Source organism: Triticum urartu, chromosome 3 (assembly GCF_003073215.2).
Source record: "Triticum urartu cultivar G1812 chromosome 3, Tu2.1, whole genome shotgun sequence".
Classification (NCBI taxonomy): domain Eukaryota; kingdom Viridiplantae; phylum Streptophyta; class Magnoliopsida; order Poales; family Poaceae; genus Triticum; species Triticum urartu.
Window position 1 is genome coordinate 80,809,476 of NC_053024.1, and position 72,089 is coordinate 80,881,564.

Sequence of the window (72,089 nt, forward strand, 5' to 3'; positions counted from 1 at the left end):
TGGTCGTCTCGCCAACTATTGCTCTTGCAACTATTGCTATCGCATAGCAATAAAGTAAAGCAATTATTTGGCACTTGCATCTTATGCAATAAAGAGACAACCATAAGGCTTATGCCAATTGCCGATAACTTCAACAAAACATGATCATCTCATACAACAACTTATATCTCATCATGTCTTGACCATATCACATCACAACATGCCCTGCAAAAACAAGTTAGACATCCTCTATTTTGTTGTTGCAAGTTTTACGTGGCTGCTATGGGCTTTAGCAAGAACCGTTCTTACCTACGCATCAAAACCACAACGATAGTTTGTCAAGTTGGTGCTGTTTTAACCTTCGCAAGGACCGGGTGTAGCGACACTCGGTTCAACTAAAGTTGGAGAAACTGACACCCGCCAGCCACCTGTGTGCAAAGCACGTCGGCAGAACCAGTCTCGCGTAAGCGTACGCGTAATGTCGGTCCGGGCCGCTTCATCCAACAATACCGCCGAACCAAAGTATGACATGCTGGTAAGCAGTATGACTTATATCGCCCACAACTCACTTGTGTTCTACTCGTGCACAACATCAACGCATAAAACCTAGCTCGGATGCCACCGTTGGGGAACGTAGCAATTTCAAAAATTTCCTACGCACACGCAAGATCATGGTGATGCATAGCAACGAGAGGGGAGAGTGTTGTCTACGTACCCACGTAGACCGACAGCGGAAGCGTTATGACAACGCGGTTGATGTAGTCGTACGTCTTCACGGCCCGACCGATCAAGCACCGAAACTACGGCACCTCCGAGTTCTAGCACACGTTCAGCTTGATGACGATCCCCGGACTCCGATCCAGCAAAGTGTCGGGGAAGAGTTCCGTCAGCACAACAGCGTGGTGACGATCTTGATGTTCTACCGTCGCAGGGCTTCGCCTAAGCACAGCTACAATATTATCGAGGATTATGGTGGAGGGGGGCACCGCACACGGCTAAGAGAACGATCACCAAGATCAACTTCTGTGTCTAGAGGTGCCCCCCTGCCCCCGTATATAAAGGAGAAAGGGGGAGGGGCGGCCGACCAGGAGGAGGCGTGCCAGGGAGGAGTCCTACTCCTACCGGGAGTAGGACTCCCTCCTTTTCCTTGTCCAACTAGGAGAGGGGGAAGGAAGGGAGAGAGGAGAGGAAGGAAGGGGGGGGCGCCGCCCCTCCTCCTTGTCCAATTCGGACTAGAGGGGGAGGGGGCGCGCGGCCTGCCCTGGCCGCCCCTCTTCTTCTCCACTTTGGGCCCATGAGGCCCATTAACCCCCGGGGGGTTTCCGGTAACCCCCAGTACTCCGGTTTTATCCGAAACTTCTTCGGAACACTTCCGGTGTCCGAATATAGCCGTCCAATATATCAATCTTTATGTCTCGACCATTTTGAGACTCCTCGTCATGTCCATGATCACATCCGGGACTCCGAACAATCTTCGGTACATCAAAATATATAAACTCATAATGAAACTGTCATCGTAACGTTAAGCGTGCGGACCCTACGGGTTCGAGAACAATGCAGACATGACCGAGACACGGCTCTGGTCAATAACCAATAGCTCCTACATATTCTACGAAGATCTTTATTGGTCAAACCGCATAACAACATACGTTGTTCCCTTTGTCATCAGTATGTTACTTGCCCGAGATTTGATCGTCGGTATTTCAATACCTAGTTCAATCTCGTTACCGGCAAGTCTCTTTACTCGTTCCGTAATACATCATCCTGCAACTAACTTATTAGTTGCAATGCTTGCAAGGATTATGTGATGTGCATTACCGAGAGGGCCCAGAGATACCTCTCCGACAATCGGAGTGACAAATCCTAATCTCGAAATACGCCAACACAACAAGTACCTTCGGAGACACCTGTAGAGCACCTTTATAATCACCCAGTTACATTGTGACGTTTGGTGGCACACAAAGTGTTCCTCCGGTAAACAGGAGTTGCATAATCTCATAGTCATAGGAACATGTATAAGTCATGAAGAAAGCAATAGCAACAAACTAAACGATCAAGTGCTATGCTAACGGAATGGGTCAAGTCAATCACATCATTCTCCTAATGATGTGATCCCGTTAATCAAATGACAACTCATGTCTATGGTTAGGAAACATAACCATCTTTGACCAACGAGCTAGTCAAGTAGAGGCATACTAGTGACACTCTGTTTGTCTATGTATTCACACATGTATTATGTTTCCGGTTAATACAATTCTAGCATGAATAATAAACATTTATCATGATATAAGGAAATAAATAATAGCTTTATTATTGCCTCTAGGGCATATTTCCTTCAGAGTGCACTAGACCCGATGAATCTATTCTGTGACAACACTGGAGCCATTGCTGTAGCCAAGGAACCAAGGTTTCAAAAGAGGATGATACATCTCCAACGTATCTATAATTTCACAAGAGGATAGGCCAGAAAGAAATTTGCTTCGAATTCCAAAGCGATTATTAATTCTCGCGTGTTGTCGTTTCACTATACCCCATAAATGACGGAGATCATATCCGGGTGTATATGGAAGGTTTTGATTGGAAATCCATGTAAATGGAAGGTTTTAGTTGGCAGGGAAACAAATCTTTAGGTAGATTTTCACAGGTTGTAAATTCTTTCGATTGATGAAGATTTTAGCTGGTGCACTTATGGGCAGGAAGGAGATTTATGTTTGACAACGAGCCTTTTTGATTGATTTCCATTTGAGAAACCGAAATTTGAACATTGGGCTAAAAGAAACTAGGAAACAACTACCATCTCAGGCTAAACATGAAACTAGTTAAAACAACGTGATCAAGCACAACCTAACAAAGCTATGGATGGACACACTCCCCTACACCAGGTCCAGCTTTTCAACATTTCACATTATCTACAACTTCTGTGAAATATATTATTACTTTCCTATGGAAGGACCAAGGACGGAGATCCAAGCCATCTGCACCGTCCATGAAGCCTAACCAACGACCAATGTTCCTCCTATGTTTAGCACTAATCATATTTTATAATGTTAGTATAAGGGATGTATCCCACAATTAATTTTATACTAAATATCAACACATTTAACATTTTATCAAAATATCAATGGGCAATTAATATTCTACCAAATATGGGCAATTAATATCCTACCTAATATATATCTCGCAAAAAATCTAACCTAATATAGGCATGCATTGCGCGCACAACACAAGGGAAAATCATCGCAATTGGGCGACCGATCGCAGCTTCCACCGGTCGATGTTGTCGCATCGTTAGATCCATTTGGAAATTTTCCTTCCCTTTTTCCGCTGACTGTTTAGTTTCTCAGCATTCTCCACTTCCCTAAATCTTGTATGTGGTGATATGATCTTGATTCACTTGTGGAGGTGATTTAAATTTGGCACCCCCAGCACCACCGTGTCATAATTGGGCATGGCAATAGTGCCTTGGTCAGACAAGATCACAATAGGGAAATTCAAAATATTTAGTTCCATCAATCCCTTCATCTTTATTTTCTTCGGTAGTTTTTTTGCTTCTTCCACACTCTCTCACAACTTTGGATTCAAATCTTCATTTTGATCATTACTTGTAAACCATGACACCTTTTCAATTGATTCCTATTGCACTTGAACACTTATGTTCTATACTTGTTGTTCATATCGTGTTAAGCCAAAATTCATATAATTATGACATGTTGAATTCAAATTCAATTCAAACTTCATTTCACCATAACTTGAGTTGTAGTGCTCCTATTCAAATGGTTCTTTATGAAAATGAACGCTCATGTCATATGCAATATGTAAAACAACATGAATGTTGTTATCCAAATACTTTTGATCATGTTCCACACTATCTCAAATATAAGCTTGTATAGCAATACTTCTTCATCTATTAACTCTCTCGAGTTCATTCCTCCATCTACCACTTGATAACACATAGAGACCTATCACTACAGGAATCAGCTAATTTTTCCGTCAGCCACTTCTTTGCTGTCTGCTAGCTGATGGCACAAAAGGTGTTTGCCGTCCACTTCCAAAAAGCAGACGACAAAGAAGGTGTTTGCCATCCACTTCCAAAAAGCAGACGGCAAAGAACATACTCATGGCAAAGATATTGTTTGCAATCAGTGCATTCTGCAAATTTCCAAAAGGCAGACGACAAAGAGGCCGGCTGGGCCCCACTGGACCATGGAGCTGGCTAGGTTAGATGAACGGGGTGGATGCCGTTCGCGTGCTCTTTGTCGTCTGCTTTTTTGCTCAGCAAAGAGGATTCCTATCTAACGGCCATACCCCCTCTCCCTCTCTCTCCCCCACCTCACCCCCCCCACCCGCCGCCCCAGCCCCGCCATTCCCGACACCACCCAGCATCGCTGCCGGCTGTTAGAAATATGCCCTAGAGGCAATAATAAATTGGTTATTATTATATTTCCTTATTCATGATAATCGTTTATTATCCATGTTATAATTTTATTGGTCGGAAACTCAAATACATGTAGGGATACATAGACAACAACATGTCCCTAGTAAGCCTCTACCGGACTAGCTCGTTGATCAAAGTGAAGGAAATATGCCCTAGAGGCACATGATAAATGTTTATTATTCATGATAGAATTGTATTAACCGAAAACTTGATACATGTGTGGATACATAGACAGAACACCATGTCCCTAGTAAGCCTCTACTAGACTAGCTCGTTAACCAAAGATGGTTAAGTTTTCTAACCATGCACATGTGTTGTCATTTGATGAACGAGATCACATCATTAGGAGAATGATGTGATGGATAGGACCCATCTGTTAGCTTAGCATGTGTTGATCGTTCAGTTTTATTGCTATAGCTTTCTTCATGTCATATACATATATATTCCTTCGACTATGAGATTATGCAACTCCCAGATACCGGAGGAATTCCTTGTGTGCTATCAAACGTCACAACGTATCTGGGTGATTATAAATATGCTCTACAGGTATCTCCGAAGGTGTTTGTTGGGTTGGCATAGATCGAGATTGGGATTTGTCACTCTGAGTATTGGAGAGGTATCTCTGGGCCCTCTAGGTAATGCACATCATAATAAGCCTTGCAAGAAATGTGACTAATGAGTTAGTTACGGGATGATGTATTAAGGAACGAGTAAAGAGACTTTCCGGTAACGAGATTGAACTAGGTATGTAGATACAGATGATCGAATCTCAGGCAAGTAACATACCGATGACAAAGGGAATAACGTATGTTGTCATTATGGTACGACCGATAAAGATCTTCATAGAATATGTAGGAACCAATATGAGCATCCAGGTTCCGCTGTTGGTTATTGACCGAAGAGGTGTCTCGGTCATGTCTACATAGTTCTTGAACCCGTAGGGTCCGCACGCTTAATGCTCGATGAAGATTTTGTATTATATGAGTTTTGTGATTTGGTGACCGAATGTTGTTCGGTGTCCCGTATGAGATCACAGACATGACGAGGAGTCTCGAAATGGTTGAGAGGTAAATATTGATATATAGGACGATGGTATTTGGACACCGGAAGTGTTCCGAGGGTACTGGGTACATATCGGGTCACCGGAAGGGGTTCTGGGCATCCCCCCGGCAACAACATGGGCCTAATGGGACAAGAGGGGGACAAACCGGCCCCTAAGGGGTTGGTGCGCCCCATGCAGGCCGAAATAGGAGGGGAAGGAAAGAGGAGAAAAGAAGAGAGAAAAGGAAGGGGAGGGATTCGGCCTCCCCCTTCCTTCCCTCCTCCCCCCTCCTTCCTTCCCCTTCCGGAAGATATGGTAAGGGGGAGGGCCGAATTTCACAAGGGCCCCAAGTAGGATTCCTCCTACTTGGGCGCCCCCTTGGCTGCTCCCTCTCCCTCCCACCTATATATATGAAGAGGGGAGGCGCCTAGAACACACAACAACATCTGTTAGCCGTGTGCGGCGCCCCCCTCCACAGTTTACGCCTCCGGTCATATTCATGTAGTGCTTAGGAGAAGCCCTGCGCGGATCACTTCACCATCACCGTCACCATGCCGTCATGCTGACGAAACTCATCTACTACCTCGACACCTTGCTGGATCAAGAAGGCGAGGGACGTCACCGAGCTGAACGTGTGCAGAACTCATAGGTGTCGTACGTTCGATGCTTGATCAGCCGGAGCTAGAAGATGATGTGGCCACGGGTGCAACAGAAAATAATATTTCACATGAAATAATAGTTCAACCTACACATGTTCAGAAGGAGTTGCTGACGGCACCAACTAAGAAGACCAAGGCAGAAGAGTTTTTCTTTATTGGAAAAATACGGATGCCAATTCCGTTGTTAGATCATAAGCCGGAGGATATTAAGCCGACCTTCAGAACACCTCCACGTTACGTAGCATAACATAATACTCGTATGCGCTGTTTACAAATTAAGGTCAAGTGTCCAGCGTGTTATTTCCTAGTATTACAAGTTACGTAGCATGAAGGGTCAGAAGTACTAGTATGTTTTGGACTTTTGTGATCAACTTGCCGGATACTTAATTAGTTAAATCTTGATTAGTTTGAATAAGAAAAAGATAGAGTCCGATGGTAGTTGGGTTTGTTTCCATAGTTTTGCTTATGCGTGTCACCTATATAACAGGCAGGCCCATGCCTTTGTACGGGAGCGTTTAGTTGAAGAAAATACCAGAAAACACGTCACGTTGGGATGCACCAAAAATCCTTGTGTTTGCTGATCAGTGAGGGATTTCAGAGCGGCTACGCGTAGGATTTGATTCGGTTGAATTCTTGCGCAAGTTATTTTGTTCTTTGGTCTTCTTGCTGCGTCTTTGCTTGATCCAAAGAGCTGTACTACTACTTCTACATATGTTGCTGCTGGTGTGACGACCGTTCGTTGATGTTCTTGCTAATTCATTGGGTACCGTGAAAGATTGGACCTAAGAACGACTGCCGTCTAGTCTCGGGTCACATCAGAAGTTCGACTACACACTACAAAAAAATACACTTCTGTGGTGATACGTGTTTGTCACAGTAGGTCGCGTTTTCTGTCATACATGTACATCCATGACGATTTTATGACAGAATCAAGATAGTCATACATGTGCTGTCGTAGAAGTGTTCCATGACATTACCAAAATTATCATCACGGAAGTGTCCACTTCCATGACGATAAATCGTGCGTCACAGAAGTGCTTTCGTCAAGGGTGACCGACACGCGGCATCCACCGTAACGGAACACCGTTAAGCTACCGGGTCGGGTTTTGGATCCGATAACCCGTTAACAGCCCCGACCAATGGGGATTTTCCACGTGTAAAATCATCATTGGCTGGAGGAGACACGTGTTGTTGGAAATATGCCCTAGAGGCAATAATAAAATGATTATTATTATATTTCCTTGTTCATGATAATTGTCTATTGTTCATGCTATAATTGTGTTATCCAGAAATCATAATACATGTGTGAATACATGGACCATAACATGTCCCTAGTAAGCCTCTAGTTAACTAGGTCGTTGATTAATAGATAGTCATGGTTTCCTGACTATGGACATTGGATGTCATTGATAACGGGATCACATCATTAGGAGAATGATGTGATGGCCAAGACCCAATCCTAAGCATAGCACAAGATCGTGTAGTTCGTTTGCTAGAGCTTTTCCAGTGTCAGGTATCATTTCCTTAGACCATGAGATCGTATAACTCCCGGATGCCGTAGGAGTGCTTTGGGTGTACCAAACGTCACAACGTAACTGGGTGACTATAAAGGTATACTACAGGTATTCCCGAAAGTATCTGTTGGGTTGACACGGATCGAGACTGGAATTTGTCACTCTGTATGACGGAGAGGTATCTCTGGGCCCACTCGGTAATGCATCATCATAATGAGCTCAATGTGACCAAGTGTTTGGTCATGGGATCATGCATTATGGTACGAGTAAAGTGACTTGCCGGTAACGAGATTGAACGAGGTATTGGGATACCGACGATCGAATCTCGGGCAAGTAACGTACCAATTGACAAAGGGAATTGTATACGGGATTGATTGAATCCTCGACATCATGGTTCATCCGATGAGATCATCGTGGAACATGTGGGAGCCAACATGGGTATCCAGATCCTGCTGTTGGTTATTGACCGGAGATTCATCTCGGTCATGTCTACGTGTCTCCCGAACCCGTAGGGTCTACACACTTAAGGTTCGGTGACGCTAGGGTTGTAGAGATATTAGTATGCGGTAACCCGAAAGTTGTTCGGAGTCCCGAATGAGATCCCGGATGTCACGAGGAGTTCCGGAATGGTCCGGAGGTGAAGATTTATATATAGGAAGTCCAGTTTCAGCCATCGGGAAAGTTTCAGGGGTAATTGGTATTGTACCGGGACCACCGGAAGGGTCCCGGGGGTCCACCGGGTGGGGCCACCTATCCCGGAGGGCCCCATGGGCTGAATATTGGAAATATGCCCTAGAGGCAATAATAAATAGTTATTATTATATTTCCTTGTTCATGATAAATCGTTTATTATCCATGCTAGAATTGTATTGATAGGAAACTCAGATACATGTGTGGATACATAGACAACACCATGTCCCTAGTAAGCCTCTAGTTGACTAGCTCGTTGATCAATAGATGGTTACGGTTTCCTGACCATGGACATTGGATGTCATTGATAATGAGATCACATCGTTAGGAGAATGATGTGATGGACAAGACCCAATCCTAAGCATAGCACTAGATCGTGTAGTTCGTATGCTAAAGCTTTTCTAATGTCAAGTATCATTTCCTTAGACCATGAGATTGTGAAACTCCCGGATACCGTAGGAGTGCTTTGGGTGTGCCAAACGTCACAAAGTAACTGGGTGACTATAAAGGTGCACTACGGGTATCTCCGAAAGTGTCTGTTGGGTTGGCACGAATCGAGACTAGGATTTGTCACTCTGTGTAAACGGAGAGGTATCTCTGGGCCCACTCGGTAGGACATCATCATAATGTGCACAATGTGATCAAGGAGTTGATCATGGGATGATGTGTTACGGAACGAGTAAAGAGACTTGCCGGTAACGAGATTGAACAAGGTATCGGGATACCGACGATCGAATCTCGGGCAAGTATCGTACCGCTAGACAAAGGGAATTGTATACGGGATTGATTAAGTCCTTGACATCGTGGTTCATCCGATGAGATAATCGTGGAACATGTGGGAGCCAACATGGGTATCTAGATCCCGCTGTTGGTTATTGACCGGAGAGTCATCTCGGTCATGTCTGCATGTCTCCCGAACCCGTAGGGTCTACACACTTAAGGTTCGGTGACGCTAGGGTTATAGAGATATTAGTATGCGGTAACCCGAAAGTTGTTCGGAGTCCCGGATGAGATCCCGGACGTCACGAGGAGTTCCGGAATGGTCCGGAGGTAAACAATTATATATAAGAAGTGCTATTTCGGCCATCGGGACAAGTTTCGGGGTCACCGGTATTGTACCGGGACCACCGGAAGGGTCCCGGGGGTCCACCGGGTGGGGCCACCTGCCCCGGGGGGCCACATGGGCTGTAGGGGGTGCGTCTTGGCCTATATGGGCCAAGGGCACCAGCCCCAAGAGGCCCATGCGCCAAGAGAAGAGGAAAAGGAAGAGTCCTAAAAGGGGAAGGCACCTCCGAGGTGCCTTGGGGAGGAGGGACTCCTCCCTGGCCGCACCCTTCCTTGGAGGAAGGGCCAAGGCTGCGCCCCCCCTCTCCCTTGGCCCTATATATAGTGGGGGGAAGGGAGGGCAACCGAACCTAAGCCCTGGCGCCTCCCTCTCCCTCCCACGACACATCTTCCTCCTCCCGCAGCGCTTGGCGAAGCCCTGTTGGAATCCCGCTACTTCCACCATCACGCCGTCGTGCTGCTGGATCTCCATCAACCTCTCCTTCCCCCTTGGTGGATCAAGAAGGAGGAGACGGCGCTGCTCCGTACGTGTGTTGAATGCGGAGGTGCCGTCTGTTCGGCGCTAGGATCATCGGTGATTTGGATCACGACGAGTACGACTCCATCAACCCCGATCTCTTGAACGCTTCCGCGCGCGATCTACAAGGGTATGTAGATCCACTCCTCCCTCGTTGCTAGATGACTGCATAGATAGATCTTGGTGACACGTAGGAAAATTTTGAATTTATGCTACGTTCCCCAACAGTGGCATCATGAGCTAGGTCTATGCGTAGTTTCTATGCACGAGTAGAACACAAAGTAGTTGTGGGCGTTGATTTTGTTCAATATGCTTGCCGTTACTAGTCTTATCTTGATTCGGCAGCATCGTGGGATGAAGCGGCCCGGACCAACCTTACACGTATGCTTACGTGAGACCGGTTCCACCGACTGACATGCACTAGTTGCATTAGGTGGCTGGCGGGTGTCTGTCTCTCCCACTTTAGTCGGATCGGATTCGATGAAAAGGGTCCTTATGAAGGGTAAATAGCAATTGGCATATCACATTGTGGTTTTTGCGTAGGTAAGAAACGTTCTTGCTAGAAACCCATAGCAGCCACGTAAAACATGCAAACAACAATTAGAGGACGTCTAACTTGTTTTTGCAGGGTATGCTATGTGATGTGATATGGCCAAAAGGATGTGATGAATGATATATGTGATGTATGAGATTGATCATGTTCTTGTAATAGGAATCACGACTTGCATGTCGATGAGTATGACAACCGGCAGGAGCCATAGGAGTTGTCTTAATTTATTTATGACCTGCGTGTCAACATAAACGTCATGTAATTACTTTACTTTATTGCTAACCGTTAGCTGTAGTAGTAGAAGTAATAGATGACGTGACAACTTCATGGAGACACGATGATGGAGATCATGATGATGGAGATCATGGTGTCATGCCGGTGACAAGATGATCATGGAGCCCCAAGATGGAGATCAAAGGAGCTATATGATATTGGCCATATCATGTCACTATTATTTGATTGCTTGTGATGTTTATCATGTTTATACATCTTGTTTACTTAGAACGACGGTAGTAAATAAGATGATCCCTCATTAAAAATTTCAAGAAAGTGTTCCCCTAACTGTGCACCGTTGCGACAGTTTGTTGTTTCGAAGCACCACGTGATGATCGGGTGTGATAGATTCTAACGTTCACATACAACGGGTGTAAGACAGATTTACACACGCGAAACACTTAGGTTGACTTGACGAGCCTAGCATGTGTACAAACATGGCGTCGGAACACAGAAGACCGAAAGGTCGAGCATGAGTCGTATGGTAGATACGATCAACATGAAGATGTTCACCGATGATGACTAGTCCGTCTCACGTGATGATCGGACACGGCCTAGTTGACTCGGATCATGTAATCACTTAGATGACTAGAGGGATGTCTATCTGAGTGGGAGTTCATAAGATGAACTTAATTATCCTGAACATAGTCAAAAGGTCTTCACAAATTATGTCGTAGCTCGCGCTTCAGTTCTACTGTTTAGATATGTTCCTAGAGAAAATTTAGTTGAAAGTTGATAGTAGCAATTATGCGGACTAGGTCCGTAAACTGAGGATTGTCCTCATTGCTTCATAGAAGGCTTATGTCCTTAATGCACCGCTCAGTGTGCTGAACCTCGAACGTTGTCTGTGGATGTTGCGAACATCTGACATACACATTTTGATAACTACGTGATAGTTCAGTTAAACGGTTTAGAGTTGAGGCACCGAAGACGTTTTGAAACATCGCGAAACATATGAGATGTTTCGAGGGCTGAAATTGGGATTTCAGGCTCGTGCCCACGTCAAGAGGTATAAGACCTCCGACGATTTTCTTAGCCTGCAAACTAAGGAGAAAAGCTCAATTGTTGTGCTTGTGCTCAGATTGTCTGAGTACAACAATCGCTTGAATCGAGTGGGAGTTGATCTTCCAGATGAAATAGTGATGGTTCTCCGAAGTCATTACCACCAAGCTGCTAGAGCTTCGTGATGAACTATGATATATCAGGGACATATATGATGATCCTTGAGATATTCGCGATGTTTGACACCAAAGTAGAAATCAAGAAGGAGCATCAATTGTTGATGGTTGGTGAAACCACTAGTTTCAAGAAGGGCAAGGGCAAGAAGGGATACTTCATGAAACGGCAATTCAGCTGCTGCTCTAGTGAAGAAACCCAAGGTTGAACCCAAACCCGAGACTAAGTGCTTCTGTAATAAGGGGAACAGCCACTAGAGCAGAATTACCCTAGATACTTGGTAGATCAGAAGGCTGGCAAGGTCAATAGAAGTATATTGGATATACATTGTGTTGATGTGTACTTTACTAGTACTCCTAGTAGCACCAGGGTATTAGATACCGGTTCAGTTGCTAAGTGTTAGTAACTCGAAATAAAAGCTACGGAATAAACGGAGACTAGCTAAAGGTGAGATGACGATATGTGTTGGAAGTATTTCCAAGGTTGATCAAATATCGTACGCTCCCTCTACCATCGAGATTGGTATTAAAACCTAAATAATTGTTATTTGGTGTTTGCGTTGAGCATAGACATGACTGGATTATGTCTATCGCAATACGGTTATTCATTTAAGGAGAATAATGGTTACTCTGTTTATTTGAATAATACCTTCAATGGTCTTGCACCTAAAATGAATGGTTCATTGAATCTCGATCATAGTGATACACATGTTCATGCCAAAAGATATAAGATAGTAATGATAGTACCACCTATTTGTGGCACTGCCACATAAGTCATATCGGTATAAAACGCATGAAGAAGCTCCATGTTGATGGATCTTTGGGCTCACTCGTTTTTGAAAAGTTTGAGGCATGCGAACCATGTCTATTGGTGTATATGCATGAAGAAACTCCATGCAAATGGAGCATTTGGACTCACTTGATTTTGAATCACTTGAGACATGCAAATCATACCACATGGGCAAGATGACTGAAAGCCTCGTTTTCAGTAAAATGGAACTAGAAAGCAACTTGTTGGAAGTAATACATTTTGATGTGTGCAGTCCAATGAGTGCTGAGGCATGTAGTGGATATCGTTATGTTCTTACTTCACAGATGATTTGAGTAGATGTTGAGTATATTTACTTGATGAATCACGAGTCTGAATTATTGAAAGGTTCAAGTAATTTCAGGGTGAAGTTGAAAGATCGTCGTGACAAGAGGATAAAATATCTATGATATGATCATAGAGATGAATATCTGAATTACGAGTTTGGCACAGAATTAAGACATTGTGGAAATTGTTTCACAACTAATACAGCCTGGAACACCATAGTGTGATGGTGTGTCCGAACATCATAACTGCACCCTATTGGATATGATGCATACCATGATGTCTCTTATCGAATTACCACGATAGTTTATGGGTTAGGCATTAGAGACAACCACATTCACTTTAAATAGGGCACCACGTAATTCCGATGAGATGACACCGTATGAACTATGGTTTAGAGAAACCTAAGCTGTCATTTCTTAAAAGTTTGGGGCTGCGACGCTTATGTGAAAAAGTTTCAGGCTGATAAGCTCGAACCCAAAGCGGATAAATGCATCTTCATAGGACACCCAAAACAGTTGGGTATACCTCCTATCTCAGATCCGAAAGCAATAAGGGATTGTTTCTAGAATCGGGTCCTTTCTCGAGGAAAAGTTTCTCTCGAAAGAATTGAGTGGGAGGATGGTGGAGACTTGATGAGGTTATTAAACCATCACTTCAACTAGTGTGTGGCAGGGCACAGGAAGTTGTTCCTGTGGCACCTACACCAATTGAAGTGGAAGCTTATGATAGTGATCATGAAACTTCGGATCAAGTCACTACCAAACCTCGTGGGATGACAAGGATGCGTACTACTTCAGAGTGGTACGTAATCCTGTCTTGGAAGTCATGTTGCTAGACAACAATGAACCTACGAGCCATGGAGAAGCGATGGTGGGCCCGGATTCCGATAAATGGCTAGAGGCCATAAAATCCGAGAGAGGATCCATGTATGAAAACAAAGTGTAGACTTCGGAAGAACTACTTGATGGTCGTGAGGCTGTTGAGTACAGATGGATTTAAAAGGAAGATGGACAATGATGGTAAATGTCACCATTAAGAAAGCTCAACTTGTCGTTAAGAAGTTTCCCGACAAGTTCAAGGAGTTGACTACGGTGAGACTTTCTCACTCGTAGCGATGCTAAGAGTCTGTTGGAATCATATTAGCAATTACTGCATCATTTATGAAATCTTGCAGATAGGATATCAAAACATTGTTTCCTCGACGATTTTTGAGGAAAGGTTGTATGTGATACAACCGGAAGGTTTTGTCAATCCTGAAATATGCTAATAAGTATGCAAAGCTCCAGCAATCCTTCTGAGGACTGGAGTAAGCATCTCGGAGTTGGAATGTATGCTTTGATGAGATGATCAAAGATTTTGGGTGTATACCAAGTTTATGAGAAACTTGTATTTCCAAAGAAGTGAGTGGGAGCACTACAGAATTTCTGATGAGTATATGTTGTTGACATATTGTTGATCAGAAATGACGTAGAATTTCTGGAAAGCATATAGGGTTATTTGGAAAGTGTTTTTCAATGGAAAGCCTGGATTAAGCTACTTGAACATTGAGCATCAAGATCTATAAGGATAGATCAAAACGCTTAATAGTACTTTCAAATGAGCACATACCTTGACATGATCTTGAAGGTGTTCAAGATGGATCAGTCAAAGAAGGAGTTCTTGCCTGAGTTGTAAGGTATGAAGTTAAGACTTAAAGCTCGACCACGGAAAAATAGAGAGAAAGGACGAAGGTCGTCCCCTATGCTTAAGACGTAGGCTCTACAGTATGCTATGCTGTGTACTGCACCTGAAGTGTGCCTTGCCATGAGTCAGTCAAGGGGTACAAGAGTGATCCAAGAATGGATCACAGGACAGCGGTCAAAGTTATCCTTAGTAACTAGTGGACTAAGGAATTTTTCTCGATTATGGAGGTGGTAAAAGAGTTCGTTGTAAAGGGTTACGTCGATGCAAGCTTAACACCTATCCGGATAGCTCTGAGTAGAGATACCGGATACGTATAATGGAGCAACAATTTAGAATAGCTCCAAGTAGAACAGTTATTTGGAATGGCTCCAAATGTAGCGTAGTAGTTGCATCTACAAGATGACATAGAAATTTGCGAAGTACATACGGATCTGAATGTTGCAGACCCGTTTACTAAAACCTCTCTCACAAGCAACATGATCAAACCTAGAACTCATTGAGTGTTAATCACACAGTGATGTGAACTAGACTACTGACTCTAGTAAACTCTTGGGTGTTAGTCACATGGCGATGTGACCTGTGAGTGTTAATCACATGGCGATGTGAACTAGATTATTGACTCTAGTGCAAGTGGGAGACTGTTGGAAATATGCCCTAGAGGCAATAATAAATAGTTATTATTATATTTCCTTGTTCATGATAAATCGTTTATTATCCATGCTAGAATTGTATTGATAGGAAACTCAGATACATGTGTGGATACATAGACAACACCATGTCCCTAGTAAGCCTCTAGTTGACTAGCTCGTTGATCAATAGATGGTTACGGTTTCCTGACCATGGACATTGGATGTCATTGATAACGGGATCACATCATTAGGAGAATGATGTGATGGACAAGACCCAATCCTAAGCATAGCACTAGATCGTGTAGTTCGTATGCTAAAGCTTTTCTAATGTCAAGTATCATTTCCTTAGACCATGAGATTGTGAAACTCCCGGATACCGTAGGAGTGCTTTGGGTGTGCCAAATGTCACAACGTAACTGGGTGACTATAAAGGTGCACTACGGGTATCTCCGAAAGTGTCTGTTGGGTTGGCACGAATCGAGACGGGGATTTGTCATTCCGTGTAAACGGAGAGGTATCTCTGGGCCCACTCGGTAGGACATCATCATAATGTGCACAATGTGATCAAGGAGTTGATCACGGGATGATGTGTTACCGAACGAGTAAAGATACTTGCCGGTAACGAGATTGAACAAGGTATCGAGATACCGATGATCGAATCTCGGGCAAGTATCGTACCGCTAGACAAAGGGAATTGTATACGGGATTGATTAAGTCCTTGACATCGTGGTTCATCCGATGAGATAATCGTGGAACATGTGGGAGCCAACATGGGTATCCAGATCCCGCTGTTGGTTATTGACCGGAGAGTCATCTCGGTCATGTCTGCATGTCTCCCGAACCCGTAGGGTCTACACACTTAAGGTTCGGTGACGCTAGGGTTATAGAGATATTAGTATGCGGTAACCCGAAAGTTGTTCGGAGTCCCGGATGAGATCCCGGACGTCACGAGGAGTTCCGGAATGGTCCGGAGGTAAAGAATAATATATAGGAAGTGCTATTTCGGCCATCGGGACAAGTTTCGGGGTCACCAGTATTGTACCGGGACCACCGGAAGGGTCCCGGGGGTCCACCGGGTGGGGCCACCTGCCCCGGGGGGGCACATGGGCTGTAGGGGGTGCGCCCTGGCCTATATGGGCCAAGGGCACCAGCCCCAAGAGGCCCATGCACCAAGAGAAGGGGAAAAGGAAGAGTCCTAAAAGGGGAAGGCACCTCCGAGGTGCCTTGGGGAGGAGGGACTCCTCCCTGGCCGCACCCTTCCTTGGAGGAAGGGCCAAGGCTGCGCCCCCCCTCTCCCTTGGTCCTATATATAGTGGGGGGAAGGGAGGGCAACCGAAGCTAAGCCCTGGCGCCTCCCTCTCCCTCCCACGACACATCTTCCTCCTCCCGCAGCGCTTGGCGAAGCCCTGTTGGAATCCTGCTACTTCCACCATCACGCCGTCGTGCTGCTGGATCTCCATCAACCTCTCCTTCCCCCTTGGTGGATCAAGAAGGAGGAGACGTCGCTGCTCCGTACGTGTGTTGAACGCGGAGGTGCCATCCGTTCGGTGCTAGGATCATCGGTGATTTGGATCACGACGAGTACGACTCCATCAACCCCGATCTCTTGAACGCTTCCGCGCGCGATCTACAAGGGTATGTAGATCCACTCCTCCCTCGTTGCTAGATGACTCCATAGATAGATCTTGGTGACACGTAGGAAAATTTTGAATTTATGCTACGTTCCCCAACACTGAAGTGGGAGGGGAACCAGCCCCTGGTGGGCTGGTGCGCCCCCATGGGCCTCCCCCTGCGCCTAGGGTTGGAACCCCTAGGGGTTGGGGGCGCCCCACTTGGCTTGGGGGGCAAGCCCCCCCCCTTGGCCGCCCCCTTGGAGATCCCATCTCCTAGGGCCAGTGCCCCCCTAGGGGCCCTATATATAGTGGGGGGGGAGGGAGGGCAGCCGCACCAAGTCTCTGGCGCCTCCCTCTCCCCACGTAACACCTCTCTCTCTCTCGTTGGAGCTTGGCGAAGCCCTGCCGAGATCACCGCTGCTTCCACTACCACGCCGTCATGCTGATGGATCTCCATCAACCTCTCCTTCCCCTTGCTGGATCAAGAAGGAGGAGACGTCTTCCCAACCGTACGTGTGTTGAACGCGGAGGTGCCGTCCGTTCGGCGCTAGGTCATCAGTGATTTGGATCACGACGAGTACGACTCCATCAACCCCGTTCTCTTGAACGCTTCCGCTCGCGATCTACAAGGGTATGTAGATGCACTCCCCTCTCACTCATTGCTAGATGACTCCATAGATTGATCTTGGTGATGCGTAGAAAATTTTAAAATTCTGCTACGTTCCCCAATTGTGGCATCATGAGCTAGGTCTATGCGTAGTTTCTATGCACGAGTAGAACACAAGTTGTTGTGGGTGTTGATTTTGTCAATTTACTTGCCGTTACTAGTCTTATCTTGATTCGGCGGCATCGTGGGATGAAGCGGCCCGGACCGACCTTACACGTACGCTTACGTGAGACTGGTTCCACCGACTGACCTGCACTAGTTGCATAAGGTGGCTAGCGGGTGTCTGTCTCTCCCACTTTAGTCGGATCGGATTCGATGAAAAGGGTCCTTATGAAGGGTAAATAGAAATTGGGATATCACGTTGTGGTTTTGGCGTAGGTAAGAAACGTTCTTGCTAGAAACCTATAGCAGCCACGTAAAACCTTGCAACAACAATTAGAGGACGTCTAACTTGTTTTTGCAGCATGTGCCATGTGATGTGATATGGCCAAAAGGATGTGATGAATGATATATGTGATGTATGAGATTGATCATGTTCTTGTAATAGGAATCACGACTTGCATGTCGATGAGTATGACAACCGGTAGGAGCCATAGGAGTTGTCTTAATTTATTTATGACCTGCGTGTCAACATAAACGTCATGTAATTACTTTACTTTATTGCTAAACCGTTAGCCATAGTAGTAGAAGTAATAGATGACGAGATAACTTCATGAAGACATGATGATGGAGATCATGATGATGGAGATCATGGTGTCATGCCGGTGACGATGATGACCATGGCGCCCCGAAGATGGAGATCAAAAGGAGCAAATGATATTGGCCATATCATGTCACTATTTGATTGCATGTGATGTTTATCATGTTTTACATCTTATTTGCTTAGAACGACGGTAGCTTAAATAAGATGATCCCTCACATAATTTCAAGAAAGTGTTCCCCCTAACTGTGCACCGTTGCGAAGGTTCGTTGTTTCGAAGCACCACATGATGATCGGGTGTGATAGATTCTAACGTTCGAATACAACGGGTGTAAGCCAGATTTACACACGCAATACACTTAGGTTGACTTGACGAGCCTAGCATGTACAGACATGGCCTCAGAACACGGAAGACCAAAAGGTCGAACATGAGTCGTATAGAAGATACGATCAACATGAAGATGTCCACCGATGTCGACTAGACCGTCTCACGTGATGATCGGACACGGCCTAGTTGACTCGGATCATGTATCACTTAGATGACTAGAGGGATGTCTGTCTGAGTGGGAGTTCATTAAATAATTTGATTAGATGAACTTAATTATCATGAACTTAGTCTAAAATCTTTGCAATATGTCTTGTAGATCAAATGGCCCACGCTAATGTTGCCCTCAACTTCAACGCGTTCCTAGAGAAAACCAAGCTAAAAGACGATGGCAGCAACTACACGGACTGGGTCCGTAACCTGAGGATTATCCTCATAGCTGCCAGGAAAGCACATGTCCTTGATGCACCGCTAGGTGAAGCACCTGTTTTCCCTGCAGAACAAGACGTTATGAACGCTTGGCAGACACGTAGTGATGATTACTCCCTGGTTCAGTGCGGCATGCTTTACAGCTTAGAACCGGGGCTCCAAAAGCTTTTTGAGCAACACGAAGCATATGAGATGTTCCAAGAGCTGAAAATGGTTTTCCAAGCTCACGCCCGGGTCGAGAGATATGAAGTCTCCGACAAGTTCTACAGTTGTAAGATGGAGGAGAACAGTTCTGTCAGCGAGCACATACTCAAAATGTCTGGGCTGCATAACCGCTTGTCTCAGCTAGGAGTTAATCTCTCGGATGATGTGGTCGTTGACAGAATCCTTCAGTCGCTCCCACCTAGCTACAAGAGCTTTGTGATGACCTTCAATATGCAGGGGATGGAAAAGACCATTCCCGGGGTATATTCAATGCTGAAATCAGTGGAGGTGGAAATCAAGAAGGAACATCAAGTGTTGATGGTGAATAAAACCACTAAGTTCAGGAAAGGCAAGGGTAAAAAGAACTTCAAGAAGGACGACAAGGGAATTGCCGCGCCCGATAAGCAAGCTTCCGGGAAGAAGTCAAAGAATGGACCCAAGCCTAAGACTGAGTGCTTTTATTGCAAGGGAAACGGTCACTGGAAGCGGAATTGCCCCAAGTACTTAGCAGAAAAGAAGGCCGGCAATACCAAAGGTATATGTGATATACATGTTATTGATGTGTACCTTACCAGCGCTCGTAGTAGCTCCTGGGTATTTGATACCGGTGCAGTTGCTCATATTTGTAACTCAAAACAGGAACTGCGGAATAAACGGAGACTGGCGAAGGACGAGGTGACAATGCGCGTTGGGAATGGTTCCAAGGTCGATGTGATCGCCGTCGGCACGCTACCTCTGCATTTACCTACGGGATTAGTTTTAAACCTCAATAATTGTTATTTAGTACCAGCTTTGAGCATGAACATTGTATCTGGATCTTGTTTAATGCGAGATGGCTACTCATTTAAATCTGAGAATAATGGTTGTTCTGTTTATATGAGAGACATGTTTTATGGTCATGCCCCGCTGGTCAATGGTTTATTCTTATTTAATCTCGAACGTGATGTTACACACATTCATAGTGTGAATGCCAAAAGATGTAAGGTTGATAATGATAGTCCCACATACTTGTGGCACTGCCGCCTTGGTCACATTGGTGTCAAACGCATGAAGAAACTCCATGTAGATGGACTTTTGGAGTCTCTTGATTATGAATCATTTGACACGTGCGAACCATGCCTCATGGGTAAAATGACCAAGACTCCGTTCTCCAGAACAATGGAGCGAGCAACCAACTTACTGGAAATCATACTTACTGATGTGTGCGGTCCAATGAGCGTTGAAGCTTGCGGTGGCTATCGTTATGTCCTCACCCTCACCGATAGCTTAAGTAGATATGGGTATGTCTACTTAATGAAACACAAGTCTGAGAACTTTGAAAAGTTCATGGAATTTCAGAGTGAGGTTGAGAATCAACGTGACTGGGAAATCAAGTTCTTACGATCAGATCGTGGGGGAGAATATTTGAGTCACGAATTTGGCACGCACTTAAGGAAATGTGGAATAGTTTCACAACTCACGCCGCCTGGAACACCACAGCGTAATGGTGTGTCCGAACATCGTAATCGCACCCTATTGGATATGGTACGATCTATGATGTATCTTACCGATCTACCGCTATCCTTTTGGGGTTATGCTATAGAGACTGCCGCATTCACTTTAAATAGGGCTCCGTCGAAATCTATTGAGACGACACTGTATGAATTGTGGTTTGGCAAGAAACCTAAGCTGTCGTTTCTGAAAGTTTGGGGATGCGATGCTTATGTCAAGAAACTTCAACCTAAAAAGCTCGAACCCAAATCGGAAAAATGCATCTTCATAGGATACCCTAAAGAAACTATTGGGTATACCTTCTATCTTAGATCCAAAGGCAAGACCTTTGTTGCCAAGAATGGATCCTTTCTAGAGAAAGAGTTTCCCTCGAAAGAAGTAAGTGGGAGGAAAGTAGAACTTGATGAAGTATTGCCTCTTGAACCGGAGAGTGGCGCAGCTCAAGAAATTGTTCCTGAGGTGTCTGCACCGACTAGGGAGGAAGTTAATGATGATGATCATGAAACTTCAGATCAAGTTGCTACTGAACTTCGAAGGTCCACAAGGACGTGTTCCGCACCAGAGTGGTACGGCAACCCTGTCCTGGAAATCATGTTGTTGGACAATGGTGAACCTTCAAACTATGAGGAAGCGATGGCGGGCCCAGATTCCGACAAATGGCTGGAAGCCATGAAATCCGAGATAGGATCCATGTATGAAAACGAAGTATATATGGACTTTGACTGACTTGCCCGTTGATCGGCGAGCCATAGAAAATAAATGGATCTTTAAGAAGAAGACAGACACGGATGGTAATGTGACCATCTATAAAGCTCGGCTTGTCGCTAAGGGTTATCGACAAGTTCAAGGGGTTGACTATGATGAGACTTTCTCACCCGTAGCGAAGCTGAAGTCCGTCCGAATCATGTTAGCAATTGCCGCATTCTATGATTATGAGATATGGCAAATGGACGTCAAAACGGCATTCCTTAATGGTTTCCTTAAGGAAGAATTGTATATGATGTAGCCGGAAGGTTTTGTCGATCCTAAGAATGCTGACAAGGTGTGCAAGCTCCAACGCTCAATCTATGGGCTGGTGCAAGCATCTCGGAGTTGGAACATTCGTTTTGATGAGATGATCAAAGCGTTTGGGTTTACGCAGACTTATGGAGAAGCCTGCGTTTACAAGAAAATGAGTGGGAGCTCCGTAGCATTTCTCATATTGTATGTGGATGACATACTATTGATGGGAAATGATATAGAATTCTTGGAAAGCATAAAGGCCTACTTGAACAAGTGTTTTTCAATGAAGGACCTTGGAGAAGCTGCTTATATATTAGGCATCAAGATCTATAGAGATAGATTGAGACGCCTCATCGGTCTTTCACAAAGTACATACCTTGACAAGATATTGAAGAAGTTCAATATGGATCAGTCCAAGAAGGGGTTCTTGCCTGTATTGCAAGGTGTGAGATTGAGCACAGCTCAATGCCCGACCACGGCAGAAGATAGAGACAAGAGGAGTGTCGTCCCCTATGCCTCGGCCATAGAGCCTATCATGTATGCCATGCTGTGTACCAGACCTGATGTAAACCTTGCCGTAAGTTTGGTAGGAAGGTACCAAAGTAATCCCGACATGGAACACTGGACAACGGTCAAGAATATCCTGAAGTACTTGAAAAGGACTAAGGATATGTTTCTCGTGTATGGAGGTGACGAAGAGCTCATCGTAAAGGGTTACGTCGATGCTAGCTTCGACACAGATCTGGATGACTCTAAGTCACAAACTGGATATGTGTATATTTTGAATGGTGGGGCAATCAGCTGGTGCAGTTGCAAGCAAAGCGTTGTGGCGGGATCTACATGTGAAGCGGAGTACATGGCAGCCTCGGAGGCAGCACAAGAAGCAATCTGGGTGAAGGAGTTCATTACCGACCTAGGAGTTATTCCCAATTCGTCGGGCCCGATGACTCTCTTCTGTGACAACACTGGAGCTATTGCCCTTGCCAAGGAGCCCAGGTTTCACAGGAAGACCAGGCATATCAAGCGTCGCTTCAACTCCATTCGTCAAAATGTTCAAAATGGAGACATAGATATTTGCAAAGTGCATACGGACCTGAATGTCGCAGATCCGTTGACTAAACCTCTTCCTCGAGCAAAACATGATCAACGCCAGAACTCTATGGGTGTTCGATTCATCACAATGTAACTAGATTATTGACTCTAGTACAAGTGGGAGACTGTTGGAAATATGCCCTAGAGGCAATAATAAAATGATTATTATTATTATATTTCCTTGTTCATGATAATTGTCTATTGTTCATGCTATAATTGTGTTATCCGAAAATCATAATACATGTGTGAATACATAGACCATAACATGTCGCTAGTAAGCCTCTAGTTTACTAGCTCATTGATCAATAGATAGTCACGGTTTCCTGACTATGGGCACTGGATGTCATTGATAACGGGATCACATCATTAGGAGAATGATGTGATGGACAAGACCCAATCCTAAGCATAGCACAAGATCGTGTAGTTTGTTTGCTAGAGATTTTCCAGTGCCAGGTATCATTTCCTTAGACCATGAGATCATGTAACTCTCGGATGCCGTAGGAGTTCTTTGGGTGTACCAAATGTCACAACGTAACTGGGTGACTATAAAGGTATACTACAGGTATCCCCGAAAGTATCTGTTGGGTTGACACGAATCGAGACTGGAATTTGTCACTCCGTATGACGGAGAGGTATCTCTGGGCCCACTCGGTAATGCATCATCATAATGAGCTCAATGTGACCAAGTGTTTGGTCACGGGATCAAATCTCTCATATAAATAGAACAACCATTATTCTCGGATTTAAATGAGTAGCCATCTCGAATTAAACGAGATCTTGATACAATGTTCATGCTCAAAGCTGGCACTAAATAACAATTATTGAGGTTTAAAACTAATCCCGTAGGTAAATGTAGAGGTAGCGTGCCGACGGCGATCACATCAACCTTGGAACCATTCCCGACGCGCATCGTCACCTCGTCCTTCGCCAGTCTCCGCTTATTCCGCAGCTCCTGCTTTGAGTTACAAATGTGAGCAACCGCACCGGTATCAAATACCCAGGAGCTACTACGAGTACTGGTAAGGTACACATCAATTACATGTATATCACATATACCTTTCGTGATGCCGGCCTTCTTGTCCGCTAAGTATTTGGGGCAGTTTCGCTTCCAGTGACCACTTCCCTTGCAATAAAAACACTCAGTCTCAGGCTTGGGTCCATTCTTTGGCTTCTTCCCGGCAGCTTGCTTGCCGGGCGCGGCAACTCCCTTGCCGTCCTTCTTGAAGTTCTTCTTACCCTTGCCTTTCTTGAACTTAGTGGTTTTATTCACCATCGACACTTGATGTTCCTTTTTGACTTCTACCTCTGCTGATTTCAGCATTGCAAATACTTCAGGAATGGTCTTTTCCATCCCCTGCATATTGAAGTTCATCACAAAGCTCTTGTAGCTCGGTGGAAGCGACTGAAGGATTCTGTCAATGACCGTGTCATCCGGGAGATTAACTCCCAGTTGAGTCAAGCGGTTATGTAACCCAGACATAGTGATTATGTGCTCACTGACAGAACTGTTTTCCTCCATCTTACAGTTGAAGAACTTGTCGGAGACTTCATATCTCTCGACCCGGGCATGAGCTTTGTGACGCCCCTGATTTAATCGTACACTAATCATACACGCAAACGTGTACGATCAAGATCAGGGACTCACGGGAAGATATCACAACACAACTCTATAAATAAAATAAGTCATACAAGCATCATATTACAAGCCAGGGGCCTCGAGGGGTCGAATACAAGAGCTCGATCATAGACGAGTCAGCGGAAGCAACAATATCTGAGTACAGACATAAGTTAAACAAGTTTGCCTTAAGAAGGCTAGCACAAACTGGGGTACAGATCGAAAGAGGCGCAGGCCTCCTGCCTGGGATCCTCCTAACTACTCCTGGTCGTCGTCAGCGGGCATCACGTAGTAGTAGGCACCTCCGGTGTAGTAGGAGTCGTCGTCGACGGTGGCGTCTGGCTGCTGGGCTCCAACATCTGGTTGCGACAACCAGGTAGAAGGGATAGGGGGAAAAGAGGGAGAAAGCAACCGTGAGTACTCATCCAAAGTACTCGCAAGCAAGGAGCTATACTACATATGTATGCATTGGTATCAACTGGAATAAGGCTATTATATGTGGACTGAACTGCAAAAAGCCGGAATAAGAGGGGGATAGCTAGTCCTTTCGAAGACTACGCTTCTGGTAACCTCCATCTTGCAGCATGTAGAAGAGAGTAGACGGAAGTCCTCCAAGTAGCATCGCATAGCATAATCCTAACCGATGATCTTCCCCTCGTTGCCCTGTGAGAGAGCGATCACCGGTTGTATCTGGCACTTGGAAGGGTGTGTTTTATTAAGTATTTGGTTCTAGTTGTCATAAGGTCAAGGTACAACTCCAAGTCGTCCTGTTACCGAAGATCACGGCTATTCGAATAGATTAACTTCCCTGCAGGGGTGCACCACATACCCCAACACGCTTGATCCCATTTGGCCGGACACACTTTTTGGGGTCATGCCCGGCCGCGAAAGATCAACACGTCGCAGCCCCACCTAGGCACAACAGAGAGGTCAGCACGCCGGTCTAAACCTAAGCGCATAGGGGTCTGGGCCCATCGCCCTTAGCACACCTGCACGTTGCGAACGCGGCCGGAAGCAGAACTAGCCCCCTTAATACAAGAGCAGGCTTACGTTCCAATCCGGCGCGCGCCACTCAATCGCTGACGTCACGAAGGCTTCGGCTGATACCACGACGCCGGGATACCCATAACTACTCCCGCGTAGATGGTTAGTGCGTATAGACCAAATGGCCAAACTCAGATCAAATACCCAGATCTCGTTAAGCGTGTTAAGTATCCGCGAACGCCGACCAGGGCCAGGCCACCTCTCTCCTAGGTGGTCTCAACCTGCCCTGTCGCTCCGCCACAAGTAACAGTCGGGGGCCGTCGGGAACCCAGGCCCACCTCTACCGGGATGGAGCCACCTGCCCCTTCAGCCCCCATCTCCGAACAGTATCACAGGTAATGTAACAGTGTAAAGTATAGTATATGCCCGTGATCACCTCCCGAAGTGATCACGGCCCAGTAGTATAGCATGGCAGACGGACAAGAGTGTAGGGCCACTGATGGAACACCAGCATCCTATACTAAGCAGTAGGATAGCAGGTAAAGGTAACAACAATAGTAGCAAGGACAGGCTATGCAGCAGTATAGGATTAACTGAAAGCAGTAACATGCTACACTACTCTAATGCAAGCAGTATAGAAAAGAATAGGCGATATCTGGTGATCAAGGGGGGGCTTGCCTGGTTGCTCAAACAAGGAGGGGTCGTCAACACCGTAGTCGATCGGGGTACCAGCAGCAGCATCAGTCTTGTAGTCTACCCGAAAGAAGTAACGGAGGGGGAACAAAATAAATAACAGAGCAATCAAATGTAACACAAAGCAAGACGCGGCAATACGTTGCTAGGGGTGACCTAACGCAGGGATAGGTGATATCGGCGAAGGGGGGAAACATCCGGGAAAGTATCCCCGGGGTTTCGTGTTTTCGGATAGATGAACCGGAGGTGAAATGTTGCAGGTTCACTATGCTAGGGACGCGTGGCGGACGAACGGGCTGCGTATCCGAATTCGTCTCGTTGTTCTGAGCAACTTTCATGTACAAAGTTTTTCGATCCGAACTACGGTTTATTTAATATGATTATCTAAAGTTTTTTTTATTAATACTGGAATTTAATTATTTATTTCAACATTATCCAGAATAGTAAAAGATGACATCAGCATGACATCATGCTGATGTCAGCAGTCAACTGTGCAGTTGACTGGGTCAACTACATGTGGGTCCCGCATGTCATACACTGTTTAGTTTAATTAGGGTTTAGCTAATTAATTACTGTTTAATTAAATTAACTAATTAATTAGATTAATTTAAACAAGATTAATTAACTTAATTAACTTACATATTAATTAATTAATAATTTTATGAATTACATTTTCTTTTTTTCTTTTTTTTTAACTTTCGTTTTAGGGGCGTGGGGCCCCTACATCAGTGGCCCAAGGGCATCTGGCCCCACCCGGCAGTGGCCCAGGAGGCCGACCGGGGCGGGCGCGTGGTAACGGACGTGGGCGCCTGACGGGCGCCGCGTTGCCCGAACGGGCGTGCCAGCGATGCGCGGCTGCGACCGGAGGGGAGGCGCGGCCAGGGGTGGTGCAGGGCGGCTGGGGGGCAGCAGCGGCGAGCGAGGCGATCGGCAGCTTGGGCGGAGCAGATCCGCAGCAAGTGGCGGGCGGTGGCGGCCATGGGCGCGTGTAGCGGGCACCCGCGGCATGCTGCACGGGGCGGTGCGGGGCCGACGAGCTAGGCGAGCAGTTGCGGCGCGCCGGGCACTGCGCGCAGGTGCGGGACGGCGAGGTTCGGCTGGCGAGCAGGGCACCAAGCGCGGTGTCATGCGCGCGCGGGCGCACGAGCTCGTGCATAGCACGCGGCCACGGGCGCGGACGCGACGAGCGCAAGGCCCGGGCGCGGCCTCGGTGACACAGGACAGCAGGGGAAAAGGGGGAAACGACGAGGGGCTCACAACGGAGCGTAGGGAGGCGGCAGTGGGCTCGGGGAGGGTTCGAGGTCGCGTCCGGCGAGGAGGAGACGAGGACGACATGCGACGGCGGTGGGCGTCGAGGTGCCGGCGAGGTGCGACGGGGTCGGGGTCGGTGACGAGGCGAGTCCGCGGCGTTAGGCGGGCGCCGCGCGAGGGAGAGCGGGGGCGCAGAGGAGGCCCTGGGGGGCGGCACCGGCGCCGGCGGCGGTGGCCGTAGCGGAGGCCGCTGCCCCCGATCTGGATCGGGGGGAGGGGTAGAGGGAGCGAGAGACGTGGGGGGGGATCGTGGGAGGAGTGGGGGGTTACGGGCTAGGGTTTTGGTCGGGGTGGGATTAGTAGGCTAGGGCGCGGGGTGGGCCGGCCCATTCGGGCGGCTGGGACCAGCTGGGTCACTGGCTGGGCCGAGGTCCAGTTGGCCACGAGGCCCTTTTTTTGTTTGTTTGTTTTCTTTTCTTTTTCTTATTCTTATTTTTCTTTTCTGTTTTCTTTTAGCTCCTAATTATTTTAATTTCTTTAAAATACCAAGTTAGCACCTAAATTAGTATCATCAAAATAGGCCACTGCCAAACCTAGTTGGACCCAAAATAAATTAGTTTAATATATATTTTTATTTTTCAAAAACAATTAAATTATTATTTTAGCCACTGTTTTTTAAATAGTTTAGGGCATTTAAACACTTTGTAAAAGGTTGGTTCCACCACCAAAACTAGTTAGGGATTATTTGCCACATGATGAACATTTTAGTTTTGATATTTGAAATCTTTTATTGTTTGCTTGATTTTGACTTTGAATTTGAATCGGTTTCGAACTAACACGGGATTAGCGACAATAATAGAAGTGACGTGGCATCATTAGCAGAGGTTACTGTAGCTTAATTATCCGGGCGTCACAAGCTTGAAAAATCATTTTCAGCTCTTCGAACATCTCATATGCTCCGTGTCTCTCAAAACGCTTTTGGAGCCCCGGCTCTAAGCTGTAAAGCATGCCGCACTGAATGAGAGAGTAATCATCGGTACGTGTCTGCCAAGCGTTCATAACGTCTTGTTTTGCAGGGAGAGCAGGTGCTTCACCTAGCGGTGCTTGTAGGACATAATCTTTCTTGGCAGCTATGAGGATGATCCTCAGGTTCCGGACCCGGTCCGTATAGTTGCTGCCATCGTCTTTTAGCTTGGTTTTCTCTAGGAACGCGTTGAAGTTGAGGACAACGTTGGCCATTTGATCTACAATGCATGTTGTAAAGATTTTAGACTAAGTTCATGATAATTAAGTTCATCTAATCGAATTATTCAATGAACTCCCACTTAGATAGACATCCCTCCAGTCATCTAAGTATAACATGATCCGAGTTAACTAGGCCATGTCCGATCATCACGTGAGACGGACTAGTCAACACCGGTGAACATCTTCATGTTGATCGTATCTTCTATACGACTCATGCTCGACCTTTCGGTCTTTTGTGTTCCAAGGCCATGTCTGTACATGCTAGGCTCGTCAAGTCAACCTAAGTGTTTGCATGTGTAAATCTGTCTTACACCCGTTGTATGTGAACGTTGGAATCTATCACACCCGATCATCACGTGGTGCTTCGAAACAACGAACTATCGCAACGGTGCACAGTTAGGGGGAACACTTTCTTAAAATTATTATGAGGGATCATCTTATTTACTACCGTCGTTCTAAGTAAACAAGATGCAAAAACATGATAAACATCACATGCAATCGAATAATAGTGACATGATATGGCCAGTATCATATAGCTCATGTGATCTCCATCTTGGGGCTCCATGATCATCTTGTCACCGGCATGACACCATGATCTCCATCATCATGATCTCCATCATCGTGTATCCATGAAGTTGCTCGCCAACTATTACTTCTACTACTATGGCTAACACGTTTAGCAATAAAGTAAAGTAATTTACATGATGTTTCTCAATGACACGCAGGTCATACAAAAATAAGGACAACTCCTATGGCTCCTGCCGGTTGTCATACTCATCGACATGCAAGTCGTGATTCCTATTACAAGAACATGATCTCATACATCACATATATATCATTCATCATTCATCACAACTTTGGCCATATCACATCACAGAACACTTGCTGCAAAAACAAGTTAGATGTCCTCTAATTGTTGTTGCAAGTTTTACGTGGCTGCAAGAGGGTTCTAGCAAGAATGTTTTCTTACCTACGTTAAAGCCACAACGTGATTTGTCAATTTCTATTTACCCTTCATAAGGACCCTTTTCATCAAATCCACTCCAACTAAAGTGGGAGAGACAGACACCCGCCAGCCACCTTATGCAACTAGTGCATGTCAGTCGGTGGAACCGGTCTCACGTAAGCGTACGTGTAAGGTTGGTCCGGGCCGCTTCATCCCACAATACCGCTGAAGCAAAATAAGACTAGTAGCAGCAAGAAAGTTGACAACATCTACACCCACAACAAATTGTGTTCTACTTGTGCAAAAAAAACTACACATAAACCTGGCTCTGATACCACTGTTGGGGAACGTTGCAGAAAACAAAAAATTTCCTACGGTTTTACCAAGATCCATCTATGAGTTCATCTAGCAACGAGTGATCGGATTGCATCTACATACCTTTGTAGATCACGCGCGGAAGCGTTCAAAGAACGGGGATGAGGAAGTCGTACTCGATGTGATCCAAATCACCGGAGATCCTAGCGCCGAACGGACGGCACCTCCGTGTTCAAAACACGTACGGTCAGCGTGACGTCTCCTCCTTCTTGATCCAGCAAGGGGGGAGGAGAGGTTGATGAAGATCCAGCAGCACGACGGCGTGGTGGTGGATGCAGCAGTCACCGCAACAGGGCTTCGCCGTTCTTCTGCGAGAGGGACAGGTGTAGCAGGGGAGAGGGAGGCGCCAAGAGTCAAGGGTGCGGCTGCCCCTCCCTCCCCCCTTTATATAGGCTCCCCTAGGGGGGCGCCGGCCCTAGGAGATGGGATCTCCTAGGGGGGGCGGCGGCCAAGGGGTGGAGGGCCCCCCAAGCCAGGTGGGCGCCCCCCCACCCTAGGGTTCCCAACCCTAGGCGCATGGGGTGGGCCAAAGGGGGCGCACCAGCCCACTATGGGCTGGTTCCCCTCCCCACTTCAGCCCATGGGCCCTCCGGGATGGGTGGCCCCACCCGGTGGACCCCCGGGACCCTTTCGGTGGTCCCGGTACAATACCGGTGACCCCCGAAACTCTTCCGATGGCCGAAACTGCACTTTCTATATATAATTCTTCACCTCCGCACCATTCCGGAACTCCTCGTGACGTCCGGGATCTCATCCGGGACTCCGAACAACTTTCGGGTTACTGCATATTCATATCTCTACAACCCTAGCGTCACCGAACCTTAAGTGTGTAGACCCTACGGGTTCGGGAGACATGTAGACATGACCGAGACGGCTCTCCGGTCAATAACCAACAGCGGGATCTGGATACCCATGTTGGCTCCCACATGCTCCTCGATGACCTCATCGGATGAACCACGATGTCGAGGATTCAAGCAACCCCGTATACAATTCCCTTTGTCAATCGGTACGTTACTTGCCCGAGATTCGATCGTCGGTATCCCAATACCTCGTTCAATCTCGTTACCGGCAAGTCACTTTACTCGTACAGTAATGCATGATCCCGTGACCAGACACTTGGTCACTTTGAGCTCATTATGATGATGCATTACCGAGTGGGCCCAGAGATACCTCTCCGTCATACGGAGTGACAAATCCCAGTCTTGATCCGTGTCAACCCAACAGACACTTTCGGAGATACCCGTAGTATACCTTTATAGTCACCCAGTTACATTGTGACGTTTGGTACACCCAAAGCATTCCTACGGTATCCGGGAGTTACACGATCTCATGGTTTAAGGAAAAGATACTTGACATTGGAAAAACTCTAGCAAACGAACTATACGATCTTGTGCTATGTTTAGGATTGGGTCTTGTCCATCACATCATTCTCCTAATGATGTGATCTCGTTATCAATGGCATCCAATGTCCATAGTCAGGAAACCATGATTATCTGTTGATCAACGAGCTAGTCAACTAGAGGCTTACTAGGGACATGTTGGTGTCTATGTATTCACACATGTATTACGATTTCCGGATAACACAATTATAGCATGAATAAAAGACAATCATCATGAACAAGGAAATATAATAATAATCCTTTTATTATTGCCTCTAGGGCATATTTCCAACACCGGGACCTCCTATTTAGTGCTGGTGAACGAGCCAACGTGCGCACTCGCTTCCCCACGAGTTCTTTTGGGCCGGACCATGTCCGGGTGGGACGCCATATGTTTTTTATTTCGTGCTTTTGCTTTTCGTTTTTTGTTCCCCCATTTTTTACTTATTTATTAAAATATTCCAAGATTTCAAAAAAGTTTATAATTCCAAAAAAGTGAATCTTTAAAAAATATTCAAGAAATTATAAAATGTCCGTGTATTTAAAAAATTGCATATTAAAAAAATATCACATTTTTAAAAACAACTGTGAAATAAAAAATGTTTGTGATTTTGTAAAATATTTGCAAATATAAATAATGTTAATGAATTTTTGAAAAGGTTTGCGTAATTCAAAAGATGTTCATGAATTATAAAAAAGTTCATCGATTAATTTAATTACCATGAAATTTGAGAAGTGTTTGTGTATTTTTAAGAAAATAGTAGTCAAACAAAAAAAAATCATGAACTTAAAAAATATTCAAGAATTTCGGATATTTTTGAAAATTCTAGAAAAATGTTCTCCAGCACATAAAAATTTTCACGTGTTTTTTTAAAAGTTCACAATCTAATAAATAGTCACTAATTCAAAATATGAATTCTCACAAATTCTAAAAATATTGATGATTTAAAAAATTGTTCAGTAATTTGAAAATACATCCACAAAATGAAAAACAAAAATAGGAAAAATGCATTTAAAATGGAAAAAAAAGGTAAATGAAGAATGAAATAAAAGGAAAAATTAACTTGAAAAAATGAGAAAGGAAATGAAAAAAGGAAAGGAAAGAATGAACCTAAAATTACCAGAAAAAAAACAAAAGAAAAAACACAAAAAAAGAGAAAACTCGGTCCAGGAACGTCCTAGACCCTTTTCATTTTTTTGAGGGGGTTCTAGAACCTTTTCAGAACCGGAAAGAAGCTAGCTGGGCCGGGCCAAAGCACGCGCACGGGTCGCACGTACGCGCGAAATAGGATTGGCCCACCGTACCATATTCCACGAAGCCCCCCGTGCTCGCTCGTCAAAAAACAAAAAAAAAGGCCGACCCCCAGAACAAAATTCAGGAGCGCTTGGACTTGGCCGAGCGCCGGGGACAAGAGGCGGCAAAAACTTGCCCCGAAACATTTCGCCGTCCCGTCTCCTTCTCCTGCTCCTCCTCCCGCCTCCCGCGCGCCCCCCTCCTCGCCCCCGCGAGGCCGAGGGGATCGTCCGGCCGACCGGAGCCCTGGTCGACTCCGGTGGGCGCCCGCTCTCCGCGCCCCTCGGCTCCGCGCCTGGCTTTCGCCCCCTGCCCCGAGGCCGGCTCGCCGCCGGCGGATCCGTCGCCGGAGCTAGGGTTTCGCGGCATCGGGCGTCGCCGCCGCCGAGATCTAGGGTTTCGAGCTCAGGTGCGCCCCCTCCGCCCCCCTCGGGTTGCCTGGCGTGGTTGGGTAGGGTATAATTCGTGTGGTTTTGATGGGTTCTGAAATGTTAGGAGCGGAGTAGGATTCGTGGATTAGGTTTTGCGGTTCCGTTCCCGAATCCGCGCTTGATCCGCCGCCGCCCCTGACTCTTTATTCGAGCCGCGGTCAAAAAAGAGCGTCACTTCGCCATCGCCGCCCTCCAGTGCTGCGCGAAGGCAGGGTAAACCTTCTCCCCTTCCACGATTCTGGCTTGATTTCTCTGGTACTTAGGTGAGCGCGGAAACCCTGTGTTAACTAATGGATGGGGATGATGAGAGGGGGATTTATGCTTTGATAGGTATCCTTAATTCTCCCCTAGTTTCGGCGTGAACGAACTCGTCCTCAATTCTCCCCTGGTTCCAGCGTGAACGAATTCGTTTGTTGAGATCCACCGCCACCTGGGGCTTATGCATAGCTTGTTGTTGCATAACTGTGTGGTTGGTAGCAACCACAATTAGGGATCAGTTGTTTGGTTTATTGCCAATAAAATTCTGAACTTTTTGAATGGTGACCTGAATTTATTATTAAACTGGAACATTTCTTTTTGAACCCTAACTGGAACAAATATTATACTCCCTCCGTCCGGAAATACTTGTCCTAGAAATGGATAAAATGGATGTATCTATAACTAAAATAAGTCTAGATACAACCTTTCATAGGACAAGTATTTCCGGACGGAAGGGGTACCTTTGTTGGTGTAAGTACATAAAACAGTCAGTTTTTTGCTTTTGCTTGAAAGTTTATGCTCATTCAGTATATACTCATTATCAAGTACAATTAAAAAAATCTTGCTAAATCAAATTAAAACATGTTTTTTTGATAGTATTTGAATTTAGTTTGATATACTTGCAAATTTTCTGATCTGAAACATATCTTGTATTGGACTTTATCAAATTGAGAAGAGTTATTATAAATTAAAGTCTAGAGATAGATTTGATTACCTTTTCCACAATTTATTACCTGCAGGAAAGGTGTAGGTTTCCTAGGGCTAGATCAATATTGAACCTGATAGCTACCACTGCTGACGAATATCACAAAATCATGAAAGCTCCCCAGCAGCACCGTAAACCAACTGATACAGAAGCAAAGGTCAAACATGGTGGCGATAAGTTGCATTGCCTGAAGCCAGGGAAATATACCAACAAGTCATCAGGTGATGTGTTAGTGTCCTATTCCTAATTTCTAGTAGTATATTACGTTTCTACTGAACTTCAGATCAGACAAATCAACCATTGAAGCAGAAAAGTAGGTGCTCGTTAGCAGCTACATTTGGACTGTAACAATCACATGTCCCTGTTAAGTTCTTAACCATATCACTTTTCAGGCAATATAGGGGCAAAGTGCAGAAGAGAAGATGGTCAATTGTTTACCGGCAGTAAGATTGCACTGAAGGGTGGTAGCTTTATGGAAGTACCATTTAGCAATTCGACAAACTTATCTGCTCAACCACTAAATTATTCTAAAAAGATGAAGCTTCAGTTTTTCCCAATAGATGAGGCGATTCAAAAGGTTCTACAGCAGGTGATTATCTCAGTTTTTGCAAGAGACTTTGTATAAGTACTGCATATAATGTGCTTTAAGTTCATGTTTCTTGTCTTATGGCTTGTTCCACCACTTAATTAACAGGAGAAACACAATCCTTACCTGGAGTTGACCTTGGCTCCTCGAAAGAAGATGTCCTCAGTTGTGCAACATTTGAACACAAAATGGGGCCGTTCCAGCTGTGCAAAAGGCGAGCTCATGCTCTTCCCATATGGTGCTAGACCGGATAGCTTAGTTGGCAGTGAAAAATGGACTGTTAATGATTCTTGCACTGCTGCTGATGTTTATGTTGCTGTTGGCAGCCCTTCAACATTTCGCTTAAGGTTTGATTTCTTACCGAGAAATGGTTACCTTCGTCGTAATAATATATCTATGGAGGATGATTGTGTGCGTGTGTGCATACGAGTGCGTGTGTGTGTGTCTTTTGTTTAATTCTCTCTACATTAATGTAAGGTACTTTCAGATGATCATGATTTTGTATTTATTAGCATGTCATAAAAGAAATTAGCAATGATGGTTCATATTTGGAGTCTCGTCATGTCAAACAGCATGATATGAAAATCAAGCGGGCACAAAAAATTTCAACTAATTATCGTTTTGTTTACTTTAGGTATGGATGGTTTGAGCAACAAAGCAGCGAAGAATCTTTGGCACCCGTGCACTCTGCAGAAAAGACCATCGGTGACAAACCTTCAGATCATTTTGTGTTTCCAAACAAACCTTCAGATCCTTTTGAGTTTCCAAACAAACCTTTAGATCCTTTTGAGTTTCCAAACAAACCTTCAGATCCTTTTGAGTTTCCAAGCAAACATTCAGATCCTTTTGAGTTTCCAAGTAAATTTACCAGTCCATCCGATGTGTGTAACACAGAACAGACTGTGGTGGTGAGTATGCAATTTCATTTGATTTACAACAATGATGTCATTTGTACTTGAGACTTAATCCTCTTTGTATGTTTCCAAAATTAGGATAACCAAAGCAAAGTGACGCCTCTCTCATGGATAGACTGCATATCCAATATCAGTTTCGGAGCACTCTTATCACAGGCTGTACCCTCTCAAGACAGTAAACAACCGCCTTTGCAAAATAGCTCGATTCTCCAGCAGATTCCTGCTACGTGCGATTCATTTGATGCTGCTATTGCCTCCTTGATTGCTCACCAGCAAACAAGTAACCAACCGAAGGTCTCAAATCCATCTGTTTGGGATGCAGAAGAAACTTGTCATGCATTTCCCCGGAATCAAACTTCAGCCAGGATGTTCTCTTCAGCTCATGGCAACAGTAGTGCTATTACCTCGTCTATCCTGGGTGCAATTCCTGAGTCTGATACAGATGGCAACCAGGTAGCTGCTATTCCCTTGCTCTTGTAATGTTCTGTCTTCCAAACACAGTATGTGTTGCTTAATACCCTTTTCTTGCTGCAGCGTTGTTCTACTGAAGGCAGGAAAGAGGAATCAACCCCTCAGATACCAGGCTTGGGCAATAATGATAACGTGAAGCCAGATGAGCCAATGGTATCATTTAGGGCCTCTTAACAAACATTGATATCTTTGAGATGCTTTGTTTTGCTTTCTCGTCCAATTGCTGATTGGATTCTTATATATGTTTGCTTTCAGCCTGAATCGACCGGTGAGCCAGAGCTTGGGGCATTTGACTCTAGGCTTTTGAGTGGGACCGACAGTTTAGGTCTAAGCGGCTTGCTAGCAAACAGCTTGGATGCATTTCCGAAGTTCACTGTTTCGTAAGGCTCAGAAATTTACATCGAAGACCTGAAGTTATAGATCCTGTAAAGATCACCGTTTGGTTTCTTGCTTCAAGAACCAATTACTTTTGGGCTTACTGAAGCTGGTCGTGTAGATAATCAGTTAACGGCCCATCTTAGTCGCATAAACTTATTTCTTGCTGATCGCTCGCTCCTTGCGAGAACTCTGTATTTTCAAAATTGTCCATAATCTGCTCGGCTGCTTACTATTTTCTGTGCATCCTGTATTTCGTCAAATGTTTTACAAGCAGATATTCTCTTTGAAACTTTGGACTTGAATATTTTTATGTAAAACCTGAGCGGGCTTACTTGTGAATGGCTTACTGAAATTGATCAATTCTTCATCGTTACATTGCTTTGAAGTTGATTGTGCTTGCGCTTTTGTCATGAAAGAAACAGCTGCTTGAGAAGTTCAGTGGTATGTTGCTGAATGATGATATCAATTTTGTGTTATCATTCTGTCCATTATTTCCTGGAACTCACCTGTTGTCCTTTACTACAAGATACAAGATGTTGAGGAAGAGGCATATCGTGATGGCCTAGAAGCACAAGTTGCAAATGACGGCGTTTCCAGAGACAAAGAGAAGGGGTCTGAAGATTACTATCTTAGCTTCACTCAACTCTTGACGGTAATCCTGCCCAGATGGCTAGTTTACATGTCTAGAATTCTAGACATGACAACATGCAAAGGAGTTCTAACTTTTTTCTTCTTTCATTTACAGGGACCAGTTCCATATGATCTTTTAACCGGGTCATAGTGATGCACTTCTATTTCATGTCTTTATATTGTTCATTCTATAAAGAAGCAAACAACCTAGGAGCATTTCCGAGTCACAAAGAAGCAAAGCAACCAGGAGCATTATTTTGCCTTCTTTCCTTTCGGGAGACCGAGGGAGGAGTACGCCAGCGTTGGTAGCGTGTGCGGCTGTACACCTGTGGCCGCCTTCTGTTCCGCGACGTGTGTTCCGCTGTACGCTAGCGAGCTGAGAAGACGGCGTCGCGATCCGGATTCAATACCCGTCACTACGGTACCAGCCATTTTCCCAGCTGGATACGTACATTACATATTTATGGATACTGTTGGCCGTTGCGGATCGTTTTTAACTGGGAGATGCTGACGGAGAATGCTTCTTCTGACGGACAAGTCTGAACAGACGCCATTTTCCCCACTTGTGAAGCACGATGTTTTAAAGCTCCCAGGGAATTTTTCAAGTCAAACAAGTTTGAAGGGATTTCACAACCGATCTGATCCTGGTTGCTTTGTTTGACCATCGGATCCCTTTTCCTCACCAACTTGCCTGGAGATCCGCAACCGCAACATGCGGCGCTTGCGTCGATGGTCAAATCTGGCGTTCCATCGAAGCGAAACTGACACTAGTGCATACTTATCTCTCCGTTATTGTTATTGTTGTTGCTGCTGTGCCCATCAAAACTCGCTCATTCCATACCCTCCAAAAAAGCTCATCAACAGTTCAAATCCAAATCCCTCGAGAGATTGATCTTCCACACGCTTGTGTGTGTTAGAAGGGAAACATGTAACTGCCGCGTCAACTGCTAAAGTGCCACTACATGTAACCTGGACGTCGACGTCAGTAGACCTGTCACTACATTACTCTACTTGCACACTACTCGTTTCATAAGAAGAAAAGAAAAGGAAAAATGCTAAGTATATGGCTGATGCAACAACAATGACACAATATTGTATCAGTATCAGAGCATGGACTGATTTCCCCAAGTAACGAACAGCTAGCCAAGCTGCCGAACGGTAGGCCTAACAGAAGGGTTAACCTGCCACTTGGCAACCAGACAAAGATTCAATTAGCTTGGCCTAATGGAATCCCGTTCCAAACCAGTTAAGACGATAGACATTAAGATACAATACACACGCATGTACAGAGAGGAACTGGCACCAGATAAACCAAACGTGATTACAGGATGAGGCTGAGTCATGAACTCATGATCAACAAAAAGTACTTTCTGGTAGAGTTGGGGCCGCTTCGGCGATCATGATCGATCTCTTGATCCCAAAGTAATGGACACTCCATATGCAATGATGAGCACCGAGATCGATAAACCGGCAATGGAGCCTAAGCACGCGCCTAAATGTACTTTATGTTGTGAAAGAGAAAAATAATAGTGCACTACCGTGTCAAAATTCAGGTAACCTCCTAAATAAACAGTTTTTCTTTTAGACACGTCCAATTTCATGATCCCCATAAACATGTGATTAAGGCCTTTTTCGAAACGCTCAAATTGAGTGTAGCTAAGATGCTTAGGTTCCTTATGGTGGAACTAGCCCATCAGGTTTCAAGTCCTAGACTTAGCACTAGTGCTCGCATTTTCATGGATTTATTTCAGGTTTTCTGAAGATGTTCGTCCAGTGGGAGGAGATGTTCCCGTCAACTACGAAGGCGTCTGTGGTGACTTCTTCAATCTCAAGATGTTGTGTCGGCTCTGTCTAAAACAAAAGAACACATGAATTTGGTAGCGGCGAAAAAAAACCCCTGAAAACAACGTGACTTGAGGACATTATCTACCACAATGGTCACATGACACCAGGAGCCAAAAGGCATTTTCCCGTTACAAGAAAGCTACATCTGAGCCATCTTGCAATTTGATCATGTCATGCCATTGGCACCATGAGTGGAGGAGAGCGGCTGGTTTGTTTGCTAGCCAGTTGGTGCCCTCTCCACTTCAAAGGGGTCTTCAAAATGTCAACTTCTATAGCCATGGACCACGATCCCAAATAATTCTCAACTTCTCATGATTGAGACAGCCTAAGATGTGTTTATCATCTCAGACCATTTAGTTGCAAATGGCTAAAATAAGCTGGAAATTCATGCCCTCTCTAACCATATGAATTATGACTTTTTCGCTCCATGCATAATGCTTGTAATCATTACATTTTAGTGCAACGAACTGAGGATAGCTCAAATGGTTAGATTCCTTTTGCTGGAACCAATCCAACATGGTTCAAATACTAGACTTGACATTGGTGCACATATTTTTCTGGATTTATTTCAGACTTTTTGGCGATGTTTGCCTAGTGGGAGACGCTCACGTCGACTACGACACGCATGTGGTGATTTCATTCATAGGGTAATTGTATGTGCGTGTATGTGAGCATCTACGATTGTACCGTGTCAAAAAATGTTTTAGTGCAAAAGACATTTTTTTGGGGGGAAAACATATTTGTTTGTTGGGAAAACATAAACAATTTCAAGTTCAAGTTTGCAAAGGGTTACATAGGCAATTTAAATAGAGATGGTGAGTTCATTACTCTAGACTCTGGCTGTATATATCAAAATCGTATCAAAACATATCTTCTGCATTATGAAAAACAAGCAAATAAAGGTCACGTTCTCTTCATTCCCATCATGCGCCAGTTGTATGCATGGTCTTGGGGGTTTGAAATAGTAAAGACACACATGGCTTAGTGACAGCAAGAATTGATTGACATAGCTGTATTTTGAGGGTTTAGGGGGGAAGCACAACATGAAAAGTCCAGCTATGATCCTTCACTCAGACGTTGCAACGAGATATTCTGTAATTGATGTCGTGTTTAGCAATGCTATTTTTAGAAGACATCTTAGGTGGTTGATGAAACATAAATATGAGATATTCTATAATTGATGTTGTGTTTAGCAATGCATTTTTAGAAGGCACTTAGCTGGTTGATGAAACATAAATATATATGCACGTTGAATCATATATCCATATAATGTATCACAAGCCCCGCGCAACATGTTTGTCACGAAACAAAAAATTATGTCGACGCTTACCCGACACTGTGATGTACGATGAGAACATCATGTTTCAAGTTGTTTCCATGTAACATTTTTCATGCGATGGAAATATAGTTTTCATGCAATGCAATTATTTCTGCGTGGGTAATTCGGTTTAATTTTCCAGGGTACTCCAGTCAGCTATGTGCTGTTAGATGATCAATTCCAGCCAGCTACTCTTACTTCATCAGAAAATAAATAGTCCAGTCAGAAATGTGTTGGTGCCATGCTAGCACAATATGAATACTTATTATTTACACCCCTAAAAAATAGCACTTATTTACTAGCAGTACTCACTTAATTAAGAAGATTCCCATCCTCGGCTGAAGAAGAAAAAGGAGAAGATTTCCATCCTAACCCAAGATTAAAGGAAAAAAAAAAAGAACACCCACCGGCCACCTCTCTGCCCATCTACATATACGCGACCCACGACGGCGTCTCCCGCCTCCCACAACCGCTCCGCTACCTCCTCTTCTTGATTCTCGCCACTGTCCCCCGCCCTCGCCATGGACGGCGCCGACATCATGCGGTTCCAGCGGCAGGCCTCCTGCTCCTGCGCCCCCTCCATGTCCCGCGGCTACGTCCGCGGCGGCTTCGACCTCGACGACGACGACTTCGACGACGGTCACTTCGACAAGGCCGGCGTCGCCCGGCACGGGAGGGCGCCGCCCGCCGCCGCGTCGCCGCGCGGGTGCGGCACGAGGCTGAGGGGCCTGTGGCGGAAGATCGTCCGGGAGAAGAAGAGGATCCTGCTCTGCTCCACCGGCTGCGTGCCCGTCGGGGGCTCCTCGGCGGCGGCGGCGGCGCGGGAGCCATACGACGCGTACAGCTACGCGCAGAACTTCGACGACGGCGCGGCCTGGGTGGAGCCCGACAACCTCTCGCGCTCCTTCTCCGCGCGCTTCGCCGTCCCCTCCAGGGTCCTGCAGCGGGTCGCCGTGTAGGCACGACACGCCCCGCCGCCGGCGGCCGCGGCGGCGGCTGACCGTCGTTTCTTTTGTTTCTTCCTCTGTTTCTTGTTTTCTCGTCTCTGTCTCAGTTTTGGAGTCCTCAACAACTGTGAAAAGGAATGTTCTTTGCCCACCTGTAAATGGTAGCCCCTCAATCCCAATATCATGATCAGCATCTGCATCAATCTTCATCGGTTTTGCCCCAAACCTTTATGAATCTCGCAGCAAGATGCAAGCAACTCACTCACATGTCTTGCAATGTTGAATCAGATATACATACTGTGATAATGATTTGCTTAGTTCCAACATCTATCAAGCATGTGAAAACAGTTTTGTTGCAAGAATCTACAGTAATTGCAAATCTCACCAGGAACTGCTCATCACTTTTATGCTCTCTTTACAGATTTTACTCTGAACAATCTCATCCAATTCAAAGTGTGTGCGCAGCAATTAGGTGTAAAGTGCAGATAACCTAGCTTGGTCAAACATGTTTCTTGGTGATTAGGCGATGCGTCCGCACATGTGAAGTTGATTGGAGTCCTCCGTGTTCCTCTTTTTCAATGCACCAAACGCTTGCAAATTTGACCACCAAAAGGGATTTTCACAAAGACATGACAGCGAAATATCTGACCGTCTACAGGAAATTCACACACAACAACGACAATCTGGTGAAGCAAACTTCATTCCATTGACAGTTTTGCATCACAAATTAATAGAAAAACGGTCCTAGAGAAAACTCAGGATGGCTTTTAGGAGAGAGGATGGGGTTGGCATCACACGCCATTGTTGCCGACCTCATCTCTCTTTCGAAAGGCAGAGGTCGCAGTTAATCTAGCTCTTTAAAGTTTAAACCAAGAGGCAATCTTGTTGCCCGTCTCCATCAAAGAAAAGGGCTGTTCTTTTCGTAGGTTCACCACTTTGGCACCTTAATACTTTTTGTCCATTTGCAAGTGGATTATCACGTATACTTCCTTCGATTGTATTAAGGTTGAGACACTTATTTCGGAACGGAGGTTGAGACACTTATTTCGGAACGGAGGAAGTACTACTTTCTCTGTAAATAAATATAAGATGTTTTAGAGACCTGTGTCAAGTCTTTAAAACGAACCTAAAATTCCCAAATCTATCGAATGGCTCTACGGCTGCATTTGGTACTGCGGCGTATCATGAATTCATAATATGTCATGAGTAAGCAAGCGAATAATTTTATAGAAAAATAAGAATACTATTGGGATTAAGTGGGACCTACACTTTATTGTAGCGAGATAGAGGGATAGCTGACATGTTGGTCTATAGGTATTTTCGTCATTATAACATGTCAAACAAGATTTGAGATGACAGTAATGGTGTCCAGTGATACTTATTAACATGCGCCTAACGAAGCAATGGCATTTTTGAGCAATTGAAATTCTTAATGGCAGAGCTGAGTAGTGAGATGTAACCAGTGGCATAAACGATAAATAACCATAATAATAATCCAATTCCATTTGTTCCAAAGGTTTTTCCCCTGTTTTAGCTGATGTTTGCTCTTCCATTTTTGCCTACTTTTGTGACTAACTTTCTACACCAATTTTTTACAACAAAAAAATACAGTAAGAAATCATTCGACAATTCCCCGCAAAAATAAATAAAATCCGACAACAACCGCAAACTGAGCCTGATTGAAGCAAATAAATATATGACAATTGCACATGGAGATGATCCAGGTTTTTAACTCCTAATAACGTTCATGAGGCCTACTGTCAGGTACGCTGGATCTCTGCTCTCTGTGATCCATGCTCTGCTCTCGATCTCTCCAACAAAGATAATGAATGCAACGAGACCATGTACAACGAACGAAGAGCAACGCATGCGTGCACTCGGGTCATGATCCATTGCACACCAGGATACCACATTCTCTAGTATCGATCGATCTCATGTACTAATATGTTTCAGATACCAGGGCCGGCTACAGTCTTCGAGTAAAATTCGCTTGTCGAGTGTCATGTACGATGCATCTGCAAGTGCCCACCTTTGCTTGAAGTGGAAGATCGTGCCGAGACAATGTAAGCTCTGCAGGTTGCATACGTTGAACTGTTTTTAGCGTGAAATTTACTAATATGAGGTGGTCGAGGTACATGCATGCATCTTATATACAGTAAAATAAAAGTTGCGAAGAGGGCCATCCTATACTGTTCGGCTCGGCGAGTTTAAACTTGGTTGGGGCCGGACACGTTTGAGCGTTTGACCCTTCACTTAATTTCAACACCAAACATCTTTGGTCTTTGTCACGTCAAAAAATTATGACCAGTAACATGGCGGTGGTTGTAGTTTTTTTTTTCCTCTGACAACCCAGTGACCACAAAAGAGATTTTTTATATGAATATAATAGAGAGAAAATTAAAATAAATACCAGAAAGATAACCGTTGGTGCAATAATTTGTATTCTTATGTTTTGGAAATTGCTGTCAAAAACAGTAAAGACCTGATGTGTTTACTAGTGCACATATAGTAACAGGTCCCTGAAGTCATGAGGCGTTTGGTACAAACCCCGAAGATAATCTCTTGCGTGGCAGCGAGGATTATCACCGAAGATTATGCTGTCAAGAGTGACCCCAAAAATATGTTGACGCAAAGCTACTGGTTCGGTGTCTGTCCGAAGGAATTGACTGCAGCCGAGAAGTTGAAGAAGAAATGAAGACGTACCATTTATTTCGTTCTTCTTCTTTCTCTTTATTGAGTCATATGACCACCGTACTATTAGGAGGGATATAGAGTTCGAAACTTTGATTTTCTGATGCTAAAACCAATCCTATGTGAGTTGAGAGAAAAATCTCTTTGTGTTTCGTGCAAATACTTGGCCAGCAAGATACTGTGTTCTTCGCTGCGAGAGATTTGTCTCTGACCGGAGAGTTAGCACTACTTATCTTACATTCTTAAGAAGTTGGTCCCAATTTTCTCAACATGCAAAGTGTCCATCTCAACGTCCTCACTAAGGCCACACATTTAAGTCTCTCCCACTAAGTCATGCAAAGTCTGCCACATAAGCAAACTTATAAATTACAATTATTTTTTGCATTAGTCTATGCATGTAATGCTGCCATATCATACATGCATGTAAGTCATCCTTCAATTTTTTGTTCAAAATGATATTTTTAACAGTAATTCATAAGTTTTATTAATTGTCAAGTTTATATTTTATTTTCATTAGATTTAGTTATTTTTAGCAACTATTTACGCATTTTTTAACAAAGTTACCGTAGCAACGCACGGGGTATGATCTAGTACCTCAAGTAATGTTACTGTTGCTCCCAAAATCCGACCGTTGAGGACGTGTCGGTTGGTCATTGGCCGAAACGCGTGTCCAAAATGGTCATTTCTCATCAAGAAAGGCTGCAGCTATAAATAGCCACCCCGCACCGGCTTTGTCCGGTGGCTGCTCCGTTTGATTCCGAGAAGTTTGTGTGAGCAACCTTCTCTCCTAAGTGATTTGTGTTTAAAATCCACCGAGAGAGAAACCCCAGAGCCAAAAAATTAGATAGTGGTTTAACATCATTCGAATCTAAGTCCAGTATGCCCCACCTATTACTCTTGAGAGCTGCGAACTCTCCAGACGGTTAGGTGTCAATTTCTTCAGAGACCAAGAGTGATTGTGATTCTCGAAGAAGAAGTCTGTAAAGATTCGGAGATCACTCGAGTTCACAAAAAAATAGATTTTTGATGTTTCAGGATTATTAGTTAGTTTCTTGAAGTTCAAGATTCTTTTTCATATACTTCTAATTTCCCCTTAGCTTATTATTATTTTTTTCATTTTTTTCGTTCTTCGTGAAATTCTAGTGGTGTTTGCCTTCTTCTTTTGGTATTAGAATTTCTTCTTGTTTGCTACTTTGTTTTAAGATAACTAGTGTTTCCCAAAAAATATAAATTATTTTATGGTAATTTTGATTTTGATTTATTTGGTGGTTGAACTCAATGATACTGATTGTTGCACTCAATGATGCTATTTGTTGAACTCCAAAAAGTGAAAAAGTTGAACCCAATGATGCTAATTCAAGACCAAGTGTAAATTATGCATGTGATGCTAGCTCATTATTGAACCAAAGAGCACGAAAGGCATATTTGGCAATGGAAGAACCAATAAAAAACAATGCAACCATTCTAGGACAAAACACTCATAGATATTTTCCATATTCATAACTTTTCTATTTAGTGTGTAAATAATCATTCCTCTTAGTTGCACCTAAATAGAAAAAATGCATTCTAGAAACCTCGGTCAATTTATAGCTCCCTGCCATGATATATAAGGAAATTAAAATAGACACAAACACCAACATATATTTGCAATCTATCTAGGTAGCACAAATCAATCTATGAACAGTCGCACTTCTGTTCTTTTAAATTGATCTAGAAGATTTTTGTTAAACCAAAAAAGGACAATGTCTTTCGAAAAGAAACAACTCTGTCACACTCCTTGTAATATTTTAGTGGAATTGTGTTTTCCTCTATTGATGTGAAGTATTCTTAAAATTATCTTAATATTTAGTTTAGCATTACAGTTGCTAAATATATAAAAAAACATACTACTTAAGATCATATGTTCAAAATATAAGTTGTACTATAAACAAGTAAAAATGTTTAGTCTAATGATAACTATAACTCCCAACATACCGGATATGCCAATAATCACACCGTCGCCGACCATTAGGCTTTCCACTCTTTAAGCGGTAGATATTATGTATAGATTCATTAAAGTTCTATTATGGCGATGAAAAAATATATGTGATAAACATGTAACAAACTTACTGACTTGACTATTGTATCTTCATAGCCTACATCATCGTTGATCGCTAGCCGCCATACCAACCTGCTAGTGTATGATAAGCAGTATGAAAATGGTCGAAATGTGGTCCAAACTGTACCTAACTGATACATCTTCGAGCGCGAAGGCGAGGAGGCGGGAAAGGCGGTTGGATTCAGTGGCCTCGACTTGGAACCCCACCGTCGCGGCAAGATGCTCCAAGTCGTACGGATCAGAGATCTCGATGGACGCAAGGAGGTGGGGAAGGCGGCCAGACTCGAGGGCCTCGACTTGGAACCCTACCAACCCGGCGAGATGCTCCAATTCGTCCGGTCGGAGACCTCATGGGCATAACATCTAACGAGGCGAAAAGGTGGCCAGACTCGGTGGCCTCGACTGGATGTTCCAAGCCATCAAGGTCAGAGAACGTAGTGTCCGCCGACGCGAGAAGGCAGGGAAAATGCTCAGGCTCGATGATCTTAACCTGGAACACCACCGATCCGGCGAGGTTCTCCAAGGCGTCCAGATCGTAGAAGGCAGGGAAGACGGTTGGATTCGGTCGCCTTGGCGGATGTTCACTTTTTGTAGCTAAAATTTTAAATATCCATATTTTTGTTAAAATAATCTAATAATCAACAACTTGGAGCTGAACATTCTTGAAAATGTAAACTCATTTTGGCTCAACAACTTGAGAGAAATTTCAAATTTTTGTTTTCAACTATAATCTTAGCTCGCATTTGACCCAAACAAAAAGTAGCCACAAAAATCGGAAACAATTCCATACAATCAACAAGATCAAACTGAGCATTTAGGGAAGATTTCAACTCATCCGGCTCAACAGATTTAAAGAAGATTCAAACTGTCCTTTTCATCTACAATTTTGTTTGAAAAATGAAAAATATCAAGATTTGTTTTTGGGACGTGTCTATTATGGATGGTCCGGCAAAAAAACTAGGCTAACTCATTCTTTTGCCACACATGGTGACTAACTAGTGGTTCTAGGTTGTCAGAAACAGTGTCAAACGTCCTAATCTGGAAGATTTGGATTCTGTGAAACAACTTACCCAAAATTTTGCGGGTTTTTGGTAAATATCTCAAAAGTTGAGGTACTGTGAGACCATAGCCACAATAGCTGTGTTTTTTTCTTTTTCCATTTTTTCTAGTTTGTTTGTTTAGAAGATTTCTTACCAAAATTAAACTTAACAAAGTACAAAACCAAAAACCAAAACTTGAAAGGTCGTTATGCTTTGCTTGATAGGGCTTACCACTAGGGAATCCATCCGTGACGTGACGGGATAATTTTTTGGATATGACCTCCTCGATCGTAGGTTAGCTTGAATTACCTTTTCTATGAATGTTTGTTTTTATATTTCTTTTTTTAGGGGTATGTTTTTATGTTTCTGGACGTGTTGACTGTGTATATCTTGTTATGCATAGCCTGCACATTCGCTTAGTACGGTTGCAGGAGCTCGATTTAACTACAGAATAAAAATGTACTTGTCGAAAAACTAGGAAACCTCCCCGCAAAAAATAGAAAAAGAACTAGGAAACCGAAGCGAAGCACCGTGTATCAGTAGGAGTAGGTCACCCATGATCGATCACTCATGGAGCTACTGTTGCACTAGTGTGCATGCACGCGTGCGACCAGTACGCATATATGCGGCCAAGGAGAACATGCGTGCAGGTGTACAACGCATCTTGGCGTCGTTAGAAAGGGGATCGATCTGGGAAGGCTGATGATGATTAGTTTAGTGTGAGGGGTCAGGCTGTCACATGCTAACTGTTGAACGCCGATGGACGGCGTGCAGCGGCATGGCGTGCCTGCCGCCCACAACAAATTCCCTTTCGATCGAAGTATCCTCGCCCTTTCCCGTGTTTATTTTCCATTTATCCTTGTTCGATTAGCATCAAGAAACGTAGTTTATGACCATCTGGATGTTAGTTTCTGCTAACATTGCTGGGTCGCAACACAGTCCTTCGTGTGAAAGAAAAAGGTCCACAAACTTCTCTCCAATCTTAATTCAAAGACACGCAAGTCTTATGCGTGTTCTGGCAAAAAAAGAAAGAAATTAAAAAGGAAGGTACAGAGAAACCACACTATTTGCAAATCCTGAAAAAGAATTTTATGAGACCAGGTCTCACGTGAGACCCATCCTGATGGATGACACGTGACATTCACAAATCATAAAGCATCCCTCACCTCCCACTTAAAATCAGAGGGGGAGGGATTTGTGATTTGTGAATGCCACGTGTCATCCATCAGGACGGGTCTCACGTGCTAACCGTGAGACCTGGTCTCATATAATTTTTTTCCGCAAATCTTGTAGATGTTTGGTTCTGTGCCTTGCAATGCCACATCTTGCCATATTTTCTTGCCAAATCTGCCGAAGGTTAATTCAATAAAATAGAAGTCACAAATAGACGTAAGCCTAAGGCGACTTGAGAAAGGCTTCCTTCCTTCGATCTTTGCTGGCGAGCCCATGGATTCACCTCCCCTTCATTTGCCGCTCCGGCCGCCAGTGACGGGGAGGAGAATCCTGATGTCTGGACGGATGGCGGCGCTCCTTCTTTGAGTTAGTCTTCTGGGCACCGATCCTTCTCAAATTTGTCTGTTGGGACAGATTAGACAGAGCTGCAATTTCACTCCCTGATGACTGAACAGATTGGAATCCCTCCAGGACCCCCGCATCGCCCTCCTCCCCGGGCGACACGGGGGGAACCCAGCCGCCGCCCAGCAGCCCCCTCCCTGCCGCCCTCTCCCGCATCGCCGCTGCCGGAGGGCCGGCCGGCGAAGCCGCACCGGACCCCAGGATGGCAGCGGCGGGGCGAATCTGACGCGCTGCGCCACCCCTGGTGCTCCCCCACGGCGGATCTGACGCACGACGCGAGCGCCCTGAGCCCCTCCCGTGGCGTTGCGCACGGCCGCCGGCTGCCTCCGGGCCTTCTCCTCGTGACCTTGCGCGGCTGCGCCCCCCTCCCCCCACCCCCCGCCATCGGGATCTGGAGCTTCTCCCCGGCCAGCCCCTACGTTCCCCCGGCTCGCTGCGGTCCTCCGGCGGCCGGGTGCACTGTCCTGGTGCGGCTCCTCTCCCCCCATCCCTCCCTCGTGAGCCTCGGGTCGGCCTCCTCGGGCGGCGGCCTCGCAAGTGCGGCTGGGATTCGGCTCTGCGCGTGCTCATCACCACGACCCCCATCCCGGCAGGGGCAAGTTTCACCCGGCGGACATGGACCTGCGCCCCCTCTTGCGTCCATGGCCGTCCGGCCCGGCTCCGGGCCTGGCGCGTCTGAGGAGCCGCGCTACTTCCGGCTCCCTTGGCTCGCCGGCGCCTCGGCGCCTCCGCACCCCCACCCTGTTGGTGCTTTGGTTGGCCGTCCATCCCGGCATGTCTTCGATTCCGGCGTACTCCAGGAGCTGCGCCCTCTTTCCGGCTCCTTGGGCTCGCCGTCGTCCTTGCTGCTTCGGTCCCGGCGACCCGGATCTCGCTACCCTCCGGATCCTAGCTCACTCGGCCCACGGCCACCGTCTCATCCTCCACCGCTTCTCATTCCGCCTAGCCGCCCAGCCGGCCACCTCGGTGCCATGTCTGTCCCTCCGCCGCTTCGTTGCTCGCGCGTCCGGCTTCGCTCCCATTTCTGTGGTCGTGGTTCAGGCCTATGCTCGATTTCTTCTTCGCCGATTTCACTCTTCGATGGCTTGGGATTGCTTGGACTCTGACTAGGGCGAAATCCCTGCATTTTTGCCGGCAGCGGCGACACCCGAGGGTGCCGTTCCCTTCTTGGAGACGCTGTCACAGTCATTGTCTCTGCCTCTTTTCGAGCATTAGGGGAAACCCTAGGTCCGGTTATCCGGATCGGACGGCGACGGCGTTTCAGCGTCGTTCTCCTTCATGAAGGCGCTGTTTTGGGTGCTCGTAGTGTCCTCGGTTCTGGATCTGGAGATGTTGGTTGTCGTGTTGTTAGTCAGGGCTACTTTCCCGGATGGGCGGCCTAGCTGTGTTTTTTTTCTTTGTTTGGGCTGAGCATCCCATGTCTCTCTGCTCCGGGCACCATGTTCACGCCCTTGCGTCCGTGTCATGTGCTGTACCACTTCTTGTACTTGCTCTAACTCCTTCTATCAATGGAATGATACGCAAGCTTTGCGTATTCGCGAAAAAAGATTAGACAGAGCTCCGTCGTAGATTCCTGTCAACTTCTTAGGGCGGCAAGGTTAGGGTTTCTCGCTGTGCACAACAACAGCGATATTCGGTGTCAGATTCTTCAGATCGATTTAAGAACTCAACGGCGACGACTGCGGCTCCGGGGCTCTTGTCCTTGGGGCACGTACACGAAGACTTATCGGCTGTCATGGACAAGGTCAGGCCGGCTCTGGTACGGGGACAACGACGGTGGTGCGTCAGCGGCTCGTTTTGGTGACAACAATAATGGTCGTTCGGTGGTCTATGGACATTGATATAACTTTAGATCATCTTTTCGTAAACCTGCCGAACGAAAGGGCCAATTTTACGAGATCGTCTAAAGTTATGGCCACTTTACGAAAGTTGTTGGGGATGGTTTTTTGCCATAATTTTTGGTAAGCGACGGTTATCTTAGAAATATTAGAGCCGTTGAAGATGCTCTTAGGTGTGGCAAACAAAGTCATAAACGGAACAGTCAAACAGTCCCCTAGTTTCACAGTTAGATGCTCCAAGTTTTGTTGAGGCATATTCGAACGCAACCCAGCCCGTTAACTGCGATCTGATCCGGCCAAGAAGAATCTTGTGTCGCGGCCAAATCTTTGACGAGCTTCATGCCGTCAAACGACTCACTTAGCAAATCGAGGCTAGCAACACAAGTTGCATTAAGATAACGCCCGTTGCAACTTGCGGCAGAGGTGCAGTTAATGGACGATGTGCGCGATCATGCCTCCTCTCCTGTGTGATCATGTGAAAAGGTTGTGCCACTGATCAATGGATTAATCATCGGCGTCGTCATCATCATCATCATCGTCGTCTCCCGCTGCTTTGGATACCTTAAACCTGCTGGCCTGCACGTTGGCTCGCAATCATTCGGCAGCCGCGCGCCTCCCCACCTGATGCGTCTTTGCTTCTTTTTCTTTGGATCCACTGCCTGATGCGTCTTCGGAGATCCATCGCCGCTCTTTCTCCTGAACTAATTCAAAAGATAAAACGCCAGCTTTTGACCGGTAGTTAGTAGCGATCCGAGTCATGCTAACCTGTGCTCTGTACGGATTTTAAATTTCATTTTGCAAATTGTTAAAAATGATGCAGCAAAAGATAACAATTCCAGTTTCTGTATCTGAAGTTGAAAAGTCCTGGTTCATCTGCATTGTTCAGAAACCACGGGTGATTCAGTTTACCAGCTTCTGAATTACAGGAGTAGATTTTCTTCTTTTCAGACAGGCAGTGGCGGCCAAACCGTTGTGCACCCTGGGCCAGATGTGAACAGTTGGCGAGTCCAAGCCGACAGGCAGGACGACAGGAGGAGTACGTAGGGTCAGCTCATCGTTTGTACAGATACAGCTGCGTTTTTCTTCTCTCAGTTAAGGAGGCGGCTGGCTGCCGCACTATCCACAGCTCATGGAGGAGGTACGTTACGTGAGAACAAACATGAGATGACGCCTTCCACAATAATGGCGGCTTGAGCCAGTCGACATTCGTTTGACTTGGTTAGTTGGTTTGCTCTGTACTCCAGCTCTCCTTCTCGTTGTACTTGTCGTGGGGTCTCAAGGCTTCAACGTCGTCTTCGTCGCCGATGGCCGTGTCGGCCGTGGTACTGCATCATCTCCATTACTGTCTAGGGTACGTATCTCCTTGGACCGCGGAGTAGCTTGCACAAGTTATCCTCTAGGCTTTTAAATGGCGATAAGGTTACACTTTCCGTTTCTGAAGATTACTACTGCCCACAGGTAAGCTTCCAGAGTTTAGAGCGTTAGACAGTAGATTCTTTCTAGTTCTACCTGCATTGTTCAGAGAGCACGGCTGCTTCATTTTACCAGGTTCTGCGTATACGGACAGCAGCAAATTTTCTTGGAAAAAGTTGTTTTTCAGCCGGCTGATTCCTCCCCTCCGCCGGTCGCGCGTGGCGCGCCACGCAGCCCGGTCGGGACGGTCGTTCTCGCAACTTTGCGTCGTGCACGTCTCCGGGGTGATGGGGATTTTTTTTAACATCAGTACAGACACAAGCACTTATACACACACATACACTCATCCTTATAAACACACACACGCACATCATATCCCTATAAGCACCTCCGAAAGACTGAGCCGGCATATCATACCCTGATGAGCTGGGGATACCACAGTCCCTCTAATCATTCAATCATAGATTGATTCGCGGGGGTGATGGGGATTCAAGGCTAGGGATTCACACGTTTTACCTCACTCACTCTTGCAGATGCTTCGGCATTTTTAGCTTATTCTTTTCTAAATCAGACATCACATGAAGAGGGAGCAACCATCGCCGCCACACAGCCGGTAGAGCCGCATCGACGAGCTAGGTCTGGCGCGGCAAGGGCGTAGGGGAGGAGGTGCCTCCGGCGACCGTGAAGGCGCCACTACCTCAGAAGCTCCTCATTGCGGAGCATCGTGTCGCCGGATTAGAGGACAGCCAGGGAGGCGGCACGGAAGGAGCGGTGCAACGCAACACGTCGGGAGTTGTTCCTGAAGTCCGACAAGACCTATGTAATATCCCACAATTTTCCAAATTTTAGAATGTTAATAATAAGATAATACTGAGTGCACTGTTATGATTTTTAGGGAAAATCAAAACCTTTTGATTCTTTGTTTATACCTTTCTGAACCAAGTAATAAAAATTGCCTAATATTTTATCCAATAAAGAATAACTTTGTTGAATATTCAAAAAATTCAAAATGGATTTCATTTCTTTTGGACTCTTTTGAAATATATTGAAATCACATTCAAAATTATGGAGTGAGAATAAAATGACGTTCTCAAATATGGAGGATAAATATCTCATAAAAGATTTAGTTTAAATTTGGAGTTCTTTTGAAGTTTCATTTGAATTTATAATTTAATTGGGTATTTTAAGGTCATTTAAATATTTCGAATAAAAATATAATAGAAATGAGAGGAGATAATATTAATTCTCCAGAAATACAATTGGCAATATCTAAATTTCATTTTTGGGTATTTATAAAACCCTAGAATAATTTTGAGGGAAATTAATAAACCCTTATTGCATTAATAAATATAGTTTTACAAAATGTATTTTATTTATTGCATTAAATATTGTTTTTACAATTTTAATAACTATTAAGAAATAGTGAACATTTTTAGTTATTATTTTAATCTAAAAATTGTTATGAGTTTTGTTTTAGTCAAAAGAAATAACAAAAACCTACTCTAGCTGACCTTCTGGGCAGAGCCGAACTCTCTCTCTCCAGCTGTCTCTTGCTCACGCGTTCGATATAAGAGTAACGCAGCGCAGCACCGTGGCCCAGCTAGCTATCTTAGTTCTTGTGCTTTCTTAGCTTAGTTTAGTCCCTCTTTCCCCCCTGTTTTAGCTATTGGTACTTCTCTTGTATAGCTGGTTTTCTAACAAGGTTGGTATGCGTTTGTATGCTTCATCTGTATCGGTTGAGGATGGCATCATGCAACATGTTGCGCTGGTAATATGTCCCGTTCTCACACCTTAATTGGTGTTTGACTAGGACAATGCCTATGTATACATTAGCTTGTGATTTACCTGCCATATTAATGCAATTAGGTAAATACATGTTTACCAAATTCTGCCTGTGATTCACCTTATATTTTAATGAGAAGTTTATAAGTAAATTAAAGTGAAATTGGTTCAGAAGGTAAGTAAATTAAGATGATTAATTATAACTAGCAAATATGCCCACGCGTTGCAACAGTAGAAAAAAAATTACACGCTGGCCAAATAAGTATGACTCAATACCCCAACATATGAGCATCTTCTATTTTAACATGGTGGCTCATCATTTTGCCATTTATCTTTCTTCCGACCCACGTTGACGATGGAGTCCATGTGATCACAATGCATTCGGCATGATAAAATCCCAAAGCAATGAGCTTCTCCACCGCACGACACACTTGTCATTGTGTATCACGAGGAAATGTTTAAAACTTTAAAAGTAAATCTTATCTATCATGAACTACTCCCAACGCCTAGACATATAAAGACTTTCCAAAAACTAATCAAAACCTAGACATAAAAGACTTTTGAAACCACAGACAGTTTTTTGAATCGATAAATTTTTTTAAAAAAATTTGGGCATTTTTTTGAAGTTCACATTTTTTTGTTTAGACGAACATTTTTTGAATTGATGTTTTTTAAATTAGGGTAAAAAATTGAAATTGGCAAAAAAGGTGAATATTTTTGAGTATTTTCTATAATTTCATGGACATTTTTTAGATTCATGAATATATTTTGAGTATTTTCCAAATAGTAATTTTTTTAATTTATGATTTTTTTTGTAAACTCACCTACATTTTTTGAAAACACGAAGATTTAATGATTTTTCAAACATTTTTTAATTCATAAACATTTTATGATTTCTCGAACATTTTTTTAAAAGTCGCAACTTTTTGAATTTTTTAAATCTTGAATTAATTTAAAGAAGAAGTAAATAAACAGAAATGAGAAAAAAAAAACAAAAAACGAATTAAGGCGGCACCACGCCCCACGGGGCGGCCCATGAACAGTACATAGCGGGAGGAGGTGTGTGACAAAAAGTAGTGGGGAAAATGGTGAAACCTAGGGTTCAAACCCTGGTATTCTGGGTGGAAGAGACATGTTGTAGCCACTATGTCGCTATGTGTGTCTGATATTTATTGGGCACCTTATCTATGAAAGAACTTAGCACGACGGTGACTTCGAAAAAAACGAATTGTTTTCTTTACTTATGGGTGACATAGTGGACCAGAAGCAATACTTGCTTTATTATGAGGGAAAGATATGCAGGAGGTTGAACGAAGGATGGCGAGAAAAAAAGCGAAACATGAAACCTTAAGGAGGAGTACAGATACTGTACGGTTCGGAACCGGCCGACCGATCCTACGTACACAAACAGGTCGCGATGAGCCTCTTTCTGTCACACGAACGTCCAGATCCGCCGTCGCATTGGTATCAGTAAAATCTTCTCGGCCGATCAGCAGTTGGATTCACGAGGGTGGCAATGGAGAAGCCTGCTGGCCCTCCGTATGTCCTCTCTTGCTTCATCCCCCTCTCCGTTCCTCGGTCTCGTGGACGGCCAAGCATCGAATTGCTTGTTTTTTTTACCGATCGCTCAGGGCTCTCACAAATTTTTTGCCTACGGCAGGAATTGAACATGGACCTCCCGCAAACAAACAAACGAGACTATGATAAGCTAGCTTTCTTGGCTAACTAACTGCGCGGAGATTTAAGAACTATGAGCAGCGACATATTTGAACATTTTTGTGGAAATTTGAACGTGACCTTTTTTTAAACGTGGATATTTTTCAAAATTGTAAAGAAAATTATGAAAGTGGAAACAAAATTTCCGAAATGTGGAACACATTTTTAAACTCCGAACAATTTTTTTATAAAATGTGATTTTAGAATTCCGGATTTCTTTTGCAAACACAAACAATTTTGAAACCCTAAAGTTTTTTGAAATCCGACAATTTTTTATATTTTTGAACTTTTTCAAAAAATAAAAATAAAAATATAAATATGTTGAACATTTTTTGAGCTTTACGATTTTGAAAATGAAAAAAAAACAATTCATGAACCTTCTTAAACACTCCCAAAGCGGTAAAAATCGGCCTGGAACTATCTAGAGGTTCCCAAAACCGGCATCTTCGGAGGCAACAACCAGTTAAAATGGGTTGACACATGTTCACTCATAACGATTGCGTATGTGGGAAATAACGATTGTTTCACGAAATAAGGGTCAAATAGCCCCCCCCCCCCCCCCCCGATTGATGATGTCGCCTAGTTAGGCCAACACCTAAACATTTTTTCTCTATTTTATTTTATTTTCACTTTTTTGATAATTCATTTTTCCTTTTCAAACTTTATTGTTCTTTTTGAAACTTGTTCAAAAATTTGGATTTTTTTGGAATACCCTAAATGTTCTTGTTTTCAAATATTTTTAGAATTTTAAAAATATTATGGAATTTCAAAATAAATCACATTTTCGAATATATTGTTCATTGATTTAAGAAATATTTGTGCTTCAAAAAAAGTTGATAATTTCTTAAAATAGTACATTTTCCCAATTTTTGTTCAAAATTTTCATCAATTGTTGGAAATTTGTTACCAATTTTGGAAAAGGTTTTCAAACTTATCAAATTTTCATGCGCAATTTATCGGTCTTTTTTCATCGAGAAAACTCCAGAAAATGCAAAATCTGTCGAAAGCTCAATCAACTTGGCATAGTGCCTTGAATTGACCATATAAGCTCATGGAATAAATTTGGATTATGTGACAGATGCCGAAAACAATGTGGTCTCAAACGTACCCTTCTCGCCTACCCAAACACTCTTCGTTGAATATGGTCTATTTTTAGACATGCATAAAATGACCTAACTTTTGCGAGTAGGCGGACATACCTATGGTAGGCACCCATGCCAGATTTGAATGAATTCTGACACCGTATGCAAGTTGTGTCATGTCCGACCATTTATTGACCATTTTTTCACCGAGAAAACTCTAGAAAATGCAAGAATTGCCGGAAACTGAAACAACTTGGCATGGTACTTTGAATTGGTCATACAAGGCCATGAACAAAAATAGACTCTCAAATAGACCATTTTGGCCTACTCGAATTTCCTCGATTGAACACAGTCTATTTTTCTACATGTATGAACTGGCCCCAACTTTCGCAAGCAGGTGGGCACGCCCCATGGTAGTCATCTATCCCAAGTTTGAATGAATTTGGACACCGTCTACAAGTTGCATCATGTCCGGCCATTTATCATCGAAAACTTTCAGAAAAATGCAAGAATTGTTGAAAACTGAAGAAGAAAAATGGCATGGTGCCTTGAATTGGTCATGCAATACCAAGAGAAAATTCGAGCCATTTTAGAGATGTTGAGAAATGAAGTGCTCCCAAATGGACCCTTCTCGCCAACCATGAATACGGTCAATTTTTTGACATGCATGAAATGACCCTAAATTTTGCAAACAAGTGAGATTGCCCATGGTAGGCATCCATGACAGGTTTGAACGAATTCTGACATCATATGCAAGTTGCGTCACGTCCGACCATTTATTGGCCATTTTCCACAAAACAAACTCTAGGAATGAAAGAATTGCCGAAAACTCAAAAAACTTGGCATGATGCCTTGAATTGGTCATGCAGGGTGGAAATAGCTTAGTTCGAGAGAGGATTGAGCTTCAGTGGTTAGTGTGCACCAAAGGATGAGGTTTCTTTCCCGTCCTACATATTGAAATTTAAAAAAATTGGGGCCATTTAAGGGATGTCGAGTAACAGGCTGCTCCCAAACAGACCCTTTTGGCCTACTCAAACACTCTCTGCTGACACATGGTATTTTATTGGAAATCTCAGGATGGACCCCAACTTTTGCTAGCGAGTCTACCATCCTGCATCTGCATCGTTGCCAGTCATGCTCTCCCACGTGATGATCCAAAGCCCCCTCCCCACATGATGGTTTTTGCCTTCCACAAAGATTGTGGTGCCACCGCCGTTGGCGAGAGGGCAACGGCGGCACCAAGCAGCCGACAGGCTTCATCCCGAGTCCTCCTTCTTCCACCCCGTTGCAGAAGTCTTAATCGTTACGTCCCTACTTCTTCCACAACATAGACGATCCTACCTCGACGGAAAAGGTAGACGTGTCAGAGTGGTTCCAACGCATAATGTAGGAATCTCATCATGTTTACCGCGCTTCGGCGCCGAGGTGGACGGTGGCCATTAGATATGGAGAGGAGGACAAGGGGTAAGATGTGAGCAAATGTGAATGCCACAAAATTAGAACATATGACCTTTTGGGAAGGGGTGCGCAAAAAAGTTGTCACATCGAAGTAGTCAACCTCCCACCCGATGCAAGTCAAAACTGATGCAACGTGGATAGGACTGCATGAATTTTCATAGTATTCGGACTAATATGACACACATCAAATATTTTTTAGACTTATGGTGTATTTTACTCTTAATACAATGTTGCTGTTTATAAAAAAAATCACAATTTTTAAAAAGTTCTAGATTACAAAGTTTTCTCACAAATTCAAAAAGTAAATTTTTTTGCAAAGTTTATTCACATATTCAAAAAATGTCCGTGGTGTTTCAAATAACGTTTGGACTTCCAAATTTTGTTTGGAATTTAAAAATTGTTGCTGCGTTCAATTTTTTGTTCACAAATTCAGAAAAATGTTCGAGGAGATTCAATAAACCTTTTTGGTTTCAATTTTTTGTCCGACTTGTTGAAAAAATGTTTGAAACTTCCAATTGTTGTTCATGTTTTCCAAAAAATATTTGGTTTTAAAAATGTTGTTCGTACTTTTAAAAAACTGTTCATGTCTTATCATTCTGAACAATCTTTTAAGGACACGAACATTTTTCAAAAATTCATTTACTTTTTCTGAAAATGTGATTTATATTTTCAATTTATGAACAAAATTGGAAAAAATTGAACATTTTATGAAATTTTGAACAAAATTAAAAGCATTAAAATTTTGTTGAAAATAAAAAACTTGAAATAGGAAAAAGAAACAAAAAATAAAAGAAAAAAGAAAAAGAAACATGGGGAAAATGGTTCGCTACACTAAACCCGTCGCTGTGATCATTCTGATTGCTAGCGTTTCTTTACTGGACACCGAAGTGTATCAGATGGACAGGCTAGCCTTTAGCGCTTACCATAGTGAGGTGCATGGTTCGAACGCTTGTTTTGGTCATTTTCTTAGGGCTAGTTTGGTAACCCAGGGATCCCGGCCCCTTCCCCGGGCGCAAAGCCCACGCGGGAAAACCTGACCCGGGCTAGCTGTGTGGACATTTGGACCCTCGAAGCCCTGAGGTTTTCTCGGCCGGATCCCCGCCATATCTCCGTCAAATAGGGTTCCCCCCCCTCCGATTGATGATGTCGCCCAGTTAGGCCAACACCTAAACAATTGTTCTCTATTTTATTTTATTTTCACTTTTTTGATAATTCATTTTTCCTTTTCAAACTTTATTGTTCTTTTTGAAACTTGTTCAAAAATTTGGATTTTTTTGGAATACCCTAAATGTTCTTGTTTTCAAATATTTTTAGAATTTTAAAAATATTATGGAATTTCAAAATAAATCACGTTTTCGAATATATTGTTCATTGATTTAAGAAATATTTGTGCTTCAAAAAAAGTTGATAATTTCTTAAAATAGTACATTTTCCCAATTTTTGTTCAAAATTTTCATCAATTGTTGGAAATTTGTTACCAATTTTGGAAAAGGTTTTCAAACTTGTCAAATTTTCATGCACAATTTATCGGTCTTTTTTCATCGAGAAAACTCCAGAAAATGCAAAATCTGTTGGAAGCTCGATCAACTTGGCATAGTGCCTTGAATTGACCATATAAGCTCATGGAATAAATTTGGGTTATGTGATAGATGCTGAAAACAACGTGGTCTCAAACGTACCCTTCTCGCCTACCCAAACACTCTCCGTTGAATATGGTCTATTTTTAGACATGCATAAAATGACCTAACTTTTGCGAGTAGGCAGACATACCTATGGTAGGCACCCATGCCAGATTTGAATGAATTCTGACAACCGTATGCAAGTTGTGTCATGTCCGACCATTTATTGACCATTTTTTCACCGAGAAAACTCTAGAAAATGCAAAAATTGCCGGAAACTCAAACAACTTGGCATGGTACTTTGAATTGGTCATACAAGGCCATGAACAAAAATAGACTCTCAAATAGACCATTTTGGCCTACTCGAATTTCCTCAATTGAACACAGTCTATTTTTCTACATGTATGAACTGACCCCAACTTTCGCAAGGAGGTGGGCACGCCCCATGGTAGTCATCTATCCCAAGTTTGAATGAATTTGGACACCGTCTGCAAGTTGCATCACGTCCGGCCATTAATCATCGAAAACTTTAGAAAAATGCAAGAATTGTTGAAAACTGAAGAAGAAAAATGGCATGGTGCCTTGAATTGGTCATGCAATACCAAGAGAAAATTGGAGCCATTTTAGAGATGTTGAGAAATGAAGTGCTCCCAAATGGACCCTCCTCGCCAACCATGAACACGGTCAATTTTTTGACATGCATGAAATGACCCTAAATTTTGCAAGCAAGTGAGATTGCCCATGGTAGGCATCCACGACAGGTTTGAACGAATTCTGATATCATATGCAAGTTGCGTCACATCCGACCATTTATTGGCCATTTTCCACAAAACAAACTCTAGGAAATAAAAGAATTGCCGAAAACTCAAAAGGCTTGGCATGATGCATTGAATTGGTCATGCAGGGTGGAAATAGCTCAGTTCGAGAGAGGCTTGAGCTTCAGCGGTTAGTGTGCACCAAAGGATGAGGTTTCTTTCCTGTCCTACAAATTGAAATTTAAAAATTGGGGCCATTTAAGGGATGTCGAGTAACGGGCTGCTCCCAAACAGACCCTTTTGGCCTACTCAAACACTCTCTGCTGACACATGGTATTTTATTGGAAATCTCAGGACGGACCCCAACTTTTGCTAGCGAGTCTACCATCCTGCATCTGCAGCGTCGTCAGTCATGCTCTCCCACGCGACGATCCAAAGCCCCCTCCCCGCACGATGGTTTTTGCCTTCCACAAAGATTGTGGTGCCACCGTCGTTGGCGAGAGGGCAACAGCGGCACCAAGCAGCCGATAGGCTTCATCCCGAGTCCTCCTTCTTCCACCCCGTTGCAGAAGTCTTAATCATTACGTCCCTACTTCCTCCACAACATAGACGATCCTACCTCAACGGAAAAGGTAGACGTGTCAGAGTGGTTCCAACGCATAATGTAGGAATCTCATCATGTTTACCGCGCTTCGGCGCCGAGGTGAACGGTGGCCATTAGATATGGAGAGGAGGACAAGGGGTAGGATGTGCGCAAATGTGAATGCCACAAAATTATAACATATGACCTTTTGGGAAGGGGTGCGCAAAAAAGTTGTCACATCGAAGTAGTCAACCTCCCACCCGATGCAAGTCAAAACTGATGCAGTGTGGATAGGACTGCACGAATTTTCATAGTATTTGGACTAATATGACACGCATCAAATATTTTTTAGACTTATGGTGTATTTTACTCTTAATACAATGTTGCCGTTTATAAAAAAATCACAATTTTAAAAAAGTTCTAGATTACAAAGTTTTCTCACAAATTCAAAAAGTAAACTTTTTTGCAAAGTTTATTCACATATTCAAAAAATGTCCGTGGTGTTTCAAATAACGTTTGGACTTCCAAATTTTGTTTGGAATTTAAAAATTGTTGCTGCGTTCAATTTTTTGTTCACAAATTCAGAAAAATGTTCGAGGAGATTCAATAAACCTTTTTGGTTTCAATTTTTTGTTCGACTTGTTGAAAAAATGTTTGAAACTTCCAATTGTTGTTCATGTTTTCCAAAAATTGTTGGTTTTAAAAATGTTGTTCGTACTTTTAAAAAACTGTTCATGTCTTATCATTCTGAATAATCTTTAAGGACACGAACATTTTTCAAAAATTCATTTAATTTTTCTGAAAATGTGATTTATATTTTCAATTTATGAACAAAATTGGAAAAAACCGAACATTTTATGAAATTTTGAACAAAATTAAAAGCATTAAATTTTGTTGAAAATAAAAAACTTGAAATAGGAAAAAGAAACAAAAAAGAAAAGAAAAAAGAAAAAGAAACATGGGGAAAATGGTTCGCTACACTAAACCCATCGCTGTGATCATTCTGATTGCTAGCGTTTCTTTACTGGACACCGAACTGTATCAGATGGACTGGCTAGCCTTTAGCGCTTACCATAGTGAGGTGCATGGTTCGAACGCTTGTTTTGGTCATTTTCTTAGGGCTAGTTTGGTAACCCAGGGATCCCGACCCCTTCCCCGGGTGCAAAGCCCACGCGGGAAAACCTGACCCGGACTAGCTGTGTGGACATTTGGACCCTCGAAGCCCCGAGGTTTTCTCGGCCCGATCCCCACCATATCCCCGCGACATCTAGAGACAATTCAGTCAAACACAACGCGCCTTGTATTGGGGCATCACACGCATGTATAGGTGAAGTGTGAAAAGACTATATTGCCCCTTTATACGTTTTAGGAGGTTGGTTGTACCGAAGCGGGACTCTAATACATATTTATGACCCCCTAAAGACTGCAGTGCATACACCAGTAAATTCTACTCTATCTTAATAGACATGAAAAGAAGGCATGTACTGATATAACCACCATTACAACATCAAAAGAAATTCAAACTTATTGCTTCTAGTTCATAACACTGATAACATGTACTCCCTCCGTCCCAAAACAAGTGACTCAACTTTGTGAGGGAGTATTATTGTTAACTCATTTTTTTGATATGTTGCTCTTGGATCTGCTCATCCAGTCTGCTTAATTGTTTCACTTGATTCAGGTGTTCCCCGTCGGATGCCTCATGCTTGAGCAAGTTCCTGCTCACTAGAACACTAAAGGAACCGGCTGTCACTGCCAATCCCTTGCCCTATCCACCTCCAGTAGCTCAGGCCACCATTGTTGGCCGGTAGAAATCTTCCAGCTTTTGTTCTTCATAACACGATAAAAACATGTATCATTAACTCATCTTTATGACAAAATTATAATTCCTCTTAGATCTCTACTTACCGAGCCTTCGAGCCTGCTCAACTGTTCTCCTTGATTCAGGTGTTCTCCTCCACCCATGCAAACGACACAACAACCGGATGTCTTGTGCTTGAGCAAGTTCCTGCTCACTACAACACTGCAGGAACCATCTCCCACTGCCAATCCCTTGCCATCTCACGACACCATTGAGGACTCGCCACCATCAAGGCAGCGCGTACGGGCCACGCATCTTGGTCATAAAACGTACCTTTTGGTACTTCACCTTTTACATTAGGACGGACCTTTTGGGTTCTTTCCACACGTATCCTCATTTGGATGGGCCGTTCAGGAGCCTGCAAGAAGCTGAAGATGCTATTGATCGCCACCTCGATGACCTGAAGGATCCGAAAATGTAAGTTTTATGATAGAACCATGATATGTTGCTTGGTACTTTACGACATACAATGTACTCCCTCCGTAAACTAATATAAGAGCGTTTAGATCACTACTTTAATGATCTATAAACGCTCTTATATTAGCTTACATAGAGAGTACTAATCATGTATAACTAATTAACCAGGCGCGATGAGTCACTAGACAAGCTTTCTCCAATGGATCGTGTTATACGGCTATCTCTCTACTGGCCTGATGGTACAATGAAGAGCCATTCAATGTTAGTCAGGAAACTAGAGAGAGACGAGAGAGTTTTGTGCTGCGTTAACCGTGCAACGTTTTCAGTCATTTTCCTTTTATTAACAGCAAACCTGAAACTACGAGAGAAGGGGTCGTGCCCGAGCTATTCGGCTGCGCCATCCCACAGCCACTCGCCACGCCCACGATGCCACCATGCACACAATTGATTCGTGCCATCCCACGAAGTGCGCATGGTCGCCTACACTACCTAGCTGCTACTGAAAGTTCGGTCAAGGCATGAACAGACTCATGCTCTCGCCGCTTTATTTGCTAAGCCTGAAGCTGAAATCAAAACTAACAAGCGAGAGGATTACAAAGTCAACAATTCTCCCCTTAATCCTGGCGCCCAGATGAGACTTCCATGACACCGAGCTTCAGTCGCATCTCCAAGAACTTGACACGGCCCAGTGACTTGGTTAAAATGTCAGCAAGTTGGCCATCTGTGCTGATGTGCTCGATGTCCACCTTGCCTTCCTCAATGCATTCACGAATGAAGTGAAAACGAAGGTCGATATGCTTACTTCGCTCGTGGTGCACTGGGTTCTTGGCCAGCTCGATTGCAGATCGGTTGTCCATGAGCAGTTTTACCAATGCAGGTGGCTGTCCAAGTAACTCACCCAACAGTCTGCTTAGCCAAACTGCCTGACATGCGGCGTTACAGGCTGCAATATACTCAGCTTCGCAAGACGAGAGAGCAACCGCAGCTTGCTTTTGCGAAGTCCATGTGATGATGCTGGAGTCGAGGAAGAAAGCCACGCCGGTGGTGCTCTTCGTGTTGTCGACGTCCCCAGCTAGATCGCTGTCACTGAAACCCACTAGTTTGGGCTCGCCACCGGAGCTCTCCTTGTATCTGCAGCCATACCCAATTGTTCCCCTGACGTAGCGTAGAATCTACCTCACCGCCGCCCAATGTGACGCCGTGGGTGCCTGCATATACCTGCTCACCATCCCGACTGCGTGAGTGATGTCAGGACGAGTGTTGCACAGGTAACGCAAACTTTCGACGATGCTCCGATAGCCCGTGGCATCCACCACATCGCCAGCTTCTCCCTTGCGTAGCTTGAGCCGATTTTCCATTGGCGTGTGGCAGGGATGTAACGCCCCGTATGTAACTCGCCATATTTGTACTCCAACTCTTGCCATTTTCGGCTCTAAGTTATGATATTCCCTCGTGGATGGGTTTTTTTGTTTTGCATTTTGTCCATGTCATGCATCTCATATCATGTCATCATGTGCATCGCATTTGCATTCGTGTTCGTCTCATGCATCCGAGCATTTTCCCCGTTGTCCGTTTTGCATTCCGGCACTCCTATGTCCTCCGGCGTCCCCTTTTGCCTCTTTTCATGTGCGGGTGTTAAACGTTCTCGGATTGGACTGAGACTTGCCAAGCGGCCTTGGTATACTACCGGTAGACCGCCTGTCAAGTTTCGTGCTATTTGGACTTCGTTTGATACTCCAATGGTTAACTGAGGAACCGTAAAGGCCTCGTGTGTGTTGCAGCCCAACACCTCTCCAAAGTGGCCCAAAACCCACCTAAACCCCCTCCATTATCTCGGTCGTTCGATCATGATCGCGTGGCCGAAAACCACACCTCATTTGGAGCCTCGTAACTCCTTCTATGTATAAATAGGCTTTCCCCGTCCAAATCCCGGATCAAAACCACCCTAACCCTAGCCCCGCTCCCTCCGCGCGCCGGACACGTCCGGTCCGCGCCGGACAAATCGCCGCCGCCGCTCCGCACCACTCCCACGCCGCCACATGGCAGCGCCGCCGCCTCCCGCCGCCGCCGGCCCACGAGCCCGCGTCGGGCCCGCCGAGCCCATCCGCCGCCGCCCGCGCCCCGTGCTCCTCCGCCGCCCGCGCCCCCGTGCTCCTCCGCTACGCCGCCGGACTCCGCCGGTCGCCGCCCCCGCTCCGCCCGGCCACTGCCTCGCCTCACCGACCCTGCCACTGGCCGCCCCACACCGGAGCCCGAGCGCCCCGCCCGTCGCCGCCGGCTCCTACTTCGGCTAGATCCGGGCCGGCGCCGCCCGGATCCGGCACCTCCATCCCACCGGCGCCCTTCCCCGGCCGACTCCGGACGCCGTCTCCCTCGTCTTCGGCGAGTATCTCCGGCTTCCTCGATCCACGTGCGAACCCTAGATCTGAGCAGGTTGACCCCAATTTCTAAGTCCCTTTTCTGTCATATTATGATGCCTCTGTCCAACATGTCATAACTTTGCATCCGTGGCTCCGTTTTGGGCGTGTAGCATATCAAATTGTTCGTCTCGATGTGCACTTCATTTCATTCCATTGCACCATGTTCATTTGAGTTCATCTAGATGCCCTAAATTCTGTTGCAAGAGTGCTATGTGATGTTAGTTTCTGTTCCTTAGTAGATTATGGACATTTGTCATTTTTGCCATGTTTAATGTGTGCCTCCTATGAACTTGAGCCCTACATGTGTTTTGTTGTATGCCATGCCATGTTTACAGGGGTGTATGCCATGTATTTTTGTGTTCAATATGGTGACTAGCACCAGCATGCAAAGTAGCTCTCGTGATGTTGCTGATTTCAGGGACTTAGAATTCTTCTGTCATTTGCCTGATGATATTTTTATGCCATGTATTCATGTTGCTACAGAGTGATCCATGCCTCTTTTGAGCATGTTCAGTAAGGATAATTTTGAGATATTGTTATGCTCTATCCATCCATGTCTTTGTTTGCAATTATGGAGTACCCTAGTATGACTCAATCTTGATCTACTTTTGCTATAAAATGTTCCTGGCAGATTGTTTACGTGTTTGTCAATTTTGCCGAGGTTGTTGTAGTTGATCCATGCATGCTATGAGAGTGTTCTTGCCATGGTTAGCTTATTTATCATGTCTTCTTGCTGGGTGAATGCTTAGTTTGTCATGTAATGCCTTGTGGTGAGTGCATCGAGCTCGTAAACATGCCTACGTAACTCTGTTTTGCCACGTTCCAGTTTTCTACTAAGTCTGAATCTGTTAACAAAACTTGCTATGTTCACATGGTTGCCATTGTATCTTCTGATCCCTTTTGGCTTATGGTCAGTAAGGCACTTTTGTTATATGCTTTGTGTAGTTTCATGCCATGCCTTGCTTTGCCACGATATGTTCCTGTAGCATGTTGTTATCTTGCTCTAAACATTGCTTCCTGATATTAAATCCTGACATGTTATTTTCACCAAGTCTGTGAACCTGATATCTTTTGCACTTTGCCATGCTTGTTTGAACCTGCTATTGAGTGAATTAGCCGTAGCTCAGTGTTCATCTTTTGTCAAGCATCTTGAGTGGATCACTGCCATGTGATTTGTTGCTATGTTAGAGTGCAGTAGCTTATTTTTCTTGATGCATTTAGATGGCTTCGTGCTGTTAATCGCAGCTTAGTGCCATTTTTGTTCTGCTTGCCATTTGCAAACCGTGCATCCGTTTCCGGTGATCTTTATATCGTTTTCGACCGAAATCAACTCATCTTTCCAGCGGCACTCTTGGTTTTCCAAGTTGAGGCCTGGTTCAATCTTTCTTTTCCGAAGCATGCATATGCATTGCATATCACATCCCGCATATCATGCCATGTTTTTCATCATGTTGCTTGCGCATTGCACCATGGTTGATCATGGTTCCCGTTGCTTGTGTTCTTGCTTTGTGTAGAGCCGAGAGACGAGTACGTGATCGAGGAACCCGTTGAGTACGCTTACGAGGATCAAGCTAACGTAAACTCGGAGAACTTTGCAGGCAAGATGACCATACCCTCGAAATCACTTCTATCTTTGCTTGCTAGTTGCTCGCTCTATTGCTATGCCTATGCTACGATACCTACCACATGCTTTATCATGCCTCCCATATTGCCATGTCAAACCTCTAACCCACCTTGTCCTAGCAAACCGTTGTTTGGCTATGTTACCGCTTTGCTCAAACCTTCTTATAGCGTTGCTAGTTGCAGGTGAAGATTGGAGTTTGTTCCTTGTTGGAATATGTTTATTGTGGGGATATCATCATTATAACTTGTTTACTTTAATGCATCTATATACTTGGTAAAGGGTGGAAGGCTCGTCCTTATGCCTGGTGTTTTGTTCCACTCTTGCCGCCCTAGTTTCCATCATACCGGTGTTATGTTCCTTGATTTTGCGTTCCTTACACGGTTGGGTTATAATGGGAACCCCTTGACAGTTCGCCTTGAATAAAACTCCCCCAGCAAGGCCAAACCTTGGTTTTACCATTTGCCACCTAGCCTTTTTTCCTTGGGTTTCGCGGACTCAAGGGTCATCTTTATTTTAAACCCCCCGGGCCAGTGCTCCTCTGAGTGTTGGTCCGAACTGAGTAGACTGCGGGGCCACCTTGGGGCAACTTGAGGGTTGGTTTTACTCGTAGGATGTCTCATCCGTTGTGCCCTGAGAACGAGATACGTGCGACTCCTATCGGGATTTGTCGGCACATCGGGCGGCTTTGCTGGTTTAGTTTTACCATTGTCGAGATGTCATGTAACTGGGATTCCGACTCTGATCGGGTCGTCCTGGGAGAAGGAATATCCTTCGTTGACCGTGAGAGCTTGTGATGGGCTAAGTTGGGACACCCCTGCAGGGTTTTGAACTTTTGAAACCCGTGCCCGCGGTTATGGGCAGATGGGAATTTGTTAATGCTCGGTTGTAGTAAACCTAAAACTTAACTTAATTAAAATGAATCAACGACATGTGTAGCCGTGATGGTCTCTTTTTGGCGGAGTCCGGGAAGAGAACACGGTCTCGTGTTATGCTTGAACGTAAGTAGTTCTAGGATCACTTCTTGATCATAGATTCTCGAACGTGATTTGCCTTCTCTTCTCGCTCTCTTTTGCGTATGTTAGCCACCATATATGGTAGTGCTTGCTGCAGCTCCACCTCATACCTTTTCCCTACCCATAAGCTTAAATAGTCTTGATCGCGAGGGTGTGAGATTGCTGAGTCCCCGTGACTCACAGATTACTTCCAAAAACCAGATGCAGGTGCCGATGATACCATTCCAGGAGATGCGACTGAACTCAAGTGGGAGTTCGATGAGGACTCAGGACGATACTATGTTTCCTTTCTAGACGATCAGTAGTGGAGCCCAGTTGGGGCGATCGGGGACATTATGCATTTGGGGTTGTCTTTATTTTGGTTCCGTAGTCGGACCTTGATTGTATCTGGATGATTGTAATGGTATATTTATGTATTGTTTGAAGTGGCGATTGTAAGCCAACTATGTACCTCTTTCTTATTCAGTACATGGGATGTGTAAAGATTACCCCTCTTGCGACATTGCCTACAATGCGGTTATGCCTCTAAGTCGTGCTCCGACATGTGGGAGATATAGTCGCATCGTGGGTGTTATAAGTTGGTAATCAGAGCCTTCCCCGACTTAGGAACCCCCCTGCTTGGTCGAATCGCTGGCGTTGTTGAGTCTAGAAAAAAGTTTTGAGTCTTTTAGGATTATATATATCGGAGAGTAGGATTCTTTTACTCCTCAGTCCCTTCGTCGCTCTGGTGAGGCATCCTAACGTAGAGTTTTGACTCTTCTCTTCTCAAATTTCACTAATTTTTTTTAGGATCACACGGGTATCTTGGAATCGTTTCGATGGTTTTGTGACGAGAACATTGTTCTTGGTGCCTCCTGACATTTAGGGGTTGTGGCAGTGTCCTGGGGAGTTGAGCTCCGAGGTGTTGTCGTCATAATTTTATCGTTACAGTTCTGGAATACCTGAGTTTTGCCGACATCGAAAATCTCTTTTATGCAGTTGTTGGTGAGATAACCTCAACGCCACCCAGTACTGGGGCGGGAGTTCGAGAGTATTGCCATAACTCGTATAATGGATGCTTTTCGAAGGTTGAGGTAAATGATTTCCAAAGGTTTCTTGGTTATGTGTTGAAGGATGGATACAACTGGATGTAGGATTTGCTAGCTTTGGGTGAGATATTATGCTTCCCCTGTATCCCAACACTTGATTGCATAACCGGAAGGGTTTGGGAGTTTCATAGGTGGGAATTCATGTAGCTCTAGTATTTCTTCCGCGGATATTTGGTTTGTGATTGGGTAATCCTTACCAAGTATTTGTTCATGTCCGTACCTTGTTGTTTTTATTCATCTACCTCTATCTAAGTGGCTTCTCAATTTATGGAAGTGTGACCATTTAATTTGGAATTCATTCATTCATTCTTGTTCGAATGTTAAGACTATATGTTGCAATTTCGATCCATTTCATTCAGCTTGAATATATGTCTTTCAAGATGCTAACGGATGTCACCCTCTTCAGGATGGCTCCTCCAATGCATCAGAATCCGGAACCGCTGCCACCACATCCACCTCCGTAGGCATGGCAAGCTGTGATGGCCGCTACCAATGCCAACACGCAGCTGATTATGCAACTCTTGCAAGAGCGCAACCAAGGAAATCAAGGCAATGGCAACAATCAAAATCAGTTTGCTACAATCAACCAGTTCCTCGCAAACCAGCCAAAGACCTTCAGTAACTGTGTCGAGGCAATAGACGCTGATGATTGGCTCGTGGATATCTGCAAACATTTCGAGTGCAGCAATGTCAGGCCTGAGGACTTTGTCAAGTTTGCCTCGTTCCAACTCAAATACCAAGCTGCAGAGTGGTATCAGCAATACAAAGATTCTAGAGGAGGTCGTGTGATTACCTGGGATGAATTCCGCCAAGACTTCAAAGCTCACCACATTCCTCAGAGTGTTGTTGAGAGCAAGCGTGAGGAGTTCCGCAATCTGAAGCAAGGCAGCTTGTCTGTTTACCAATACAACATCATGTTCTAGAAGCTCGCTCGTTTCTCTAAGCAAGACGTCCCTGACGAGAAGAGTATGATTTATCAGTTCAGAGGTGGCCTCAGAGAAGATCTGCAACTAGCCCTCGTGCTTTTTGAGTCGAAAAAGTATGATGAGTTCTACAATATGGCACTAAAGCAAGAGACTGCTCAGCTCAAGTGCGATGCTTCCAAGAAGAGAGTCAGGGATGCAACTCCTTCTTCCTCATCTCAAGTGGTAGCTAAGCAACAAAAGTATTGGTTGCCTCCTCCTCCGTTACGCCAGCCTTATCAGCAGAAGAGCAAAGGTGGCAATGGATCTTCCCACCCACCCAACCCAGGCTATCAGAACAAGACTTCATCTCATGCTCCAAGATCAAGTGCTCCGTATCACCGTCCGCTTTCAGAGGTCACGTGCAACAAGTGTCAGCAGAAGGGTCACTATGCAAACAAATGCTTCAATCAGAGGCGTCTTCCTCCTCCTCCTCCTGTGAGATCTGCTAGCAATGCAGTGGTCAAGCATAATCCCAAGTTTGCAAAGGTCAACATGATGAACGCAGCTCAGGCAGTGGACTCGTCAGAAGTGATCATGGGTAACCTTCCTGTTAATGATATTCCTGCAAGAGTTCTTTTTGATACTGGTGCATCGCATTCTTTCATGTCATTCCCTTTTGCATCGAAGCACAATGTTGACATAGAGGTTTTGCCCAAAGTCATGCAAGTTGTTTCTCCCGGAAAGCTTATGACTTCTAGTTTGGTTGCTCCCGATGTCTCTGTCCAGTTTGGAGACTATAAATTTCTGTCCTCTCCAGTGGTTCTTGGTAACTCGGATATTGATCTTATTCTCGGAATGGACTGAGTTTCTAAGCACAAGGCTCAGCTTGATTGTGCTGCCAGGCAGATTCAATTGACACATTCATTTGAGGATGTAATCGTCTTTGCCGCTCATGATGATACCGTTTGACTATTTTCTCTCAATGAGAAGGGCGAGTTGGATGCCATATCTCAGATTCCAGTCGTTTGTGAATATCAAGACGTCTTTACAGAAGAGCTTCCAGGAATGCCTCCTCACCGGCCAGTTGAATTCGTCATTGATCTTGAGCCTGGCACGGAACCTGTTTGCAAACGTCCTTACAAGCTTGGACCTGAAGAGTTGAAGGAGCTGAAGAAACAACTCGATATTCAAGAGCGTATGGGTCTCATCCAACCAAGTTCTTCTCCATGGGGTTGTGGTGTTCTTTTTGTCAAGAAGAAGGATGGAACAGACCGACTTTGTGTCGACTACCGTCCATTGAACAAGAAGATCATAAAGAACAAGTACCCACTTCCCAACATCAATGAGCTTTTCGAACAACTCAAAGGTGCTCAAGTATTCTCCAAGCTTGACCTCCGTATGGGCTATCATCAGATTCGCATTCGTGAACAAGATATCACCAAGACAACATTCAGAACAAGCTACGGTTCATATGAATACACTATCATGTCTTTCGGCCTTGTCAACGCTCCTCCAACATTCTCTCGCATGATGAACTTCATATTCAACCCCTACACAAATGACTTCGTCTTGGTCTATCTCAATGACATTTTGGTCTTTTCCAAGAACAAGGAGGATCATGCCAATAACTTGAGATTGGTGCTGGACAAACTCAGAGAACATCAATTCTATGCAAAGTTTTCAAAGTGCGAGTTTTGGCTCGATGAGGTTCTCTACCTTGGGCATATCATCTCCACCAAGGGCATAGCTGTTAATCCTAAGAAGGTGTCTGCAATTGTGAATTGGGAACCGCCTCAGAATGTGAAGCAACTCCGCAGCTTCCTTGGGCTCGCAAGCTATTGTCGAAGGTTCGTTGAGAATTTCTCTAAGACCGCGAAGCCTCTTTCCAACCTCCTCCAGAAGCATGTGAAGTATGTCTGGTCGCCTGAATGTGACATCGCTTTCAACACCCTCAAAGAGAAGTTAGTCACAGCTCTAGTTCTGACTCCTCCTGATGAATCCAAACCGTTTGAGGT

General features: G+C 44.5%; 2 protein-coding genes across 3 annotated transcripts; both read left to right on the top strand.

Annotated features, from left to right (window-relative positions):
• The first annotated feature begins 32,704 nt into the window (after positions 1–32,704).
• LOC125542994 (TSL-kinase interacting protein 1-like) lies at positions 32,705–36,716 on the top strand. 2 transcript variants are annotated; one of them, XM_048706241.1, is made up of 9 exons: positions 32,705–33,021; positions 33,108–33,256; positions 34,042–34,228; positions 34,400–34,596; positions 34,702–34,940; positions 35,228–35,501; positions 35,586–35,960; positions 36,042–36,131; positions 36,234–36,716. In XM_048706241.1, exons 3-9 carry the CDS (start codon positions 34,117–34,119, stop codon positions 36,360–36,362), a joined length of 1,416 nt encoding a protein of 471 aa, XP_048562198.1. In that variant the 5' UTR covers positions 32,705–33,021; positions 33,108–33,256; positions 34,042–34,116; the 3' UTR covers positions 36,363–36,716. The 2 variants fall into 2 exon arrangements, with proteins under 2 accessions (XP_048562198.1, XP_048562196.1); XM_048706239.1 differs by lacking the exon at positions 33,108–33,256.
• Positions 36,717–40,575: 3,859 nt separating this feature from the next.
• LOC125548022 lies at positions 40,576–41,299 on the top strand. The gene has a single exon (XM_048711730.1). The coding sequence runs from the start codon at positions 40,671–40,673 to the stop codon at positions 41,106–41,108; it is 438 nt and encodes a 145-aa protein (XP_048567687.1). The 5' UTR covers positions 40,576–40,670; the 3' UTR covers positions 41,109–41,299.
• The last annotated feature ends 30,790 nt before the right edge of the window (positions 41,300–72,089 follow it).

Coding starts and splice junctions, on each gene's coding strand:
- LOC125542994 (XM_048706241.1), top strand. CDS start 34,117: ATGAAAGCTCCCCAGCAGCACCGTAAACCAACTGATACAGAAGCAAAG. Junction 34,941..35,227: donor CCTTCAACATTTCGCTTAAG/GTTTGATTTCTT, acceptor TGTTTACTTTAG/GTATGGATGGTTTGAGCAAC. Junction 35,502..35,585: donor ACACAGAACAGACTGTGGTG/GTGAGTATGCAA, acceptor TTCCAAAATTAG/GATAACCAAAGCAAAGTGAC.
- LOC125548022 (XM_048711730.1), top strand. CDS start 40,671: ATGGACGGCGCCGACATCATGCGGTTCCAGCGGCAGGCCTCCTGCTCC.